Below are 72,089 nucleotides of genomic sequence, written 5' to 3'. Positions count from 1 at the left end.
AATGCTGAGAAAAAGACTGCTATTCTGAAATACTTTAGCAAGAACAGGGCAAGTATTTAACTTCATAAGAAGCTTATTTAATATGCTTAATGAGAAAGATATCTAAAATTACAGTATCTACACAATATCGCCATTGCAAAAGCACTAGTCCAATTCTCATTGTTGTTTAGCCAATAATGTGTGGAGTGCTACACTCTAAAAAGGAGTGCTGCACTTTATGCATGTGTAAATAATGTAATATTAACCCAATGCAGATTTTGACCATTTTCAAAATGTGACATACATATGGGGGGGGGGAATACTGTGTTTGTTCACTGCAGCTCATTTTGGCACATTTGTTAAGTGCAAGAATCTCTCTTGTCAAGCCACCTGAATAACCCAGACCTGTTGTTTTTCATTATTTCATTTCATGCTCAGATCTCAAATGCAGAAATTATGAACTAATAAATTTGAGAAATCCAATTGTGGATTCATACAAGTAGAAAAAGATCTATTATGAGTTTCTCATTGGATAATTAAATGCCATATAAAAGAATGAAATACTCAAAGGGGAAAACTGAATGCCATAAATGATCTAGAGTTAGCGGTGAAAGACGGGAGAAAGCCAAGCCTACCAGCAGAATGCCATCAAGGTGTGTTTGTGAAAGTGGAAACATAAGAAAGAGGGGTGGGTTGTCTTCCACTTTCTGGAATGTTCTCTGAATGGGTTTTGCATTTTCTGCTACCATGGTTCCATTCTTGTCCTTGTAGAGCTAGATGTTTAAGTCTTTGTCCAGTTATTGCTTGCAATTTATCATGGACTGGCTGAACAAAGAGGAATGGTGGGAAGCACCAGTGGGGAAACCCCAAGTGAAGAAGCCTCAGAGTCCAGGGAATGGTGGTGGGATGAAGATGAGTGGTCAGAGGGAGAAGATTAGGAGGAGGAGGTGTCAGAAGCTGAAGAGGTAACAGGGTTTAGTGAGCAGGAAGAGTCTGTGACAGAAGTCTAAAGGCAGAAGTAGGAGAGGAGGGAGGCCAAGAGGCAGAGATGAATCAGGCTGGTGAAGATGCCAGGGTGTCTTCCTCTCCTGCTGTGACAAGCTCTTCTCCAGGACCAGAAGAGGCATGCAGCGGGAGAAGCAAAGGCAGGTGTGACATCATAGTCTCAGATTGCTAGGGACGAACCCAGATGAGGAGGAGACCTAGGCAGCTCTGGGAAGGTGGGGACTTTCAGTCTCCACAACTGCCTCATAGGGGCAAGACCTACTGAGAAGAGTTGCTGTGCTCATCAAGCCTGTCACTCCTGAGCAGACCTTGTTTCTTCTAATAAAGAGTTAATTTCACTTACTCCATGCGATTGATTGCTGGCTTGCTCCTAAAATCATGACTTGATCTTACTGCCACTGGCCAGAATGAGGGAAGCCATCTTTTGTCCTCAAGAAATCTCCTGGGCACCAATAATAACAACAATATGAAGGGCCTGCTGCCTTCTCCGTATTGCATCCTGTTCTCACAGTGGCCAACCATATGCCTGGGAGAAACCAGCAGGCTGGATTTGGGCACAAGAGCATTCTTCCACCTGTGGCTTCCAGCAACTTGTATTCAGAAGCATTAGTACATCCAAGCACAGAGGCCGAGCATAGCCACCACGGCTAGTAGACGACTCCTCCATGAATTTGTCCAATCCTCTTCTAAAGCCACCAACACTGGTGGTCATCCCAGCCTCCCATGGAAGTGAGTCCCATAATTATGTGCTATTGTTCCCACAAAGACACTTTCCTGGGAATGCAGTGAGGCTGAGAGTAGCCATGACATCACTTATATTTGATATTTGAGGCAAAAATAAGAAGAAAATCTGCGGTTCCCTTTTTAAAGGCAAGACCCCACCATGGAAGTAAAAAAAAGATCCACCTGATCTATTCAAAGTTTAATGCAACCATTGGGCAGGTAAGAAATCCCCCCATTCCCAAAACTTACAAAATTCACCTAGACAGAATATTTTGACCCAGCGGTAATTAAAGTTCTATTTGTATAAAATAGTTGTTGAATGGATTTCCTCCCACTCCTTCAAAATAACATCTTCTGAAAGTAGTTCATTTACAATCGGTCATTTAAACCCTCCAGTTATTTTGATCTGCTGGTGCAATTCACTGAACAATGCTTCCAGCCCCAGTGTTATCATTATTGAGACAGGGCTAAATAAATGACCAGCCATCAAAATATTGAATATGTTGATATTGGAATTTTCTTTCATGTGATTACCATGGATCAGAAACTAGTGATTCTTAGATGCAGTTAGTGGAGAGGCAAACAGCACTAGCCATCTCTCTCCCACCCACGTGGCTCTGAAGCTATATGATTTTAATCAGACAGTTAACAGGATAGAAATAGAAGAAAAACGGGGTGAGAAAAGTGAGTTGCTGGACGCCATATTGTGGCAATCTTCCAGACATCCTGAGCCTGAGGGAAAATATAGAAGGAAGAGGAGAAGCGATTCCTCTCACAGAGGAATGAGGGACGTGGGATTGGGTCTCTTGATGTTAGGATCTAAGAGTGTTTATGAAAGGAGTTTCACTATTCATTTTATGGATTTATAGCCCATCCTTCAGTATAAATATTTCCAGGGTAGATTCAAATATGAAAACAAAACAATAAAACGAGAGTAGCGTGAAATAAAATAAACAACAGGAGGTTTAAAAAAAGCACAACAGAAGATTAAAAATAGCATTATTAAAATAAGAATCTCAAGAGTTAAAAGGTATTTGCATGTGGGTTTTTTAGGCATTAAGAGTGGGAGACAGGGAAACCTCCCTGGTCAATGCTTGGCTTTCTGTGATTCTCAGTTAGATGGAGAAAGAGGAGAACTGCTTGTGGAGAAAAATCCATGCATGTTTGTTTATCAGGTTCCTTGCTTGCCCTTTCTCACAAGGCCTCACTAACAGTTGAACATTAACATTAAAAAATTGTTGTATAATTTCCCCCTGATATGTTTGATTTCTACATGCAATGAGGTTTTTTTAAAACACACACACAGCGCAAAACATAACAAAATATTTTTAAAAAGCAAAGCACATCTGCATTCTCTAGTGATACACTCCCTGAGGATTCTGACGTGGACTTTTGCTGAATATGTATCCAGCCTAAAGGTTAGAAGCTTGTAATATAATCTTGCCTAAGTGCTTGCATGCTGTGATATAGTGCTTCAGTATAATCAGTAACAACTCCTTATATAGTACTCCTTGGAGTCAAGTAGTGCCATTATTTTCATCACATTAAAAATCAGCTTCAAATTATAAACAATTTTGAAATACTGGGTAACTTTGATGTTTGTTTCATATCTAAGAGCACTACAGAATATTAAGGGGAAAATATTTGTAGATGAATAATTCAGGCAGTGCTCTACTTACTGATGTTTCTAAACTTTGATCAGGTTATAAAGGTAAAATAAAATTAATTATAAATTTATGCCCTTTAAACAATATAAAATATTGAGTCAAGAAAACTCAGAAGAGAGTTTGAAGTTTGAAAAACTGATTTATTTGGGTTTGGTATTCTGAAATAAGAGGGAATTCAGATCAGTAGGAACCTTTCAGATTCACTGCCAAACTTGACAGGTTCCTATTTGTTTTTTTGTTTTTTTTAAAGTAACCTGAACCACCACCGCAACAACAACAACTATAAACAGATGCCTACCTTCTCTGTGCTCCCCTTCAAGGGAGAGGGGTAGCCCTGTTAGTTTCTTTTAGCAAAACCAACAAATAGTCTTGTTGTGCCTTGAATACAAAGTTAATGAAGTGGCAAAGTTAATGAAGTGTCCATCCTGGAGCCAGCTATGACTGCAACTCTATGTCTTAGTAGAAGTAAGTCATGCTGAATTCAATGTGGTTTACTCCTAAATGGGGTCAGGATCGCAAGCTATCTTGCTCGCTTAATCTTTCTCACTCACATAAATCCTGTGGGAAATGTTCAGAACTTAATTTTCAATCACTGGTTTCCAGCGTCGGCTCCAGGGTTTGGAGCAAGACACATCCATTGGTTTACCTCTCTCAGTTACTCTACATCCTCACTGCAATATATCGCCAACTGCTGCTCCTCGTCCTCATCATTGCTATCACCTCTTTGTTCGTCAGACACAGAGCCCAGGAGCAAACAGCCAATGGCACTAACTTCTTCTCAGTTACTGTTGACTGGGCCAGAGGGAGAGGTGGATAACAAGCAAGTAAAATGCAAAGGTAAGGGACTTTCTTTAGTGGGCCATCAGCAGATGCCCAACTGTGCCAACCGCTGATGCCTATCGTACTGCTTCTGCCCCAAACCTTCTTCTCTGAAATGTTTTGACAATAGCATTTCTATGTAAAGGTAAAGGGACCCCTGACCATTAGGTCCAGTCGTGGCCGACTCTGGGGTTTTGGCGCTCATCTCGCTTTATTGGCCGAGGGAGCTGGCGTACAGCTTCCGGGTCATGTGGCCAGCATGACTAAGCCGCTTCTGGCGAACCAGAGCAGTGCACAGAAACGCCGTTTACCTTCCCGCCAGAGCGGTACCTATTTATCTACTTGCACTTTGACGTGCTTTCGAACTGCTAGGTTGGCAGGAGCTGGGACCGAGCAACGGGAGTTCACCCCATCGCGGGGATTTGAACTGCCAACCTTCTGATAGGCAAGTCCTAGGCTCTGTGGCTCTCACAGCGCCACCCGCGTCCCTAATAGCATTTCTAATTCATATTTAATGCTTGCTATGCTCATTTTTAGCATTTTTTACATTTTTTATTTTTTTTTTATTTTTTTATCATTTTTTACAGGGACGCAGGTGGCGCTGTGGGTTAAAGCCTCAGCACCTAGGACTTGCCGATCGAAAGGTCGGCGGTTCGAATCCCTGCGGCGGGGTGCGCTCCCGCTGCTCGGTCCCAGCGCCTGCCAACCTAGCAGTTCGAAAGCACCTCCAGGTGCAAGTAGATAAATAGGGACCGCTTACCAGCGGGAAGGTAAACGGCGTTTCCGTGTGCGGCTCTGGCTCGCCAGAGCAGCGATGTCACACTGGCCACGTGACCCGGAAGTGTCTCCGGACAGCGCTGGCCCCTGGCCTCTTAAGTGAGATGGGCGCACAACCCCAGAGTCTGGCAAGACTAGCCCGTACGGGCAGGGGTACCTTTACCTTTACCTTTATGCTCATTTTTAGCAGGTTCATCTCTCTTTGGGGAAATCACCTGTTTCAGAAAACATTATTTGAGTTACTGCACAAAACTTTTTAAATATATCATATATTCTGGTTTGAAAACTCATGGAAAGCTGCAGCTTAACAACATATAGCAACCACAGATTCACATGCCATATTGAATGCCATATTCCAGAGCAGCACGTCATTTCAAAATCTACGGTCAACTGCAAAAGAAAGTAGGAAAAAAGTGTTAATTGAAGAACATCCTTGACACTTACTTGATGATATTTTTGTAATGAAATATGGCTTTAAAATGCAAAGGCTGTGATTTAAAGCTGCCGTTCACAGCTGCCATAACTAAGGAGGACATTTTGCTGTTCCAGTAAGAATTAAAGTGTATCGCAGAGTTGGTAATGGAACATATTAAAAAAGATGGAATGCCTATAAAATGGTATCTTTTACTGAATCACCATTCGTTAGGGTAGAAATATGCAAGATGTTGACTTTCACATCAGGTAGACCATAACAATGATGGTAATTATCAGTCTAATGAGGATTTTTGAGAAAACCAAATGGTTGCACATATCTAAACTATCCTTGATAGTGATCACTGAAAACTTCCTTATTTATTTATGCCTCACCAATATGTGGTGTTATGTGATCATAACACAACATTTAATTCACACTTTCAGAAGGGTAGGATTTCTCAAATAGTTAGCAGGAGATTATTTTGAATGTTACAGGAGCTGGCGCACCCTCAAGTCACTGGGACAGGTGTTACATAACCCACATGGCCATATTTTCTGCAATTTCTAATTTCCCCATTACATGACATTATTGCATCTTCAGAATATCTGCTCATTATGTGGCTGACAAAGGATGTCTGCTTATGATGTCATCTTTAGAGGCAAAGCTGCCTTGTCAAATGGCTGCATTGATAACCCTCCTGGTTATAGTCATAGAATCGTAGAGTTGGAAGGGATCCCAAGAGTCATCTAGTCCAATCCCCTGCAATGCAGAAATATCAGGTAAAGCATCCATGACTGATGGCCATCCAACATCTGCTTAAAAAACCCCAAGGAAGGAGAATCCAGAGCCTCCCAAGTGAGTGATGGCCACCTATGCAATAGATTGGCAATCTAAAACTAACAGTGGGGCTTATGTGGATGCACCAAGCAAACAACAGAGAACGCTGGTGAGAACTTGAAGAGGCATCTATCCAAAGATGGATGTGAGATGCTGTAGAAGATGTAAGAAGAAGAAGGATTAGCACTAGTGCAAGGGGATCTCCCCCACCACTCCTCTCCATGTGACCCCACAACATCCCAGACCTATAATGGAGGGTTAGGAGGGGTAGAGGGGGAGAAGAGGAGGAGAGAATTGCAAGGACCCAAGAGTAGTAGAGTACTTCATACTTTAGTCTTAGGGATAGGATTGTTATTCTTTCTTTAATGCTGATACTTAGTTGCCCTTGCACACAAATGAGAACAGCCAATTTCCTTATAGCCAAAATACTTAGCACCCATTTCACTGACATGGAAATGTAGAAACCACATGTGTGTGCTAGGAAAGAAAAGCTTGTGCTTTTGATGGGTAGTCTTGAACTTTAAGCATCTGCATACAGTAGTACCCCAGGTTACATACGCTTCAGGTTACAGACTCCGCTAACCCAGAAATAGTACCTCGGTTTAAGAACTTTGCTTCAGGATGAGAACAGAAATTGTGCTTTGGCGGCACGGCGGCAGCAGGAGGCCCCATTAGCTAAAGTGGTGCTTCAGGTTAAGAACAGTTTCAGGTTAAGAATGGACCTCCGGAACGAATCAAGTACTTAACCCGAGGTACCAGTGTATTTGGAAAAGACCCAGGATCCATCTGTATGTCCCCATGGATCCTTTCATATGGTTTTAATGAGACTGTAAATGAAAGGCAGCATCTTGGGAAAGGAGGCCACACTGGCTTGGCACAGGATATGTCCCTTTTTAGCTACATGCAGTGCAAACTATGCATATTCTTAGGTAATGTAGTAGTCATTTGACAGCAAGGCAGTGTCCGCAACATAAATAAAAGAAGAAGACAGCAATCCCAGGGATTTGTGTGTGTGTCTTATTGACTAATAGGTGACCATGGTAGTTTTTTATAATTATCAAGCATTTCCCAAGGGTAAGCCCTTTATCAGTTTCAATACACCAAGCGCTTAAGTACAAATCATGTAGTGTAATCCTGTGTGCATCAAAACTACTTAGCATCAAAATAATGAAGATGGAAAGAGGAAATGGGATAAAAAATGGCAAAAGTCTAGAGAACGTCTCCTGCAGAATCCTATCCTTCCTGATTAATGATGATAACATACAGATGAACAGCTTAAAATTTGTCCTTGAGCTCAGAAGAAGCAAGGTTGCCGGTGCACAACGGTATTTCTTACTGTCAAACATGCTGCTTCCTATGCTGCTTCTGAGCTTAATTTAAGAACTGATCTTTCACTGTTATTGAAATGGTATTTCTTTGTATTTAATCTGCACTTCACCTTTGATCACAGTAAAATCATGGATGGAGAATACCTGAAATAGCTCTCAAAAATGCTCAAAGACGAATCTCATTGTCAATGAACTTGGTGCCGTGATGAGCTCAGGGATGGAGACAAATAGAGCTGGCTAGCTCAGTGATTCGAACCCAAGATACAATCATTTCACAATTTCAGAATTTATGAGAGAATAGAATGCCCCGGGGCTTGAATAATGTAAAATATATGAGTAGTATCACCAGAAACACAGGAATTAGAAGTTTTCCTGTTGCAGCAGACTACTCAAAAGGGGAAACTTTGCGCTTTAACACACATCAATAGTTTTAATTCATACTCCCATTAGAAGCAAAGAATCAAATCTCCATGTGCGGAGGAAAATCACTGTTTATTTATTTATCAAAAAATACAAACCACTTTTTGTACGAAATGGATTTTGGAGTGGGATACAGAAAAATTAAAATACAACCAGATTAAACACTACAATGCATTTTGCAACCACTATAGAATACAACTTAAAATGGAATAAAACCATTCCACCAGCTAACACTATGAATAAAATGCTTGGGCTCAGTGGCAAACTTTAGGCTTTAATGTTTCATTGGCGCCCCCTGCCTCTCACCTTCCAGTGCTTGTCATTGTTACAATGACCGTGTTGTGCCTTCTGCGCTGCACACCCAGTGTGGGAGAACCGGTCACACTCCCCTTTGCTGGGCTTTATTAAAAACTGTTTAAACCTGGTGCCAAAAAGAATATCGTGTTGGTGCCAAACATATCTCCATTGGGAGGATATTCCATGGGTGAGGGGCCACTACAGTATATCTCTGAACATCAGTTGTTGGCATCCGTCCATCTCAAGAGACAATGCAGTGCGCCTCCAGCAGTGAAGGTAAACCACTGGAGAATCGCAGTGCCTGCTGTGGCTGGAGAGACCCATAACTCGTAGCTGCTGCCTCCTACATTGTCAGGAAGGCACAGTAGGAACAATAAAAAGGCTCTCTCTCTTTTGCTGTGGTTGTGTGGTTCCAGAGGCATCTTGGTGGCCTCCGTTGTAGGAGACAGTTGCCCAGGACAAACATTCAGTATGGTACAACAATTATTCATTTTTCTTTTGCACTTTGGCACCCATTCCTTCACATCTCCTGCAGTTTAATAATGCCTAAAGAAGACTCTTGCTAATGGGCTTGATAAGTTCACGTTCTTGCATTGCAGCTACCTGAGTGGGTCTGTTAAGTGTGGCTGCCTCTCTCCTTTGCTTTTTTATCAGTAGCTGATGGCAATGGTGTAATCCTATACCATTCTATCTTCTGGGAAAGTGAAAATAGGATTGAATACTTTCCAGAAGAAAGCATCCAGGTGAAAGGCATTTTCAATTACCATCATCTTTGGTGAGAGAACTATCTCTGGCCAAAGGTCTAGAATTAGAAACATACATTTAATATCAGTCATCGAAAGACTGTAGTGCAGGTGAAAAAGTAGATAAATTAGAAATCTCCTTGACTGTGGAAAACTGTCTGCATTGCCTGGAAAGAATCCTTATAGCGTGGCTGTGTGATGGAAATATATATGGTCTCTGGAATATAAACTGATGGTGTTGTTACCGTGCAATGCAGAAACATTATTGCCTTTTGGAGCAGGTTAGTTATCACAAGGGACCTAGATTTCTCAGCTAATTTTATTTTTTTATTTAGGGTTTTATTGACTTTTGTACAAAACAAACCCTGCATAAATCAATGCTCACATAATAAAAGCTGGAGCTTGGTTCTTTGTTAATGATAGGATAATAACATGTTCCCTAACAATTTTTTTAAAATGATTCTGAAAACTTTTTGTTGTTTAGTCGTTTAGTTGTGTCCGACTCTTCGTGACCCCATGGACCAGAGCACGCCAGGCACTCCTGTCTTCCACTGCCTCCCGCAGTTTGGTCAGAGTCATGTTTGTAGCTTCGAGAACACTATCCAACCATCTCGTCCTCTGTCGTCCCCTTCTTCTTGCGCCCTCAATCTTTCCCAACATCAGGGTCTTTTCCAGGGAGTCTTCTCTTCTCATGAGGTGGCCAAAGTACTGGAGCCTCAGCTTCACGATCTGTCCTTCCAGTGAGCACTCAGGGCTGATTTCCTTCAGAATGGAGAAGTTTAATCTTCTTGCAGTCCATGGGACTCTCAAGAATCTCCTCCAGCACCATAATTCAAAAGCATCAATTCTTTGGTGATCAGCCTTCTTTATGGTCCAGCTCTCACTTCCATACATCACTACTGGGAAAACCATAGCTTAACTATACGGACCTTTGTTGGCAAGGTGATGTCTCTGCTTTTTAAGATGGTGTCTAGGTTTGTCATTGCTTTTCTCCCAAGGAGCAGGCATCTTTTAATTTTGTGACTGCTGTCACCATCTGCAGTGATCAGGGAGCCCAAGAAAGTAAAATCTCTCACTGCCTCCATTTCTTCCCCTTCTATTTACCAGGAGGTGATGGGACCAGTGGCCATAATCTTCGTTTTTTTGATGTTGAGCTTCAGACCATATTTTGCGCTCTCCTCTTTCACCCTCATTAAAAGGTTCTTTAATTCCTCCTCACTTTCTGCCATCAAGGTTGTATCATCTGCATATCTGAGGTTGTTGATATTTCTGAAAACTTGGGTTCAGTCAACTAAACCAAATGTAGCCTGAGTAACATTTAGGCTACAATCCTGTACACACATTTACCTGGAAGTAAGATCCATTGAACTCCATGGGTCTTTCTTCTGTGTAGATGCACATAAGATCACACACACAATTATTCTAAGGGTTAACAGGGTGAACAAATTCAGAATTTAGATTACCGTATATTAGTGCCATCAGCTCAGAAAGTCAACATACCTTTTTTTCTTTATAAAGGAAAAAAAATATGAAGCTAGTCTCCATAGTTCTCAAAGAAATTGCCTAAATGTACTTTTTCTAATGATTTAGAGAAACAGCCCTACAAAGAAATGAGAAATTAAATCTTCAGTGCTTACAATTGGAGACGTGCGGTGGAATATATTTAAATGTAACATAACACTGTAAGCCTGACATGTGAAATTGCTGTTTTATTCATATAATTTTCTAACATTAATTTTACAAAAGATTTCGATAAAAGAAAGTGAAAGAAGAAATAAAAAGTAATCTTAAGAAGTCATGGAGCCAAAAAAATTATTCCAGGGAATGAACTTAGTTTGCAAGACTTTGAGACGAAACTGAGCCTTGGAGACTGTTTCTAATATCATGGCTAAAATATGTGCAGAGTGCATTTACCTGACCATTGGGTAACAAAGCAAACCTGAATCAGCTGTGACAGGTCAAATGATATGGTTTTCTTGACAGACTGAAGGACTGGTAGATTGAATAAACTGAGGCAGAGCTAAGGTCTTATTCCAAAACCCTCTCCTGTGCTGTGGAGCCCACTTTGCTCAGGGGTATAATAAGGAGCTGTGGTCAATTAAATGCACTGAGTGAAGACTGGACTGAGCATATGTTCAGGTTCACAGTCAAGCCTACCGCATGACTGTGTAGGACTGGGTGAAGGCCAATAAACTGTGCTCAAATCTTGGGAAGACGGAGCCTCTTTGGGTGGATGGTTCCTGTGTCTGGAAGATAGGCAAGTCACTCATTTCTGGATGTAGTCGCACTCCCTCTGAAGGAGGGACTCCTGGATACCATCTTTTTCAATAGAGGCCCAAGTACTTTCTGTGGTTAGGAGTGCCTTTTACCAGTTCTGTCTGCTTTGTCAGCTATGATGCTGCTGGATTACTGCAATGCACTCAACACAATCTTGGGCCTGGTTCTCAAAACCTCCAGCTAGTGCAGAAAATGTCAGCCAGACTGCTGATGGGGGCACAAGGCTGACAACATGGGACACCACTGTTAAAACATCTGCACTTGCTGTGCTTGTATTTAGAAACCACTGGACAACCTTGGTCCAGGGTTCCTTAGCATCTGCCTGAACCCTTATGTCCCAAGCTTGATTACCATGTTTATCTTCCAGGGCATCATTGGTTGTCCCCTGATTTGGCAAGCCTCATTTGTCAGCAACTAGAATTCGAGCCTTTAGTGTGATTGGTGCAGTTCTGTGGAATACTCTGCCAATGTAAACCTCCCTGTGGTCATCAAAAGAAGGCTGGTAAATAAATCTGATACATAATAACAATTCACCAATAACCTTCTGTTTCAACACCTTCGAGTGGCTGCTGAAAACTTTTCTATGTTGCCAGCCTTATGCAGGCAATTAAGGAAACATCTTTCCGTAATGGTTAGCTGATTACCTTTGATTTTAAAATGGTATGTGTTTTGATGATATATAGATATTGTTGCAAACTGTTTTGATACTTTTATGACATAGTGGTGTATAAATATTTTTTTTCTGACTAAAGGCAAGATCATGGAGAGAGGCCCATATATATCTACCATGTAGCAGATGCGTTAAGATGCATGGCATGAAGCTTGCAGAACCTACTCCTCACCCTAATCACATTTTCTGAATTCACAGAGCCTCCTTTGCATTTATTTTTTAAAAATATTTTTTATCATAAATACAAATAAACAATTCCTTTATCTTCATGCAGCTAAATTGAACCAACAGAATATTACATACCGGTATCAGGACAGGGTTGTCCTACATCAGTAGGGCTGGAATAGAATCCATGTCTGGCATCATGAAGAGTGGAGAGTGTCATGGAGAGTGACACTCATGTAGGTGGTACTAAGCTAGAAGGGACAATAGTCTGGCTCTAGATAGGCCATCTACCTGTGTTCCTATGGATTAGAAAAGAATAACTAACCCAAGCTTAAAGAAGCCAATACTTTGTGTCCTAAATGTTTTACCAGCTTTATGTGATTCCAGCAATACTGGCACTGAAGTTCTTTTTTTAAATATATCACTTTAATTAATTCTACCATCCCATAGGATTTTTTAATGTGATCTTACACTTTAATATCTACCTTTTTAAAGCCAAATCTCTGGATGTGTACATATTACCTCCTTAAAACGCAGCAAAGTCATTCTTCTCAATTCTGAACAAAGCCGCTTTGTGAGGAAATGCATCAAAATACAGCGTTTCCTAAGAAACAGCAGGATAGATATAGATTGTGGCTATCATCGTGTGCACACCGCTTCACAAACCAATGGTGGGAACACACCGAACACAGAGCAAATGGTAGTTTGTAAACAGCTTCTGTTGTTGGCAATTGCTTGAGTCCAGTTCTTAGTCTGGAGCAATTGCTTGAGTCCGGTTCTTAGTCTGGAGTAAGGAGAGGAATCTTCTAGCTGGGGCTTGAAGTCAAGATGGTAAGCCCCAGGGATTTCTGCTCTTAAGAGCAGAATTGCGTATTCAAATAACCCAGTTGTATCTGCAGCCCTAAGCAGATTTCCTTGAGCATAAATCCTATTAAAGCTTGTGGAACTTACTTCCAAGTACACATTCTTAAGATTGGGATGCTGACATGGGAACATGTCGACTGCAATGAACAGGAGTTGTTTGAATCAAACTTTTACAGTGGCTGGTCGCAACATTGCATTTAAGGTAGGACTTCCAGGGCTTGGTTTGTATATGGGGAGTGCAAAAGTAATTTGAATAGCAATGCACTGTTTCCCCCGAAATCTGGCTGGGGAAAATCGTAATGTATATTGGACTTGGCTTTGCACTTATGATCTACTACAAGTTAGAGCAATTGCAATGCCATGATTTATAGCTTTGCGATTCGTTTTCATTCTTATTTAGCAAACAGCAATAAAACTCTCAGCTGGGAAGGTTATTGACCATAATTCATGCACTTGTGGACTGGGAATGCAAATTAAGTTGGGCACTTGGGTATAGTAATTATGATTAGGAGAACTTCAAACTGTTTTTAATCTAAATTACTTATAAACTTTTACAAGGACTTGAGGCTGCCCTGGAAAAACAAGCCTAGAAATTGCAGACGCTGTAAATATGTATTGTTCACATACTGACATGCACCAGTTCCCATCACCCTAGCTGGAAAGTAAATGAACATGCTGTGATGGACAGGCCCTGGGTCAGCCTATGTGTGACCCAGTGACCAATCAGTGCTGGTTAGAACATCAGCCAACCAGGAAGGACTGGAAAATCAAGCATACAGAATGGTCAGCCAGTTAGACAGGGATCAGTCAAGGCTTGGAATGGCACCTTGATAGAGATCTAGGAAAAGAGAGGATTTTGCAATGCAGGTCTTGAACCAAATAATGTGTACAAAAATGTATATACACTAAAGTGTGCATAAAATGAATCCATTTGTGAAAATAACATATTCGGGAAATGGCTTTGCAAAGCTGTACATATTAGGCAAAGTTGCATATATAAATGTTTGTGCTAGGAGAAATTAGCACAAAACAATGCTGACAATTTTTTAAAGAACTTTTTTAAAAAAGAATTTTGCAAACTCATGTAAAAATGTGCAGAATCACATTTAAGACTGGATAATTGAGGAGCTGAGAGAAACTGAAAATGACATATCTGCCCATCTTGTTTACATTAATATAAATTCAATTCAAACACAGAAATCAATTGGGGGGATTTTGAGATTTTGAATTTAATATATTTTTCCCTCCCATAAATTTAGTATTCTAGCCAAAAAACATGACAATCTTGTAACAGTAGTCTTAATAAAATAATACCGAACATTCAGCCGTAATATGAGCCACCATGCATGATGTAAGAGAGATTACTGGAGACACCAACAAATTCAAATCCAGTTGAATTTCAGATTAAAACTCCATTTCATCACAAAAACTTTAGTGAGTCTAACTCCCTTTTCCTGATTTCCCCCCCCCCCAGCCAATGCACTCTCTGTGTAATAATTTATGTGTGTGTCCATTTATAAGGTGTTAAATACCATTGATAGAAGGGTTGCTGTTTTTTTTTAAAAAAGTTCTCCTTTAGGTATGCTGAAATTATATTAGAGTAGAAGTAGTCCCAAATCCAGTTCCATTGTTTCCTGGTTATTCTTTGATCCAAATTTTCTCATGTATGTAGCCTGGTTATGACTGAGGCTTAACCAAAGGTCATAGTCCACATGACAGATGAAGAGAATTTCCCTTTTGTTCTTTTTCCTGACCTCCTCATATTTTCATATCAGAGAGGAGGTTGCATCTCTAAGTTAAAAATACCGGAAGAATGAAAGTCTCCTTTCTTCCATGGCACTCACTTTCCATAATAACTTCCTTAATTTCTCTACTCACAGAATTCTTGAAGAATTGTGTCTTCGTGTCAGTGGCTTGTACTTAGATCTAGTACATCAAGGATATGATAACCAGGACCTATGTATTGCAAACAAAACAAAACAAAACATAGAATAACGAATTTCTACCTTATGATCATTTCTAGTACCAGGTACTAAAAATCTTCTCCGGATTGTTATCTCATTTTGTTGATCATTTATGTATGTCAACTTACAAACAAATATTACTGATATCAGAAAGTTTTAATATCAGAGAGAATGTCAGAAAAACACACACATATATTTATTCCCCAAATGTTAGCATATTTCAGTGAATTATTATGACTTCCAGCGGCTTTATTATCAAATAAAAAAGATTTAATTCTTTTCAATAATTTGTTTGTTATCCTTAATCAAAATGATTTGTATCTTGACAGGCTTACCAGCTAATTTATGGCTGAGGGCTAGTTTTCTTCCTTTTTCAGAATTCAAATCTGTTTTAAATAATAATAATTAAACTGTCATTTACCCCTTTCCCCTTGTTTCTATATTTCCTTTCCTTTCACCAGCCTTAAGTAGAATATTAATGTTTTGATACCATTATTAAATATTGCCATTACTTTAGAATTCCATTTGGTGGGCTATGTGGCAGCTTTTCATTTCTATGTCCCCATAAATCTATCCATTCTGCTGCTTTGCTTTATGATATGACAAATCCTCTGCATTCATCGAAATTCAACAGGCGGTATTAGCAGAAAGGAAAGAATCTTGGCTATATTATAAGCAAAGATAATGGGCAAACATGGGAATAAGCACATACTGATTGTTACACTTCACCAGTAATGAGGAAGAAAAGTTAACCGCCATTACTCCAGTTCAGAAGTCTGTGTGTGTTCACATATTTCCAGGAATCTCTGATACATTTTCAGGTCCCCATTCCCCCCCTCACTTGAGCCAATCCAGGCATGTAAATATAGCTGTGCACAGATCAGCTACTCTACTGAGGCAGAGACACATTGCAAATATGAGGGTACACCCAGTGTTATTCCTACTCAGAGTAGACCCATTGAAATTAATGCATACAGCAAATTTAGGCCCATTAATTCCAGTGGGTCTACTTTGAGTAAAACTTAGTTGGATAAAATCTATTGCTTGTATTTGCTTTTACCCTCATAATAGCTCACTTTTCTGTTTACCATAATGCAGTAGAGTCATCATGGTGAGTGGTGATCCCTGTGGCAGAACAGGACCAGGAATAACCAGGTACAAATCTCCACTCAGCCATGTGGCTTACTGTGTGGCTTTGGGCCAATCACTATCTCAGTCACTATCTCCTACCCTGTCCCTCCCCCCCCCGCCCTTAGGATAAAATTGGAATATTTACGGACCTTGATCTCTCTGGAGTGCAACATGAAAAGACATTTCAGGAAGCTGGAACCAGCTGCAGCTCTCTGCAATATATTTCGAGTGTACAACCAAGAAAATGAACACAGGGTTCAGCTCCGAGGGCCTTCTGGTGGTTCCTTCACAGCGAGAATTGAGGTTACAGGGAACCAGGCAGAGGGCCTTCTTGGTAGTGGCGCCTGCCCTGTGGAATGCCCTCCCATCAGATGTCAAGGGAATAAACAACTATCTGACTTTTGGAAAACATCTGAAGGCAACCCTGTTTAGGGAAGTTTTTAATGTTTGAAGTTTTATCGTGCTTTTAATATTCTGTTGGGAGCTGCCCAAGGTGGCTAGGCAAACCCAGCCCAGATGGGCGGGGTATTAATAATGATGATGATAGTATGTTGTTGTTGTTGTTAACATAAAATCTCTTCACATGCTATAGTACAGAAGGAGGTACACAGAGGTGCCTCCTGGGTAAGGTGCATTCTGGGAGCCTGACACCATGCTGATGATTCTCTCCCACTCCTCACATTGCCCGGCTTTTCTGTTTTCTGGCACGCTCACTACACTCTGCTCTCCTCTCAAGGCTCAAACATGGCCGACTCCCCAGGCAATCATCTGTGAATAGTTCTTCCTTTGAATCTTTTTTGGGAGTTCAAATACACTGTGAATCTTGGAATGGATATGTTCGTGTGCATACCCATAGCAAATCACATTTGGTGAGCTGGCAAATATTATGAACTATTTGCAAAGGCATTAAAGGTCTCCTTATCATGGAGGAGATGTAAGTCAGTGTACATGTGTAAACATGTGCTATGTATGCAGTAGGTTCCTGGGTTCAGTCCTCCGCATCTCCAGGTGAAGAGTGCAAAGACTCCTGTCTGAAACTTCGGAATAAATAAAAAAATTGTCTAGTAGCACTTTAGAGACCAGCTAAGTATGTTCTGGGTATATTCCTCTAAGATGCTACTGGACAATTTTTATTTATTTATTTTGACTGTGTCAGACCAACACAGCTATCTACCTGAATCTTGAAACTTTGGATACAGACTGTGAGACACTGTAGACAATAGTGACCTAGGGAGGCCAATGGCTTGACTCACTTCAGCACTCTTGCTTATCTGATTCATCTTTCTGGCTTCTAGTGAAACAGTTTTGGACACCTTGAGCATGTTATTGACATCTGTCTTTCTCAAGAGACAAGAAACAAAGCACCAAAAAATACACAACTAAACAATTTTCACATAAATGACAAGATCTAAAATAAATATACCAAAAAACCCAACAGCAACAAGCCCGCCTCCTACAAAACACCCCAAACAGCCCCCTTGCCCAAGAGTCTGTTAAGCAGCCTCAACTTTTGTAGCTGGAGACAGGCAGGGCTCTGTCCTCTCAGACCAAGTGAAAAAAGCCTGCAAGGCAGGGAGCAGCTCTTCCAGGATTCACAGTCAAGATGGTCTCAGGCCTCTTCAGCATTCTCATATACATATAGTACAGTGGTACCTCGGGTTAAGAACGTAATTTGTTCTGGAGGTCTGTTCTTAACCTGAAACTGTTCTTAACCTGAAGCACCACTTTAGCTAATGGGGCCTCCCGCCGCCGCGGCCGCGCGATTTCTGTTCTCATCCTGAGGCAGAGTTCTTAACCTGAGGTACTATTTCTGGGTTAGAAGAGTCTGTAACCTGAAGCGTCTATAACCCGAGGTACCACTGTATATAAATGATGCAATACAAAATTCATGCCTGTTAAACCTTGATCGAGTAAATGAATTGAACAAACTGAGGACAAAATGGGTTGAACTCCACTGATGGAATCCCCACCCTGTTGATTTTTACCTCCATCTTCCTCCCTTGGAGTCCACTTATGCACCCCAGAAAGTTGAGGGAACTGCCTTGAAACAGAGATAGGAACCCCCCCCCCTCTTATTTCTTCCAGTGGTAGATTCCTTTTGGCTTGTGGAAAGGACACCCTGTATTCATCCCCATATCATATGTGCTTGTTATTCTGGCTAATGTTGTGTACTTTTTCAGTCCATGGCCCACACTGCTCTTTATGAGGCGCTCTGATATTCTCCTAATGGCACTTGGAATGATAGTGTGAAGTGACTCTGGAGACCCCATAAAAATATGCAGAAATGTGTTTGTTTGCTTTAAGGACTACTGCATACTTGAATCATCTCCTGTTGGAAGATAAATGCTTGCTTAAGGCAGAACGGGACTAATGGCTGCCTCCCCTTTCATTGCAGTGCTACGGTTTCATCAAGATTATCTTTGGGATCTTTGCTCCCATCGTGTATCTAATTGTGAAGAAGGTTAATGCATCATAAAGCACTGTGCCCTTTTCATAATCATCTAATTAAAAGTGCACTACAAGAAGTATATAAAACTACAGTGTTTGCAGAATGTACTGATCTTAGTGAATCCCACCGGCCACCTTGTTCCTCATAAAGGCCCATCTATTTTGCATATACCTATAACTCAGCCTCTGAGAGTCCACTGTCTTTTTTAATTGGCAAAAAGTTTAAACTCCCTTTATCTTTTCTAAAATGCCACATTCATTATGAGTGGAAATTAAGTATATGGTTCAGAAGGAAAATAAGAAATGCATTCTACCCATTCTATTAAAATGGAAAGCGTAATGCTGGTGGTCAACAAAAGAGGTTTAAAGACTCTCTCAAGGCAAATCTTAAAAAATGTAGTATAAACACTGACAACTGCGAAACACTGGTCTGCGAGCGCTCCAATTGGAGAACAGCCTTTACCAAAGGTGTAACTGATTTTGAAGACGCTCAATCTCAGGATGAAAGGAGAAACGCTCTAAGAGGAAGGCATGCTTGGTAAACCCTCACCGTGATCAACTCCCACCCAGAAAGCTATGTCCCGACTGTGGAAGGCCGTGTAGATCCAGAATTGACCTCCACAGTCACTTATGGATTCATTGTTAAAACCGTGTTTATAGAACTTACTTGACTACAAGTGATCGCCAAAGAAGAAGAAGATATAGACTCGCAGCAACACAGTTATCATGTAATGAGGGTTACTAAAGTGCATCAGATTCCCCCCCCCCCAACCCCTACCCCCCTTCTGGGGGCATTGACAAAGACTAAGGCATGGCATGGTAACAGGTTCTTATGGGAATAGCAGAAATAAAAGTGGTTGTCCTATTATACTGCAAAAAAACCCACAAAAGGGATCAAGCCCCAAAGTGCAACAGAATAGTGTTTATTATAATACAGTGGTAAAGGTAAAGGTAAAGGTACCCCTGCCCGTACGGGCCAGTCTTGCCAGACTCTGGGGTTGTGCGCCCATCTCACTCAAGAGGCCAGGGGCCAGCGCTGTCCGGAGACACTTCCGGGTCACGTGGCCAGGGTGACATCGCTGCTCTGGCGAGCCAGAGCCGCACACGGAAACGCCGTTTACCTTCCCGCTGGTAAGCGGTCCCTATTTATCTACTTGCACCCGGAGGTGCTTTCGAACTGCTAGGTTGGCAGGCGCTGGGACCGAGCAGCGGGAGCGCACCCCGCCGCAGGGATTCGAACCGCCAACCTTTCGATCGGCAAGTCCTAGGCGCTGAGGCTTTAACCCACAGCGCCACCTGCGTCCCCATAATACAGTGGTACCTCGGTTTAAGTACTTAATTCGTTCTGGAGGTCCGTTCTTAACCTGAAACTGTTCTTAACCTGAAGCACCACTTTAGCTAATGGGGCCTCCTGCTGCCACTGCGCTACCGGAACACAATTTCTGTTCTCATCCTGAAGCAAAGTTCTTAACCCGAGGTACTATTTCTGGGTTAACAGAGTCTGTAACCTGAAGCGTATGTAACCCGAGGTACCACTGTATATCAATTGGTCAAAAATCACTCAAAATAACTATGAGTTGTTAGAGAGCATCCCCTTGTCAAGGATGATCCAAAAGCAGGAGCTGTTCAACAGCGTTGCTGTACACTGCAATGAGCATTGAAAGAAACTATGTGAGTTACGTATTTTTAAATTATACTTTGCCTGCAAGTGGCTCTTGACTTGCCACCACTCTTCCACTCGCTATTCAATTCTCTTCTGGGATACCCTTTCATTAATTCATATTGTGTACCTAATGTGAAATGGTCTTTTCTTGTCTGCTAATAGACCTCCCCCATCCCCGAGTCAATTTCCAGCCTCAGCTCTGTTTCCAGGAACCATAGAGGGATACAGTACAGTGGTACCTCGTGTTACATACCCTTCAAGTTACAGACTCCGCTAACCCAGAAATAGTACCTTGGGTTAAGAACTTTGCTTCAGGATGAGAACAGAAAACGTGCTCTGGCGGCACGGCAGCAGCAGGAGGCCCCATTAGCTAAAGTGGTGCTTCAGGTTAAGAACAGTTTCAGGTTGAGAACGGACCTCCGGAATGAATTAATTACTTAACCTGAGGTACCACTGTACTATCTAGACCACAGAGTTATTCAAGGTGTACTCCTGTTAATTTGACAAATGTGTGCTTGTTTCTGAGACAGGTCGAGCAGATGGACAGCAGGCTGGACAGCAATTTGGCAGAGGAAGCAGTTGCCATGGCGGCAGAGTAATTCCCCAATCATCCATTCCTGAAGGAATTTACTCTCCAAACATGGAAGTAGGTTCAAATGTGTTAGAGACTCAAGTCCCAAGCAAGCGTGGTAACAATGTTCATGCTTCGGAAAACTAAGAAGTTTGAAGAGAAGTTTTATGGAAGATATATATTATTTTTATCCTGGTTAAACTAAAGTGCCACATCTAGAATGTGTGTGTATGATGCATTTATTTAAAATAAGATTTTGTGTTGTATAGATAAAAGATGCATTTTATTTGCTTTACTGGCAAATCGATAGTGTCCTCTGGGGAGGAAACAATTGTCTAAGATTATTTTCACGTGTAAAAGGTCCACCATGAACTTTTATGAAATTTATTGTCACATGATATGGCCAATGCATTTTAGATGCTTTTGTACAGGGAAAGGTTAGGCCATGGGTAGGCAAACTAAGGCCTGGGGGCCGGATCCGGCCCCATCGCCTTCTAAACCTGGCCGGTGGACGGTCTGGGAATCAGCATGTTTTTACCTGAGTAGAATGTGTCCTTTTATTTAAAATGCATCTCTGGGTTATTTCTGGGGCATAGGAATTCGTTCATTTTTTCCTCCCAAATATAGTTCAGCCCCCCCCCCCCCCAAGGTCTGAGTGACAGTGGACTGGCTCCCTGCTGAAAAAGTTTGCTGACCCCTGGGTTAGGCAAATTTTTGGAGGATAGTCTACCTATAGTTATTAGCTATGTTAGTGAACTGGAGTCTCCATGCTCATTTGTAAAATCTCACTGGGTACCAAATGTTGGAGACAAACAATTGGAAAATCACCTGTATTGCATGCTTGTGTGTTTTGTTTCAGAGGCACCTGTCCCTCGTTCTCCACTATTGAAAACTGGATGTTAAACTCGATGGGACTGATCTAGCATGGCAATTCTTATGGGCTGGATCCAGGCAATGTTAGTAGAACTCCAATCTTTTTTCAGTGGAAATCAAGTTCAACTAAGTCTGGATCCAAGCCTTTGTTCTCATGTCTCTATAATCACTATAGCTTTTTTATTTTTTTTAAAAAAGATGCACTTAGTCATTTTGGTTATGACTTTAAGGTGTAATTTATCAAATGTGCAATGAGAGGTTATCAAACTCTTGCCTCAGTAAAAGAAAGAGGAACATTACCCTCTGGAGATAAATCTTTCATTAAACTTTACAAAGACCTTAAGCAGTTTCTACCCCATTTATCATTTCTAATCTTCCCTCCTCCACTTCTGCTGCTGCTGTTACCTGCCTAAGTTTAGGAAGCACCAGGAAGCATCTAACCCAAGAGGAGGTCTGCACTGGAAATCGGATAACAAGAAAACTCCTCCTGTATTAGCTGACATCAGTTTTCACTGGAGGTTACACACACACACACACACACACACACACACACACACACACACCATATTTCACCACAAAATTACATGTCTATAATCAGGCTGACTGAAGATGGGCTTACAGAAAGAGCTGCAATGCAGGTCAGACTGACCCATGTTGTAACCTGACATCAAAGCACTTGAGAGCCATTAACATACAGCGAGTGAAACCATCCATTTTAATGAGGGGCACTGACCTACTTTGGACTCAGGCCAGGCAGACTGTGGGCAATGGAAAGCATAATATGTTTTCTTGTGTAATTGTGCCAGTCAAATCATCTTCTGTATCTGGTATGGGGGAAGCACCATCCTGAACCTTGCCTCAGGCAGCAAATGTTGGGGGCTAGGCTTGGAAGAATTAAATGACTTAGGTCACTGAATAAAAATACTTCAGAATAGTTGGAAACTACAACTAATCCAGAGTGTGGCTGCCAGACTGGTGACTGGGAGTGGCTGCTGGAACCATATAACACCAGTCCCAAAAGACCTACACTAGCTCCCAGTATGTTTCTAGGCTTCAGCCCCCCCAAAAGTGTTGGTGTTGACCTTTGAAGCCCTTAATGGCTTTAGCCTTATGTACCTGAAGGAGTGACTCTGCCCCCATTGTTCAGCTTCCACCTTGAGGTCCAGTGCCAAGGGCCTTCTGGCAGTTCCCTCATTAGTGCAAGAAGTAAAGTTACAGGGAACAAGGCAGAAGGCCTTCTCGATAGTCATGCCCACCCTGTGGAATACCCTCCCATCAGACGTCAGAGATAAATAACTATATGACCTTCCACAGACATTTGAAGGTGGCCCTGTTTCGGGATGCCTTTAATGTGCAATTTTCTGATGCCCAGGGTGGCTGGGGCAACACACTTAGATGAGCGGGTACAATAAATAAATTGTTGTTGTTGTTGACTGACTGTACATACCCTCCTCTGTTGGTGCCTCACTGCCACAGCTTTCTCTCTCAGCCAGAGATCATACACTAGAAAATATGAGGTCACTCTTCTACATATAGGTTTGTGAGATGCTGAAGAGGACGAGGCTCCTATATTTTTCAAGAGTTGCATAGAGGAGGGAATTTTAGTGGGGGTGTATCTTGTGTGGCCAACCACACCAGTTGAAATGCCCTCTTCTGCATAACTATAAAAGATGCAGAAGTTCTGTCCTCTCTTGCAGATATAAATCACACTTAGCCACATTCTGACATCACAAAAGATATTATTTAGAATGAGGGTGGTCCTAATCAGCTAGGAATTTCTCTAGCAATTAGGCTTGCAGCCTCTTTCAGCTCTGACAAAGGTTTACCAGAACTCCACCCCCTTTCAGCTTAGCCCTCCTAGATACCACTCCATCAGCTCCTGGGACCCTTGTTGGTGCTCCAGGAATAGACTGGATGTATGGAAAAGGGTCTGTGGGGAGGAGGAGGAGGAGGAAGATCCTTCCGGAATGCCTGATTTCTAAGGGACACTGTGGAGCCTCCAGAGTAAAGCGGATTATACAATGCCCTCATAAATTTAACACAGCTTTAAAATTAATTACATTCTTAGCTCCCACAGCTGTTCTAGAGAGATGGCTGTGGGTGGTATAAAAAACAAAAACTCATTATGGGAGGCGTTGGTGAGTTTGCTTGCAGCTGTGGAAGTATTCTTGAGTGCAACAATCACAGCCATGGCAGTGCTGTAAGGGCCACTTGACACATCACACAACAGGGAAATCCAGCATCTATTGATCTGTTGTACGTACACACAGCAAGGAACCATAACAGCAAATAATCCAAGCAAATGAACCAAGCCCCACATTTAATTATGACGTTGGAAAGGGCCATAGCTCAGCAGCAGAGCACCTACATGAATGCAAAGAGCCCCAGGTCCATTGTTCAGATAGGGGGTGAGAAGAACTCTGTGTCTGAAACCCCTGAAAGCCACTGCCAATCGGTGCTGACAATACTGAACTAGATGGACCAATGGTCTTTGTATAAGGCAGCTTCCTGTACTTCCTTCTAGCCTGAGTATCTGATGATGCAACTTAGAAACTGCTCTTGGTTGTGTTGCCTCCTCTCGTCTCTTTGTATTCTCTGGTTAAGAAATAACCACATCCTTCATTGCTCTGCCAATGTGTCACCATAATGACAACCTGTAGACCAGGCAAATGCTCAATGTGTCATACCCATGATGCATTTCTCTCATAGTGGTGAGGTGGTAGACCAATGACGGTTGAGAACAAGACAGGGAGCTTCTGTTTTTGGTGGCCGCACCACATTTACTGTGGCGGCCAGCTTGAAGAGAATAACAGAGAAAGTATCATCAGAAAAATGAAATTAGGTCTTGTAGAACTTAACACAGGCTTTGTCATGATGGATTAACCCCTGGGGATAATCTCTCCTCTATAATTAGTTGAAGGTGACAATTGAAATGAAGAGGAATCTAACCTTCCCCCGCCCCAATTTTCTATGTCTAAGTTGATACTTTATGTGGACAATTCTTGAACGAATGATCTTTTGTGCAAAATTTATTTTCCATACTTTGGGTAATGACAAAATATTGCTTGGAACTTTGTCTCCCTTTCTCTTCATGGGCTTTATAGCAAGCGCTTCAAATCATAGTTAGATGATAATTGATTCTGTCATGAAGTTATATGGAATTACATTCCTTTCCAAGCTCAACTTTTTTGCCTCTTCTTGTTTAATAGTGTGATTTATTTTAATGGCCATAATGTATTCTGGCAAAATCCATTTAAATTTGTAATATCTATATTGAATGTCTCTAACTTAGTCATTTTTTTAACTATCTAGAAACACCAGACCGATGACAAATGAGGCTTACAGCTTGTTTCATGAATCAAATCCCTTTCAAAATTTATAATAAATTTTAATATCAGAGGTAAGAAGTGTATAGCTCCTTGAGCCCTCATCCATAGAAATTTTGTGAGCTGATATGGCAGTAGAAGTTGACTCTTTCGGCAAATCCTTGTTAAGGGGTCAGGGATAACCATGTCTATTTTAGGACTGCGTTTCACTCCAAGGGGTTGTGATGATATTAAGAGCTGAATCAGGTGCTATTGGGCTCAATGGTATTGTTACCAGGGACTCGGCTATACAACTGCAATTAAAATGTTTTTAATGTGTTGTAAAGCGCAACATACAAATGTGACACCAGATGGCGATAGTGAGCTATGCCAAAGTCAATGTATTTTTCAAAACGTTTTTTTAAAAAAGCATTTTCACAGTGTTTATTATATGTGTGTAGATTCCACCCAGGAGTGGCCTTTAGGGAAGTGGAATAAATTTAATTCAGTTCACTTTTAAAGGCAAATCTACCTAATTCTCACTTTTCAAAACCAAACTACATCCATCCACCCACACGTCTCCAAATTTTGCAATGCAGTTCTCCAGCCAAGCTATGTGTCCGCAAATATTATGGAAAGATGTGCATATAAATGCATATGTTAGTAAAAACAGTGTACAAAAACCCATTATATTAGGAGGGAATTGCTTTCAAAATCTAAAGAGTACTAAACTGTGGTAAAATACAGATATGATTACCTGTGGTAGTCCTCACAAGCTTTACCACAGGGTGATTTATGGAGGAAGTCACCATGGGGAGACTTTTGTCTGCCAAAAAATTATTGCCACATCCTAAATTTTGATTTCCTGCTGTTAGTGGCCACCAGATGCTTATCAACCCTTGTCATTTACTGCACACAACTATCTTGGAATGCTGCCTTTTCTCTCAGGGATTGGTTTACGTTGCTCCAACCAGATGATCTACACTTAACAATGGACATTGTACTTTGACTATATAGTCTCCCAGCCCAGAAGGACTTAAGCTACAGTGTATTTAACCAGTGTCCATTTTATGCTTGGCTATTCTGTGAGAATCAGGTTACATATCAACGTATTTTCAGGAGGCTGAAAATAGCCCCTAACATCATTCCCAAACAATGTCATTTTTCATGCAGGTTAAGAGAAGCTTACACAGACAAAGCCGAATATATCAGTGTTTTTCTGTATTTCATATGGGTCTTTACTTATTCTTTATTTGTGTCATTATTTATAGGCCACATTCAAGTTTGCTTACCCCTTTTGAATGGAGGTATCTACATATTAAACAACAAAATATTAAAGGCAAGGTTTAAAAAGTGTTAGAAGGTTGTGTGAAATAAGCTTAATAGAGGGGAAGAGTAAAGAAAGCTTTAAAACTAAACATTTTTTGTGGATTTGTAACCTTGTCAATAAATAAGGTGTGCTATAATGTGTTTTTCATCTCAGTCTAGAAGTAAATTGTTTTTGCTGCTTTTTTTGGTTCATGTATATTTTAGTTATGTGTCTACAAATTTGAAGAGTGGGAATGCTTATCTTTGACTTGAGTCACTGTTTGCTTTATTCAAAAGTAAAATCTTTGAAAATCCATCACTGAAGACATCCAAGGGAAAAGACCTTATGACCTCCCTCACTTGTATTTCGCCATATTTCTGCCGTCTCCAAAGACCTTGTAACTTGTACTAAATACCTGAAACCTTGTCCAGTAAAATCAGATTTTTTTCCATTGTGTCTTTCTTTCTTGTTACTTACCGCTTTGTGATTTTTATCTACACAGCGAGCTAAAATAACACCGTGACAGGGGTGTAATATTAAGCCATTAAGAGGAAATGGCTATTGAGAATATATTCAGTGCTGCTGAATAAATAGCACAATTAACTCTGTGAAAGGGAACCATTTCATGGTGCCACCCCATGACATTGGCAGACAATTACTAGGGCACCTGCTGCAGAGTAATGCCTGTGTATTGTTCCGAACTCGCTGTTAATGCCTCCCTTTGTGACTGAAATTTGTTCCAGTGCACACTGTGACTCTTCTCTCAGGATCCAAATACATTTTAGCCCTGTTTACATGTCATCACTGATATGCACAGAAGCAGATGCAAGTCTTGTTATCTGCAAAGTGCAAATATAACAACAGGTCTTTGAGGGCCTTACCATCTGATCTCCCGGGCTCCTGAAAGAAAGAAAAAAGCCAGTTACCACCCAAAATAACTCCACGCTGTACAAATGCAGAAGTGGTGGAGATTTCTTTGCATTTGCAATAAAGAGCAGGTAGTAAACATTTTAAAGAAAGAGATAAATTCAAGCTAAGTCACATAGCAGATCTGAGATTTGAACCTAGGACTTCATAGTTTTTTTTTTTCTGACATCCCTAGGCATTTTGGTTTTGTCCCTGGGTGGATCTTCTTCTATATAATATTTCTATACTGCTTTTCATCCGAAGATGACAGAACGGTTTACAATAGAACAACACAAAAATAAATACCACAATAACAAACAAAATTAATAGCTATACACACAGTTACTATTATTTATTAAATTTCTATTTCAACCCTTCTTACTTGCCTGCCTAGAAAAATAAATATTCAGATGAATTTCCTTTCTCCTTTCTTACAGTTCTTTGCCTGTCACTGACAGCGGCACATGGGGAAAAAATAGAGTTGCTCTCTCCCCTTTCTATGAAATACAGTAGCTGTGTTCTCTGTGTGGCATCTTCTGGTGAATTCTAAGCCCACCCTCTGTGTTCTTTTCTCAATGTGAGCAGATTATTAAGTTCAGTCTAGTTCATCGTTCTGTTCCCATACCCTGACTAAATCGTTCTTGATTCATACGTCCCTTGAGAGTCTCAAAATAAAATGACTTGCTAAGGGATCAAGGGTTTCCTGTTTTAGCCACAGCTGAGGGGATTGCTTCCTGCTTTGTCCCCAAATCATGGAGCACAGCCCTAATAGTTAGCATTACGTTTGAATCAGATCTAGATCACAGGCCTTCTGCACCCCTGTAACCTCATCCTCCTTGGCCCTAGTATTCAGGCTACACTTGTATGTAGTATGGTGTGCAAGGACCTCAAGTCATTGAGCACGATGTCCGGAAGTGTTTCCTTTGAACTGGATGCTTTGTCAAAGATGTAGTGTGTGTGTGGAGAACAGAGGTGTCAAGGTACCAACGTGGCATAGTGGGAGAGGACAATACGGACATTCGGCGAAGCAAGGAGGATTAGACACTGCAGCAATGTACACAATAAAACAGGGATGAACAACTAGAACTCCCATCATGCCTGGCTATAGACCATTCTCACTGGGGCTGATGTGGGTTGTTGTCCACCCACATCTGGAGGACCACAGGTTCTCCATCCCTACAATAAAGGCTAGTGGTTTCCTTCCAAGTGATACAGGACACCCCACGTCTAATCTTTGGTAGGACTAGGAGAAATCCTTCCTTGAGACCCTAGAGAGCCACTGCCTGCTGGTGTTGACAGTGTTGAGAAGACAGGCCAATGGTCTGACTCCGTATAAGGCAATTTCCTGTATTCCTATGAACTGGTCTAAGAAACACACTGTCCTTCTCTATGTTCCGCTGGAAAACAAGCAAACAGCACCATCCCATCAGGGTGGAGATAGGCCTTAAAGAATAAATAAATCAGCACTTGTGGAAAAGCAAATCCTCTTGTTGCTTGAAAAAGAAACAAGCGTTGAATAAAGGCTCTTTTGATTAACCCTTTAAAAGATTGCTCACGGGGAAATAAAGGATTAAAGATAGACAGCAGTCACTTAGCATTCCTTATTCTGGTATCATTACCTTCCATTTCCCAGTATTTACATGTCTCTTGTGATTCTATAGAAGAACAGTAAATACGGCCCTTATCAGTACCTTCCACCCTTTCCTTATTTACATACCCATTGAAGTACTGTATTGAAGCTATACTTGGAGATGTTCTTTTATGTAAAAACTTCCCTTTCTTGCGTGTTCAGCTAGCAAACAGCACCATATTCTCTCGTGACCTTGTAATACTATTCTTTGATTTGCTTTCACATATTGTTCTGACATAGTTTGGGAAGGAAGCTTTGAAAGTGTTTTCCATAACTAAACACACGCATTTCCTGCACCAATGCAGCTTTGTTTCTGGCTATGTCCAAAAAGAATGAATGACAGATGTAAGGCATCATCACCAGGATCAAGATGACAAATGTCAGTTTTTACAGATCGACGGTGAATTCTTTCCTCCAAATCCAGCAAAAATTTCAAGCTCTTAAATCTTGCTTTACCATCCAATATTGAGCACTGGGGTTTTAGGTTTAATGCTTCGGAGAATGCTGTGCTGAACTGAAAAGAAAAGAAAAAGAAAATATTAACAACATTGTTGTTAATATTAAAATGCAAAAGGCTTACCTCTAATTATTTTTTCAGTGCCCTATTCTGCAAAAATAATAATAATAATAAATTTTTAAAAAACCTGAGAACCAGTGCCCCATACAATTATGACAATCACATTTCATGGTAGGAGAATACATTGAGCCTTTGGAGTATGCACAACTGCTTAAGCATAATCACTGTGATTTCTCATTAGGGTTTGTATGTTGCACCAGAAATTTTCTAAGAGTGGATCTGCAAGCAAAAATTGGATTACTTTTTGAACAGGGAGTTCCCTTAGAAGCCCTACAGCATGTACAAAATGCATCATGCAACAAACACAGCCCTTTTATCTGGGCGGCGGCGAGGGGCAGGAGAGACACCACATTCAGGACCATTTCGCACATTACATAGCAACAAATGCAGATTTGACTTTCAGTACTTGTTACAATATATATATGTTTTAGAGCATCTACTTTTTTTTGAGACCCAGCATCGTCTACCTTCACCTAGTTTAGCCAGCCAGTCAAAGCCGTTCCTGGATGTGGCCATCGTCACACACTGACAGCTTCTAGGAATCACAGATGAGAGCAGAGTGCAGGGTGGGAGCCAAAGGTGGACAAACAATCCCAGAAGCAACAAAATGTGTCCCCCACCAGAGGCTACTACCCCTCCCCTAAAACCCTATGCACTCATCTAAGTTGGTGACTATGGGAGCAAAACTAAAATGAGTTGGTTAACACCTTTCATTGGCTTTGGCTTTACCTACTACCTGCAGTTGGCCACTCTGCTTTCCATCCTACCAGTTCCAATGGGCACCTTCCACCACTGCCATTCCCCATAGTATTGCTACAAGTCATGTGTGTGGCTCCTAGAAGCTGCCACTTCCTGGGAAATGTCTTTGACTGGCTAAACCAGGTAAAGGCAGTTGATGGGTCTCAAACCCTTGGTAAATTAGCATGTGAAGACGGGCTCTGGCAGATTTATCGGATGAGATCTAATGGCCAAGAAGGCATTTTCTGCATATGTTATATAGTGGTACCTCGGGTTAAGAACGTAATTTGTTCTGGAGGTCCGTTCTTAACCTGAAACCATTCTTAACCTAAGGTACCACTTTAGCTAATGGGGCCTCCCACTGCCGCCGTGCGATTTCTGTTCTCATCCTGAAGCAAAGTTCTTAACCTGAGGTACTATTTCTGGGTTAGCGGAGACTGTAACCTGAAGCGTCTGTAACCTGAAGCATCTGTAACCCAAGGTACCACTGTATAGTGAAGTGAGGGGCAGATGGGGCTCATCAACCTGGGAAGGTAGCTCATCTTGGAGAAGGAACACTCTGATCCTAAACTTTGGCTTCCTTGTGTGATATTTTCGGGAGAAGAAATGGCTAAGGAGGAAACGCTACACAAATCTGGAGTGGATTCCCTAAGATGGTTGGATGGTGTCTTGTATGCCTCCTCCTGGCTACTCCTGAAGCCAAGCTGGTGCCAAACATATTGCTCTACTTTCCTTTGGAAAGTCAAAAGGGGGGGGGTCTTACCTTTTGGTCAGCTCATGACTTCTATACACACTGCCCAGCCTTGTGCTCCGGATAGGTCACTTTGTTGCTGCGAATGCAATGGTTTTACTTCACCCCCAGAGGTGCATTTCATTGCCTCAAGAGCCAGACAGGTACGAACAACAAATTTACTCCAATACATTTTTCTTGCAATTTTTTTTTTTACATTGTTTTGTTACACAAGCTGTATATACACCAGGGTATTAATGTGCACATGGGTCACACACACCCCTGTTTTCTATGCGTGGTTTTGTGTCCCTCTGTCCATACATGAGAGCTTTCAGTTTCAATCTATCTGTGTTTTCCATCCACACTAGTGGGCAGTGCTCGGTGGGATGTATTTGCACTGTGTATGTGGTTGTCTTTGAAAATTTGCACAGAAAATTGTAGCAACGCTATATTTTATTTTCATTGGAGCTTTTTGCCAAATATACACCTTTGCATGCTTGTGTCCTGTGGTTTATGCACCTCATCGAAACAGATGCTTTCCACACCGTAAATTAAACCCTGACTTTATTGCCACTCATCTTTTTTTTGACATTATTGGCCTTGTCATGGACCTGGAATATTGCTTTTTATGATGCCCACTAAATCCCTCTCAGTTGTTTGCTACACACAACTTCAACTTAATAGCTTGGTCATCAATAACTGCCTGTTTTAATAGAACAAGAATTCTCATAATCTGTATCTGGAAAGCTAATTTCCAAAGCTGTTAAGGGCAGTGGTAAAAAAATAAAACAAAGCAACTCTCTTTTAAGTACATCCACTTCTTTGAAAAATCTCAGCCTAAAGGTCCATAAATTTTGAAGATGGTTTCAAGAAAAATGTTGTTTTGTGTTGTTTTGTGTTGTTTTTGTGTTGTTCCCCCCCTTAACAAATGTATGCTTAATAATATACCAAGGACACAAAGCAGAAAATGTTCCAGTTCAATTTCATTCTTCAAGTATATTTGCACAAGACTTAGCAAACCACAGCCATCCTTTGATAAGAGTGGCTCTGATGCAGCAATCTCCATTTTGAAGAATGCTTTTGTAATGAAACAGAGATTTTCCATCCTGAAAGATTTGCACTTTAGACAAGGTCGGATTTGTGACCTATCAAGTTGAACACAGCATACCAACTATGTACTGTGATCTAGCAGGTGTTTCGCTAGGATAAAGAAGGGATAGAAACATAGGCCACAACTACATTGTAAAACAACAATTAAAATTCCACAAAACATTACAAGTAAAGAGATGCAAAATTAAAGGCTGGTGAAGGAGGATAGCACCTTAATATTCCTAATTCCCTAGGCTCTCACAAAATGGTAAGCAGATGCCATCCTAAAATGGGGCTGCCAGTGGTCATTATGGCAATCTGCCATCCAAATCAGGCCACATGGCCTTCTGCTCATGTTTACTCACAGCTCCTCAGGCAGCCATCTTAACTCCCCTACCAGAGGCCAGATGGTATCAGCCATCCTATTTGAGCTTTAACGGTTACCATACCAAAAGTAAAGGAAGACCCCAAAATTGTTGAGCTTTTTTTTTGGGGGGGGGACAAACCCTAATTATTAATTGTTGAGCCTTTTTGGAGAAGCCTCCCCCACAAATTGTGATTTTACGCTTTTGGAGCAGTTTTGAGCCATACATCCGGGGGTTTTCTCTGACATGCAACAAAAATCCCCCAGTGCCCTTCCAAGGGAAGGTGATAAAGGTTTATCCTGTCAGCCAATCTGAGGGTGTGCCCAAAAATATATTTCTGGGTCCACACAGCATTACTGAGTCAGGGCTGAAGATTCACACAACACAGGAGTGGTGGGCAGGTGCATGAATTGCCTATGCCAAGTGCTAAACTATAAACACCAGGAAGGATGTTATACGTAAGCCTCCAGCTTTTAGAATCCTCCAATCCCAGAGTTAACCCTTTTCTGCAAACACATGTGGGCCTCCACATGCTTGTGTTCACTCTCTTTCAGTATTGCAAATTGTTGCCTACCTGGCAACAAGTACTCGGGTAAATCTCCCTCCCTTTTTCAGCAAGCAAACAAAGGAATAAGTTTACCAAGTTCCCAGTGAAGCTCCGTACAAAGTTGATGCATTTAGTTTTATGCGTAACGAACTGCAGACTTAATTAAGGTGGTATTCAACTAAATTTTTACTCATAATGGCCCTGTTTAAACTGATAATCTTTAGTCCTAGGCGTTAATTTTAGTGGGTCTACTCTGAGGAACACCACTCTTAACTTACAAGACCCATCTCTTTATAAAAGCTGTACAGTATCTCCTAGTTTGTAATGCTGGCATCAAACCTTTATTACAGTTCCATAATTCTTCTTGGGCACAAATTATTGTAAACCTGAGAAGAATTTTTCACCCACCCATGTTCCTCTAAGCCTCATTCCACCAACCTACTTTCCTCTGGAGAGCTTCTGTCAGTCAGTGTAGATAATACTGAGTTAGATGGACCACTGGTCTGTTTCAGTATAAGGCAGCTTGCTATGTAACTTTCTGAGGCTGCTCATGGTTGTGTCCCATTCAGTGCACAAATCAGCTATACTGCCCACGTCACCCATTTCCAGGTTACAGCAGGCATGGTTTGGTGTGTTCCTCAGGGGGTTCCCAAGGAATGCAAATCGGCCACCCCTTGTGCTGCTCTGCAAAATATGCTACAAAATTGAAACACAAAACAGAACAGCTCAATGCATTGCTATCAGATGAAGTCAAATAACTAATATATATAGACACTGTATTTTTGAAGTGCCCTGAAATCTAAACTTTTTTTGAAGACATTTGGAGAAGTTTTGTTTAACAGTGCTGCAAACTTCAATTGCTTCTATTATGATTTGAACAATGACTGTGGAAGCTGAACATCACAGATGCTTGATCCTATTAGCTGTAATCACTCTGGTGTTTCAGCTGGCATGTGGTCCAATTCTGGGCAGTAATAAAATGATAGCACAATTCATTTAACTTATCATTTTCCAAGGCAGCTTGAGCTTTAACTGAGAACTGTAGCTTAGACTAGCTTGGGAATGAACAGTGAATCATGCAAAGTAATGACCATATCCACATTATAAGTTGTGCAATGCCAGACAGTATAACTTGACTTAATCAATTGTATTCTGATTTATGGTGGATACCTTACATTGTGGGCACTGAGTTCATAGAATCATAGAATTGTAGAGATGGAAATGACCACAAGAGTCATAAAGTCCAACCCCATGCAATGTAGGAATATTTTGCCCAATGTGGAGCTTGAACCATTGACCCTGAGAGTCTTCAAAATGGAGATTTTGCAACCCAGTACCTTTCACATGATCTTGGGTTACAACACTCACATGTTAGCTACCAGAGAAACCACAATCAGAGCTCAAAGTGTTGTCCTTGGCTTAAATATAGCCCCATGAAAATCCCATGTTAAACCTCCTGCAATATACCTTTAGCCATTTTTCATTTCTGTGTCAATTAAACCATTATATTTAACATCTGGTTGGCCATTGTGAGTACAGGATGCAGAACTATATGGGACTTTAGCCTAATCTTATGTTCTTTTGGTATAGCTCCAGTTGCGCATAGTTTTCTTGTTAATATTCCTCTTTGCAGTTGCTGTTATGTGTGTAGCTGAGGAGAGACCACAGCTGCCTGTCTAAACTATCCTTGAGCCAATTTGCTACAGCTCTATAAGAGAAAGCAATAAAGGACACTTTCTACGACATACCTGAAAATGTCCCCAACGCTAAGATTATTGTACTATAAAAAATGAAGATCTAAAAGAAACAGCAAATACTGAGAGACTTTCTTATAAAGTCAGATTGAGATATGAGGCAAACATTATAAACTCAATCTTCAATGAACACCTTGTAGACTTGTTTAACTTCCATTGTTTCATAATTTATTGTGTTTGGGTCATTGCTGTTATTGCAATTTCTTATTTTTTCTCTGGGATTTGCTTTTATTCTGTTCATAAAAATATTCTAGAATGAGGGACATCTTCACTAGAAATTGCCTATCCCTGGCGATTCTCTGTCAGCCATGTTTTCATTGTTTAAACTGACGACTGAAGGCTCCTTTCGTTGACCTATCTTCTTCCTATTTACTCAGCTGCTAATTTTATTATTCCCTTTAGTGCCTTGGGATACACTGCGTGAAGGACATGACAAAAGTATGATTTTGATTGATTATTTACAAATTTGCATAATCTCCCATAATGCAAATGAGTAACATTTTGATTGGGGATAATAGATGTTAAGCACATTATGCAAGGCTGATTTTGTTGTTGAAGAAAAATTGAGTGTAAAAGTAATTTACAGTCTGCTAAAATAAAAAGTGGAATTGTTGTCCCTTTCCCAATTAAATGGAATGCTTAGCTTACCATGTTGCAAGAAGCTGGAATGAGGCATGAAAATGAAGTGTAACCCAGTGCTCTGTCTTAAAACCCTTTAGAGACTAGTCTGAAGGAGCAGAATGCTTTTTAAAAAACACCATGATGTGCAGTTGGCACAATTCATTTTAACTAACACTGAACCTAATTTCACTCCGCCACTTTGGCAGGGGTGATATATGTCTGGAATTTCCTGGACATGCTCGGGATCCAGCTGTTGGGAACTGTGTCTGGGTGGGAACCCCTTTAATGTCTGGGAAAATCCAGATGTATGGCAATCCATATCGGGGTGGGGAAAATGGCTTACTTTGCCTAAACAAGATGGCAAGATTCCCCCAACCACAATTCCAACCTTTTCAGTGAATGCCTGCTACTAAAACTACTGCAGTGTGTTGTCCAAGGAACTTTGTGGAATTCAGGGTCCATAAAAATGGCAATACAGTGGTACCTCAGGTTACATACGCTTCAGGTTACAGACTCCGCTAACCCAGAAATAGTGCTTCAGGTTAAGAACTTTGCTTCAGGATGAGAACAGAAATTGTGCTCCGGCAGCATGGCAGCAGCAGGAGGCCCCATTAGCTAAAGTGGTGCTTCAGGTTAAGAACAGTTTCAGGTTAAGAACGGACCTCCAGAACGAATTAAGTACTTAACCGGAAGCACCACTGTACAATCCAGGCTCCATACAAATGTCTGTACCTCCATTATTTGCTTTTATACAGATCTTCAGTGTGGGTCTTAGTGAAGGCCTGCAGCAGGGCTTCTGTTGGAAACAGGAGGAAGAAAGGAGATAGGGAGCCTCGAGCTGGGAGTGGTTGTAAAAGGGGGAAGAGCTAATTGTGCCTGAATTGAACACCAGCATCTCACATCTTTGTAATGTTTTATTACAGTGCCATTCAGTTCACAGGACTCGGATGTGGGCATCTCGAAATAATGCCTCCGGTATTTACCACAGTTATTTTGTTCATTGCAAAAGTGTTCTATTGATGGGGGCATATTAATTCGACAGTGGGAGATAATATTGGGTTTTATGTAAGCATTATTGAATTCAGCTCTCTTTTTAGCCTGGCTATATCTTCATTTGCATTTCCTTTAATTTGAATCTCATTGAGCCTAATTCCAAAAAAAAACCCCAACAACCCCAAACCAGCCTTCTGTAAAAACCTTAATATGTTGATTATCTTCTCGCTAAGAAAACAGAGACTGAAATATTTGTTTGCTAAATCACAATGTAATCACTAGATACAAGGCTATATTTTGACTGGAGCAGTGGAACGATTTTCTGTTTAGTGGCGCTCATATACAATCCATTTCCCTCGGTTTTGATGAACTCAAACAAACTGGATCAAATTAGTACCATCATTTTGTGTTGGCATTTCTCTCTTTGCATTCCTCTTATTTGCTATTAGTCAGTGGCAATACTTTTGGAACTCTGGATTTTCTTATCAGAAGCTTTGTGTTGTGAAGCTCAAGAATGGCAGCCTTCAAGATAAGCTTGAACAAAACTTCCCCTTCAACACACAGCTGTAGGAGAGTTTTGGATGTGTTCTCAATCAGACCCTCTGTTCACATGAGCCAACAGCAAGGCCCAGCATGCCTTGCCAGTAAACACCATGAAAGGAAAGTGCCCTAAAATATTGTTATAGGTTTGAGGGGTTTGGTCTGGATGATACTCTGGGTATCTTCCAATCCTGGTTAGAAGCTAATAGAAGAGACTGCTGAATCAGCTAGAGCAGTTCCTTTATTAAGGTTGGCCAGTTAAGTACCACTATTCACCATATCCAAAGAGGTTACTCTGATGCCAAAAAGATGAATGGATGGGCCTTTTCCCACCGTACCTGGCTAGATGCCGCATCATCCTATGATGGAGAATAATAGGCCAAGGAGGGATACGTATGTGAGAGATGAATGCTTAAGTTTGGCTGATGCTGGAAGCTGGAGAGACAGAGGCATGTTAGTGCCAGACCCAAAGCTATGAACAGGGGTTTCTCTGGAGGCCTTATAAGGCGCAAGATCTGTTGGTGCGTTAATGCTGTGAGTCATTGAAGCTGCATAGCACATTGAAGCTGCATAGCACTGGGCAAGGCCCCCTCCCAACAACACACCTCCTCCCGACAATGCTCACGTGACGTCACAGATATGTGCCACACCACTGCTTCCCCTAATCTTCAGCCCAAGGTGGCACTTCTGTACCTCCACTAACTCAGGTTTGGTTCAAAAATGCACTTCCAGCACTTGAAGACAGCTGCCTAATGTGATGATTTCTGTGTGTACATGGGTTGCCATAGATCATAGAGAGAGCTGTCGTATATCCTCACATCATATCCATTGCTGTTCAATGTCGTCAGTTCACACAGATGTATTAACCAATTTTAACCATCCTTTAAGGATTCACAACCAGGACAGATAAAGCAACAGTCTAATTCATCTTGGTGATTGTAGCTATTGTGGAATTATTCATACAGATAATTTGCAAGTGTGACTTGGAGCATGCAACCTACAACAGCAAAACAAAAGGGGCCAAGAACACTTATTATGAAAGTCAGATATTTTTGCAAACTCCCACTTTGTTTTTGAGGCGATAGTTTCATGTCTCGCTGTCATCGTAGCATTCCAATAAATCATCCCAAAGCTTTGAGTTTACATTTTGACATTGTCAAATATCTTATTATTAATCATGAAATATCACCTTTTGAAACAATGTAGCATGAAATAAGCAATTGCTTACTGCAGCACGAAAATAAAACCCAGAGCTGTGCATTGTGAATTGCCAGCCTGTCAGTTTGGTGTTATTTAATATTTAATGTTGAGCACTGTCCAATGTCAGCTGGAATTCCTGAGTGCAGAACAGCGATGCATCAAGTTGAAAACTTTATTCCAGGTTTTGTACTGCATCTTGACTTTCCAGGGAAAAGTAAAAAACACACACAAAAAACACAAAAACCTCACTCAAAAACAAGAATATATACATATATAGAACTATAGATGCACCTACATCTCTCCTTCTAATCCCCAAATACATTATCTCTAATTGACATGGGGCAATATTAGATTATATGAAAACACAACTTTTACCCTTCGAATTTCCATGGTGATGAGGTCAGAGCTCCTTTTATTTCCCCGTCAGAACTGGCTCAGTGAGATTTAAACTTTCAAAAATATAACTTCCTTAATATTGATTTTGTAGTACAATAAATGCAACGGTCTGTCAAATCTGATGTGTGGCCACTAAATATTGACTATATGTGTCACTTCAATTTCTTGTAAACTGCTTTTGACAATAAAGGCAGTGGCCCTATAATGCGTAAGACTAGCATCCGACATACTTCCCCAGTGCAATTTAGAATAGGCTAATCAAGGTGTTTAAATTTCAAAATAAGTCCCCACTCCTGCCTATTCTTAAATTCAGACTCATCGTGCTCAGCATGTTGTCAGCCTCTTCCTGTGACCCCTCAACCCCACAGAAGGGTCACATCTCAGTGGTGGAGCACATGTTCCCAAATTCTCTGTGAGACCCTAGAGAACTGCTAACAGTTAGTGTAGACAATATGGAGCCTAATGGACTAATGGTCTGGCTCAGCATAAGGCAGCTATGTTTCTCTGCAAGAACCCAAGCTGTGCCTACCATCCCTCCCCTTCCTCCAAGATGTACCTGGCTGCAATGGCGATTTCAGGAAGGCTGCACAGGTGACCTCACTGCAAGGCCTCCATTTTAAATGCTAAAGCATTTAAATGCTCCAGGTGCCTGAATACAGACACCAGACAGCTTGGAAGCTACATTCCTCTAGTGTATACCAAATACAGGGTTAGATGTAAACCATCTAGAGATAATGTATATCTAGCCATATTTCAGACTATAACTCAATCTTTTTTTTATTTTAAGGAGAGTTCTAGTTATGTTCAGCTGGTGACTAGTTAGGCATGCTTCAGCATACAAAGAAAAAGGTGTTAATCACACCCAGGGAAAATGGGATGGTCTGGTGGTGTGGACAACAGTGGGACAGCTACACCAAGTTTCCATTTTCTTGTGTGTGAACCATGGGTAGGCAAACTAAGGCCGGGGGGCTGGATCCGGCCCAATCGCGTTCTCAATCCAGCCCGCGGATGGTCCGGGAATCAGCGTGTTTTTACATGAGTAAAATTTGCCCTTTTATTTAAAATGCATCTCTGGGTTATTTGTGGGGCATAGGAAATCGTTCATTTTTTTCTTCTTCAAAATATAGTCCAGCCCCCCCCCCAAGGTCTGAGGGACAGTGGACCGGCCCCCTGCTGAAAAGGTTTGCTGACCCCTGGTGGACTGTAGCGACTGTATGGATTGGCAGGTGATGTGAAGAACCTGTACATGGAATGACCTAGACTTGTGCTGAATGAACACATCAGAGCCCGGGAGAAATAAACTCTGTGTCATAATATCCTTGGAAGCCATGAAGCAGTAAAAAGGCCTCTTTTAAAATTCAGCCTCAAGCACCTGACATTCACTAAGGACCCAAAGTGTATTGCCTTAAACAGGTTACAAAGTGATTTTTGTGTTATTGATTTTCCACATGAATGGCCATTGTGCCGTGTTCCATAGAAGCTGGAGAAAAAAACGAGCTTGCATTATCAGGATGAGCAGGTGTACTAGTATAAAATTAGCTATTTACACGAAGTCCATTGAAACTGATAAAACATCTTTTCACGGGCTCTCATCGGCTTTCAAATAGCTGCACCAGAGGCACGATACTCAATCAGAACATGGCCCATTCAGTCCATCACTCTGCATCCAGCAGTTGCCCAACACAGATAAATCTTCATTTGAGAGTCCTCTGCTCCTTGTCATTTTATTTCAGGGTATGATCTAGGGACACCTTAGAAATTGTAATAACTGCAAATGGGATTTTGTAAACATGGGTCACTGTAGATGTGCAGGACTGGGGTTTCAGTTCACAATCATGGATTCAGTGAATCACCATCATTTAACCTTAGCTCACCCTTCATGGATCACTGCCTTGCCGTGGCGAAGGGGCTTTAATAAGTCAGAGAAGCTATGAACTATGCCGAGCAGGGCACCCAAGATGGACAGTTCATAGTGGAGAGTTTTGACCAAATGTGATCCACCTGGAGGAGGAACCAGCAAGCCACTCCAGTATCCCTGCCAAGAAAACTCCATGGACAAAGACAACAGGCATATAAAAGTTATGACGCTAGAAGATGAGCCCCTCAGGTCGGAAGGCATCCAACATGCTACTGGGGAAGAGCAGAGGACAAGGACAAGTAGATTCAGAGCTGATGAAGCGGCTGGGCTAAAGCCGAAAGGACGCTCAGTTGCGGATATGCCTGGAAGCGAAAGGAAAGTCCAATGCTGTAAAGAAAAATATTGCATAGGAACCATGAACCTTGGTAAATTGGATGTGGTCAAAAATGAGATGGCAAGAGGGAGCAAGATGGTTGGACAGTGTTCTCGAAGCTACCAGCATGAGTTTGACTAAACTGTGGGAGGCAGTGGAAGACAGAAGTGCCTGGCATGCTCTGGTCCATGGGGTCATGAAGAGTTGGACACGACTAAACCACTAAACAACAACAACCTTAGCTCATGGTGGAAGAGCAGCAACAGTTCAGTCCAGAGTGCAGGGCAAGAAGAAGAGGGCATGAGCTCTGGAAAAGGCTCAGTAGCTACTACTGCTGATTACTGGTTGGTGGAAGAAGGAAGCCAGTTTCCAGAGGCTAATGCAGATGGCAAGAGGCATATTATATGTGACAGAGGGACATGTGGTCCTCCAGGTGTCTCTTAACTACAATTCCCATCATTTCTGACCATTGTTCCATAAGCAAAAAGGCACTTTTTATCCAATCAGCTAAAACAATGCTTGTTTGGTCAAGCACCACCTTTGACAAAGTGGATCTAAACTTGCTTTGGCCACCTAGGGATTTTGAGGTTCAGCAAGTTTAGGAAAGGCTTCCTACTGCATCCTGCCATCCTGGTCTTCATTCTAGGGTTTGTGCATCGCCTGGCACTCTTCAGCATCTTCACACTTTCCTACGTTCCCACTGCTATACTGCTAAACTCTACTGTGAAGTATAGTTTAAATGAGGAAAATATGAGACCCACAAGGCCTGGCATGGTGACATGGGCTCAGAATATCCTTTCCATCTATGTTTTGTGTGTGGCAGGCTTGGTTGGGCTCTAAGACCCGTTGTCCAAGGAGCCTGACTTGTGGGGAGAAGGTTTAGCAATCAGCACCCATTCAACAATTTGCCTGTGTGAGTGGGTTATGATTTTGTAAGATTGTTGATAAGGCCCTGTGAGGCTACTGGCTAAAATGGCTATATTTACCTCCAGTGTCAGAGGTGGTCTGCCTCTGAAAGTCAATTGCTGAAAATAAAAAAAATGAGGAGAGTCCTATTGCAGTCAGGTCCTGTTTGCAGGCTTTCCATAGGCATCTGCTTGGCCATTGTGAGAACAAGATACAGTGCTACCTCGGGTTAAGTACTTAAATCATTCCGGAGGTCTGTTCTTAACCTGAAACTGTTCTTAACCTGAAGCACCACTTTAGCTAATGGGGCCTCCTGTTGCTGCCGTGCCACCGGAGCCCGATTTCTGTTCTTAACCTGAAGCATTATTCTGGGTTAGTGGAGTCTGTAACCTGAAGCGTATGTAACCCGAGGTACCACTGTACAGAACTACAGGGCTGATCTTAGACTGATGCATGCAAATTCATTGTCACATGGCAGGGGCAAAGTATACATCCAAACCATACATCAATGTTGTAGATACAAATGCATACATCTTTTTTATAATAAGATATTGAAAAGTTGAATAAAAGGATGGACATGTAGCTGGTCCTTCGCTGGTGCTCCATTTGCCCAAGCCTACTCCCCATCCTTCATAATTCAATAAGATAACAAGTTTGAAGAGTCTTATAAGATCTCTGAGCTCACAAATTTGATTCAGCTAGTTAGGTTTGAGCATTATTAAATTGAAGCCTAATTACAGTCTGTTCCTTTTATGGTGTGGAAGATCGTAGCTCCCAAACAAATGGTTCCTTATTGCTTATCAAGATGGAATAGCGGCAAAGAAAAAAGAATTTAAAAAGAGGTGTTTTCCATTTGGAAATTGTTATTCTGCTAGCTGGTGTCATTTGTAAAGAGTCTCCATTATAGGACTACACACAGGTCTCTCCAAACACAATGTGTACTGGGGGAATTGTTTGTTAGGTGAGCATTCCCATAATGAGTTGAGGATTTCCATGGATTCCTATGGGGAAGTTTCTATTGTGTTCCCAACCACAGAATTTTGACCCCAAAGTGATGAAAAAACCCAGGAAAACCTTCTGAAACCTTTCAAAAGGCAAACAAGGAAGGAAAAAAAATGCTCTTTCTCCCTACCACCATGACGAAATGAACCAGCAAAACACAAAAAGTAAGGCTTGTTTAAAGCTGCTTATTTGTTAACAGTAATGCACACAGATTCAGGTGTTTGGATATTTGACTCTGCGTTGTGCATAGCAAACTTTGGGTATTAATTCCTTGTGTTTCGATAAGCGAATTTTCATATAAAGAGTGTATGGACAGCAGAACCTGCGTGAAGTTAATATATCCTTGGACTTTTAATCAAACAACAGTCGCAACCAGTGTTCCTTTAAATTTGGGTTTTAAAACATTTTAAAATGGCTCAGATAACTGAAAACCTGCCTTTTAGAGTGCCTCGTTTAAAGTAGAAGCAGAGTGAGAAAAAGTAATTTGGCACTAGCTTTGGTAAAGTTTGTGATATTACTTTCGAAGCTCATTACATGAAGGGCTTAATTTGTTCTGTCTAGGAAGTTGATGGTTTGTTTTGTTGTTATTGTTTCCATTTGATGACTCCTTCCTACTTTTAAATCCCGTAAGTGGAAACTAAGAGCTATCATGAATAAATACATGTATAATCTGTCTAACCAGTTATTAGCGAGACCCATCTCTATTCTATGCACAAAAAGAAGACAAAAAAACACATGGTAGGCTTGGTCAAAATGAATTTTCATACTTTGAGTCTCCAGCCAGTGGTAGGAAGTAGGAAGCACCATTATGGGATATTGTAAGGTACAGTGCTTTTGAATTTGTTGATTCTTCCAAGGGGCCCAATTCTAAAGCCCATCAGCTATGCCAGCCTGGATCTGGTGTAGTGAAAATAAATAAATAAATAAATAAATAAATAAATAAATAAATAAGTCCTCTGGCTGGAACAAATGGACAGGTTTCTGGACAAAGCAGATGTTTCATTCTAGGCTTCTGTCTTCCAGAAATGTAAGATTGTTCTTAAGCTTTTCATTTATGGTTATTCAAAGCCATTATCCAATGCTTGGTGCTTTTTTAAAAATTAAAAAGACTAACTTTCAAAAATTGACAAAATTTGATTTTAATTGATATATGAAAAGAAAACTAACCCAAGCTTCATCTGAAGGCAGCCCTGTATAGGGAAATTTTAAAAGATTGGTGTTTTTATTATGCTTTCAGATATGCTGTAAGATGGGCAGGATATAAATAATAAAATGATGATGATGATGATGATGATCATCATCATCATTGATTCTGAAAAGTACCAATGGGACCGAAGGACACCTAGCCTCTCTTTAAAAACCTCCACCACCTTCCAAGGTAGTCCATTCCATTGTTGAACAGCTCTTACTGTCAGAAAGTTCAACCTAATGTTTAGGCAGAATCTATTTTCTTGTATAGTGGTACCTCTAGATATGCACACATCTGATTGCCTATCTTTCTGCATGCGAACACGGCAAACCCAGAAGTATTTTTCTGGGTTTCGCCACCCGTGCATGCGCGGAAGTGCTCTAAACGCCACACGCATGTGCAGAAGCAGCACCTCCGGTTGTGAATTCCTTGGGATGCGGCCAGACCTCTGGAACGGATCCCGTTTGCAACCAGAGGTACCACTGTAATTGGAACCCATAGAAAGGATTGTGTGTTTGCAGGACCATTTCAAATTAGATAAAATCCTGATGATTTTGCTGTTTATCAGGGAAAGAGAGGGACTGCAGGATGTCCCCAACAGCTGATTGATGGGATTTTAGTCTCCCCTCTCCGTATGTACAGGTCTAGTAGTCATAGCTGCACTGGTGTTCCTCATCTGGCTTGGGGTACATGTGCAGAAGCCTATTGCATATAGACATGCTACTTATAACTTGACCGTGGCATTAATTTACTTAACTGGCACTCCAGAATCTAGACATACGCTCAAATGTACACATTATATGAAACTTTGGGCAGCAGTCCTGTACCCTACTTGGCTGCAAACCCTGTGGAACGCAGTGACACTTTCTTCTGAACAGATATGCTTATGTTTGCAAAAGAGGAGGTGCAACAACATGGCAGATTTATTTGAAAAAGTGGTTGTGTTTGCCTTCTCAAATGAATATAATGATAATGTCAATCCACATTTGATGCTGTCATTTTTATAGCAGCAGCAGTTGACATTTGATTATTTTTCTTCTGCCGTGATGCAAGGATTGTATTATTAATTTACACTGCTTTAAGAAAAAGAAAAGAAAAGGGATTGTTAAATGAAGAGAAGACATACTTTGATTTGAAACCATTATTTCATAACATATGTTGTCAACTATATATAATAGGCAAAAAAAGAGATTCAGGCGGAGTTGGCTGATATGCCTCAATGTTGACATTCAGAAATATCAGTTTCCCCTGAAGCTGTTTTTTACCTTCATGTATAGAAATTCCAGGCTTTGTGGGTAGAGGAGTGTTGCTTATGTAACTAAAATGGCACCACCCACTCATTACAGGGAAGTATCAGAAGTCCTAGAAAACTTTGAAGTTTGCAGAAGCAGAACAGCTATTCAGAAAATACCTGCAAGGGGAGAAACATAAATTCCTCAATAGCTCAATGAGAAGTGAGCATAGTTATTAGCAGCAAGGAATGGAAACTGGGTTGGGGGTGGGGGTGTGAAATGGAGCAGTGTGAATCTCAGCATCATCATTCTGTACTGAAACATTTTGTTCTGGTACCTCCTTGGCCACACAATTCATTTAAAGCACTATAATACCACAGTCACAGCTTCCCCCGAAGAATTCTGGGAGTTATTAAGGGCGCTGAGCATTCTTTGGAGACTCCTATCCGCCCCCCAGGGCTACAGTTTCCAGAGTGGTTTGACAATCAATCCCTCTTCCCAGGAAACTCTGAGAGTTGTTAGCAGACCTCCATTCCCCTCTCAGAGGTACAATTCCCAGAATTCCCATGAAGAGGAACAGAATGTAGGCTCCATTGTTCTTTCACATTCCCTAGGAGTATATCTCCTACAACTCCCATCATCCCTGACCACTGTTTATGAAGCCTTCTGTAAGAAACTGCCCATGGGGTACCTCTCTGATATTTCAACTACGAAGAAAGGTGATAAGCAAAAGAACGTCACAATTCACTATGCAGTTATATGTTCCAAAACTATGGGCACATAATTGACAATAAGATTTCTGAGTTTTCATTGAACTGGGTCTGAAGTTGGTTTGGTAATTTTCCTATCTTGGTACCAAACTGCATAGTTATTGAAGAGATTTTAAAAAATTAAAAGCTGTGGGAAGCTGCATAGTCATCAAAAGGAAGAGACTAGACAGTAAATGTAGAACTGGAAACTTTTGTACTTTTCTAGGGAGATTTCACCTACGGTAACTTGCTAACCAAACTGATATAAATGGAACTGTATTAGATGGTGCTGATGGGAAAAGGAATTATGCTGCATTTCAAATATTCTTGGCTCAAGAGATGGGGAGAATTATACAGGATCAAGCATCCACTGATGAAAACCAGAAGTGTGCAAATCTTCCAGAACCAAGATTAGACCTAAAATGCCAATGCATTCTCCTTAAAGAGAGAGAGAGAGAGAGAGAGATGTATTTATATACAGTCATACCTCGGTTAACGGACACTTCAGGTTGTGTTTTTTCGGGTTACAGACCACCGAAACCCGGAAGTACCGGAACAGGTTACTTCTGGGTTTTGGCAGTTGCGCATGCACAGAAGCACCAAATTGCAAGCCGCGTGTGCGCAGACGTGCCCCTGAGGGTTGTGAACGCTGTGGGTTGCGAAGGTGCATCCTGCACAGATCACGTTCGCAACCCGAGCGTCCACTGAACTCCCTTGCTTCTGTCATGGAACCCAAGGAAGTCTTGATACAAATTATGAAACAAGAGTTATGTCAAAAACAAACCTTTGACTTTCTCATGGATGCTTGTGGAGTAGGAAAAATAGGATTGTACTATCTGATATGAAATGAAATTGCATGACTTTTTTAAAAAAAAATAATAGTTACTTCTTGGGTCTTATTTGCTTTAATCTAAATCAAAATTCAAGGTGAGCAAAGCTGTACGTTCAAAAGGTACTTTGTGAACAGAACCTGTCAGCTGAAATAGGGAAGCCAGAAGTGCTCTAGGGAGCTCTTCATAGAAAAGTTCCCACAAAAGAAAATTCACTCAGCAGGAGAGCATTCTGTGCAAAGTCAGCAAATTTCACTTACTTGTATGATAAGAATATAGTACTTTATTCTTACTTAAAGGCACTTAGATTTTGACAATGAAAAGGATTCCATGACCAGACAGGTTGCCAAAGATGCAAACTAAACTGTAGCATGAGTATTGGGTTATTATTATTTAATGTATGAAGTAGTTCTTAAAAAAATAATAATCTTATTTTATCCTGGGCTGCTTCACACAGATACTGTGCCAGTGTGAGGAAGCTGAGCACACCATCATGTTTATAAGCACTGTGACAAATGCATACTTGTCAATTTTTGCTGTACACATCATATAACAGGAAATCTACAGGTGAAACCTTTCCTGGAACACAAATACAATGACAGAACAAGTTTTGCCTGCTGAAATGTCTGCCTGCTATGCTGCTGTTACAGGCCCAAAACATCTGTCTGTGGCACTCTCACCTTGAAAAGTAGCATGCCGATCAGAAGGTCGGCGGTTCAAATCCCTGCGATGGGGTGAGCTCCCGTTGCTCGGTCCCTGCTCCTGCCAACCTAGCAGTTCGAAAGCATGTCAAAGTGCAAGTAGATAAATAGGGACCGTAAACGGATAAATAGGAAGGTAAATGGTGTTTCCGTGTGCTGCTCTGGTTTGCCAGAAGCGGCTTAGTCATGCTGGCCACATGAACCAGAAGCTGTACGCCGGCTCCCTCGGCCAATAAAGTGAGATGAGCGCTGCAACCCCAGAGTCGGTCACGACTGGACCTAATGGTCAGGGGTCCCTTTACCTTTACTACCACTTGCACATCATATGAAGCTGCCTCAAGCACGCCAGCGCCACGTGACTTCTTGTCCCATGGCCCATCAACTTACATTGGGATACAAGAAAAAGATAAAGGCACCAGGTTTGGCTGTGGCCCCTCCTAGAACCCAGGGGAGACATCTTTCTTTTAAAGCGATGGGTCCAGGACTACCAGAATTCCTAGTGGGAAACTGAGGTTATCCATATCATTTATACAGGAGGGAAGGCAAAGATTCATGTTGTTGTTTTTCTGCTGAAGATGATGGGACTAGTCATCCTGGACTGTCACAAGAGAGGAAGATGCTCTGTTGTGGTCCTGGAAGTGCCTACCACAACCTCCCCATTCCCTGGTTCCAAAGGGAAGCTCTTGGAGCTGGGAAGGGGAGGCAGCAGCAAAGAAGGTGATGAGTAGTTTGTGACTGCCTTGGAGCTTTGTGAGCACACCTTTGGGATCAAAGAATGGGATGCTTGTGCATCCCGAAGGACCACAGCATGGACAGGTTCCTAGGGATGGTCCTTGTATATTTGGACTTATGCATACTGTAGCTGTGTACTTCTCACCAGTCTAACTCTAGTTTAAATATCATGGCTATAAAATGCAAAAGAAAGGGAAAAGGACAGATGCATCCCATCAGCAGAATAAAAGCTTTATCCGAGTTTGGTGGCTGCGTAATCTCGTTTTTTGGGTTTAAACAGGAACATTTGTTCAACATTACCTTTTGGCTGCAGTTTTCAGTACACAGAAATGAATTCTGTAAGAAATAAAGCTGAACTGAGAGTATTACATTAAAGCATTTGATTATTCCACTTTAAATTTGTCCCCCCCCCCCACCTCCAACAAATAATGCACCGGAAAGCCCAGCTGTTTACAGCCATTAAACTTCTTTAATAAACAAACAACACCTGAGCAAACAGATGGACCAATAATATCATTTAAATCAAGTATTTCACTCAAAACAGCATTGGTAAAAGAAAGAGGGCTCTGCAGTGGATAATAAAACCCCGTTTCTGGCGGAACTGATTCACAATATTTTAACTAAAGTGTGTCATTCCTAATGATTGCCTTCAATTGCAAGAGAATAACAGCAATTTAGCTATGCTTATAAACTGTCATCAGACACCTGAAATCCTGAGATTCAAAACACGTGCATTATATGTCTCCTAGATGATATCCCTCAGAACATTTCTGTACCAAAAGACACTTTCATTTATTTGCATGAAATGTTAGCAACACCCAGCAGAGGGCAATAGTGGTGTACGATAAACTAAATGGATACCTAAAATTTGAGAATAGGCAGGATGTGAGAGTGGCAGAGATAAGAAAAAGAAAAATGTAGACATCTGAATTAACTATTGTGGATTCCTCCACCTCAGTTGCTTTTTCCTCTGAATTTTTGTTTATAAAGTAATTTAACATTTATATATTATATATTGGGCATACAGCCCAATTGTTTCAGCGATAGTGAGGGCAATGTGAAGTATAACTTTCACTTCAATAAATTTCACCATCACTGATTAATCAACTAAAGCTTTGGGTTATAAATTGCAACCTTACTGATTAATCAACTAAAGCTTTGGGTGATTAATTTACTAGTTAAACTAATTAAAGCTCGCAATTCTATTAGCCACTAAATCTTGGTTGTGTAATTTTTTAGCTCAGCATTGTTACTCTGAGAACAGAACAACAACAATCTGACAGTCCTTCAGGCATACTGCCTTGTCCTTTTATCCTGCGTAATTTGCATCTCACATAATTGTGTGTATAGGACTGTCAGCCTGAATAAGAAGAAGAGGAGGAGGAGGAGTTTGGATTTGATATCCCGCTTTATCACTACCCGAAGGAGTCTCAAAGCGGCTAACAATCTCCTTACCCTTCCTGACCCACAACAAACACTCTGTGAGGTGAGTGGGGCTGAGAGACTTCAGAGAAGTGTGACTGGCCCAAGGTCACCCAGCAGCTGCATGTGGAGGAGCGGAGAAGCGAACCCGGTTCACCAGATTACGAGTCTACCGCTCTTAACCACTACACCACGCTGGCTCTCAAGCCAGCTCATCATTTTGCTGTTACTCACATGATTACTTATCCTGTGATAAATGAGGATCAAGCACTCTGCATCTTTCAAGGGGTTCATGACTATTATTATTATTATTAGCTTGTTAACAGATTTCAATACCACTGTTCACCAAATAGTGACGATCACAGTTTTACAAAGTTAACGTGATATGACTTAACCCATCAACCTAAGAAAGTCGGAGTGAGTTGTATATCATTGATACGGTTACAGGCCCTGATCCCAGCCTCTCCTTGCATGTTTGATGAATATGTAGAAAGGTCATTTGAATGCTCTTACGTCCCCCATCTAAGTAAGAGATGAACTATTGATTGTCTTCCTAACCATTCTCTCCCCAGGAATGTGATCTTCCTGGCACCTTCATCAGTTGTTTTTGACTCCTGATAGCCACAACAAGTTAGGGTGTTAGATAGATTAAAATGCCAGGGACAGAATGGGTGGGAAAAAACCACCACTGGGACCACCGTAATGGGGGAATTTAAAAATCTGAATTTAGGTTTTGAGTTGCCGGTCCTACCTCGGGTGCCCCAATTAGCTAGAACAAATTTAGTTCTAATCCAGTCCTACTAAAGTGATGTGTTGTAAGGATTCTTAAAGCTGAGCCATCAGCATTGGTGGTCCAGAACCTGTGATGCAGGAGTTTGTGTTTTTGAGCTTCATAAAGCAGCTTCTTGCTAAGCAGTTTATTAGAATGGTGTAAACAAGACATCAAATAATTGGATTGGATATTTTTTTAAAAATAATAATGGAAAGAGTTTGCTTGTTAAAAAATATTGCAAAGCTTGTTCAGACTCTTTCATATTTTGAAAGGCAAAAACTATGTCAAATATGCAATCTGTCTAGCAAATGAAGCTGTTAAAAACGTAATCTTGGACAGATTACTTTCCTCTATTGAGCCTGGGAAGGAAGCCTTTTCCCAATTTGTTGCAACCATGAAAATATTATAGTTGACTAGCAGTGCTCATCATCTCTAAGATGTTAGGTGTTCTTTGGAAAAGAAAAGAAAGTGAGCTGAAGTTTGCGAAATGTTCCAGTTCAGACAGATCTGCCTGTTAATGCTTTTCAGTCCAAATCTAACTCAGTTCTACTTTGGTAACTCGAAAGCCTCAAAAAAACATGTCAAGGTAATGGAATAGCAATGAACTATGGCAGGTATCATCAGTGGGACGTAATGGAATAATGAAATGCAATTTAATAGGAGTGCATGCACCATTGTTCCCATGCAAATAGTTCATGATGTGAAGTGTAGTTTCGGGACATGGCATTTGCTATACCAAAAGCAACCTGACTGGCAAATGTTCCACGTGGTTTCTTATTGCCCTGGAACACTTGCAGCTACATGCAAGCCTGCCAATTAGCTACAGAGCTAAGTTCAGGGTCCTGGTAAGGGTGTAGAATGCCGTCTGCATCTTGGGACCAGGATACCTAAAAGATAACCTCACTCTCTGGTATGCCAAACTGGCTGCTGTGCTGTCTGGGAGACGGAATGCTGGAGACACCATCTGATCGAGAGGTTTCTTCCATACAAAATAGGAATTGGGCCTTTAGTATGATGGCACCGACCCTTTGGAATTCCACAACACACACACACACCCTTTGAATATTAGACAGGCACTGTCTTTTCAGGGCCTACTAAAGCCCTTCCTCTTTCAACGAGCCTTCCCAGTTTCCATCTGTTCTGAAACTATTTCCTCCCAATAATTTTTTATTGTTTTTCCCGTCAATACAAAAAACAACATATAGCTACAGTAACTTGTTCAGTGGTACATTCTTAATTCAGTTTTTGAACTGTATATATATATATATATATATATATATATATATATATATATATGCAGGTTTTGGTGTCCTCGGGTGTCTTCCCGTGTAAAAGTTGGGGTGTCTAGGCGACGTTTCGACGAGGTCTCACTCGTCATCTTCAGGCTGGTGCTTTCGGCTTCTTGTTACTGGAACAGAGCGGGATCTCAATGTTTGAGTTCCTATAAATACTGTAGAGGGGGTGTGGTGTCTAGCCTCCAATGTTCTGGGCAGAGAGGAAGTTCCCAGGCTAGTGTGCCTTTTCTTCTTTTGTTCCTTAATTACTTGAGAGATACCTTGAGTGATTTCTTGAGTGATATCCTGAGTACCACTTAGGTGGGTCATTAGGTGTGGATTAGTTGCTAAAGTCTTTGTGTCTTGACCTCTTGAACTTTGTGAAGAGTTTTCCTGAGAAGATGGCTGTATTGCACTTAGTTGTGCTTTGGCTTGGCTTCGTGTATAGGGGCGAGCTGTGGTTTTGTGGCTTGTGTCAGCCAGATCTGTGTAGGGATTGCAGGGGGGTGCAGCATCCGGAGGTGCCACCATGGATTGGCTACTGGATGGTGTCAGTAATTCATCTGTGGAGAGGGTCTGGGTTTGGGTCTGGTGTGGTTGATTGGTGTTGGCGTTCTGTGTGCCTCTGGATCTGGTGTCAGTTTTTGTGGGGAGGGCTAATTTCCAGATGTCTGGCAAGCGGGATGTGTCGTCACGCTTGTTCATGTTGTGAGGGTGTTTCTCTATCTCGATGGCTTCCATGATTATTCTCTTGTGGTGATGTTCCGTGTTAAAGAGCAATTTGGAATCTGCAAAATTAATTTCGTGTCCTGTTTCTTTCATGTGTTGGAAAAGAGAGGAAGTTTTTTCTTCTTTTTTGACGGCATTCTTGTGTTCTGCGATACGTGCATTTATTCGTCTGTTTGTTTGTCCAATGTACGTGGCTGGGCAGACTTTGCAGGGTATTTCATAGATCCCTTGGTTTTCCAACTGGATTTTATCCTTGGGGTTTCTGAGGATATTGGCTATTTTTTGGTTGGTGCAAAAGGCTGTTTTGATATTGTGTTTATGGAGGATTTTGCTAATTTTATCTGTAGTGCCCTTGATATAAGGAAGGAGGGCCATGCCATTGTTTTCTTCTGTGTCTTGGTTTTTGGGGGGTGTTTCCTTTTGGATTAGCTTCGTAATCCTGTTTTGCTGGTATCCATTGGCAATTAACACATTTGAGAGATTCTGTAACTCAGTTGTCAAGTGGTCTTTGTCAGCCAGGCGTTTGGTTCTGGAGATGAGAGTCTTGGCTACGGAGTTTATTTGTGCAGGGTGGTGGTGTGATTGTGCATGTAAGTAGTGGTTGGTGTGTGTTTTTTTCCGGTAGATAGTGTGTCCTAGGGAGCCATCAGGTTTTTTGTAGATTAGGACGTCAAGGAAGGGAAGTTGGTTGTTGGCTTCTATTTCCATAGTGAATTGTATTTTGGGGTGTAAGTTGTTGAGATGTGTGAGGAAGCTATCCAGGATTACTAAACAGGATTACGAAGCTAATCCAAAAGGAAACACCCCCCAAAAACCAAGACACAGAAGAAAACAATGGCATGGCCCTCCTTCCTTATATCAAGGGCACTACAGATAAAATTAGCAAAATCCTCCATAAACACAATATCAAAACAGCCTTTTGCACCAACCAAAAAATAGCCAATATCCTCAGAAACCCCAAGGATAAAATCCAGTTGGAAAACCAAGGGATCTATGAAATACCCTGCAAAGTCTGCCCAGCCACGTACATTGGACAAACAAACAGACGAATAAATGCACGTATCGCAGAACACAAGAATGCCGTCAAAAAAGAAGAAAAAACTTCCTCTCTTTTCCAACACATGAAAGAAACAGGACACGAAATTAATTTTGCAGATTCCAAATTGCTCTTTAACACGGAACATCACCACAAGAGAATAATCATGGAAGCCATCGAGATAGAGAAACACCCTCACAACATGAACAAGCGTGACGACACATCCCGCTTGCCAGACATCTGGAAATTAGCCCTCCCCACAAAAACTGACACCAGATCCAGAGGCACACAGAACGCCAACACCAATCAACCACACCAGACCCAAACCCAGACCCTCTCCACAGATGAATTACTGACACCATCCAGTAGCCAATCCATGGTGGCACCTCCGGATGCTGCACCCCCCTGCAATCCCTACACAGATCTGGCTGACACAAGCCACAAAACCACAGCTCGCCCCTATACACGAAGCCAAGCCAAAGCACAACTAAGTGCAATACAGCCATCTTCTCAGGAAAACTCTTCACAAAGTTCAAGAGGTCAAGACACAAAGACTTTAGCAACTAATCCACACCTAATGACCCACCTAAGTGGTACTCAGGATATCACTCAAGAAATCACTCAAGGTATCTCTCAAGTAATTAAGGAACAAAAGAAGAAAAGGCACACTAGCCTGGGAACTTCCTCTCTGCCCAGAACATTGGAGGCTAGACACCACACCCCCTCTACAGTATTTATAGGAACTCAAACATTGAGATCCCGCTCTGTTCCAGTAACAAGAAGCCGAAAGCACCAGCCTGAAGATGACGAGTGAGACCTCGTCGAAACGTCGCCTAGACACCCCAACTTTTACACGGGAAGACACCCGAGGACACCAAAACCTGCATTCCTGTACCCGTGAAAATCTACGAAAGCATATATATATATATATATATATATGGGGCTGTTTTTTAAATAAGAATAATAATAGTATAAAAATGTTTCTTTTTTTCTATGGAACTGTTTTTAATTGTTTCTTTACACTTCTCTTGTTTTATGGCTGTTAACTGTTTTATCCTTGTATTTGATTGTAACCCGCCCTAGGATCTTATGGCAAAAGGCAAGTAAGGAACTCAAATAAATAAATAAATAAATAAATAAATGATAGATAGATAGATGATAGATAGATAGATAGATAGATAGATAGATAGATAGATAGATAGGTTTGTGGGTTTGAGTCTGGTAGTCTTAGCTTCCAAGTCTCAATTCCCTTCATCAATAGACTTAGAGTTGCTGATTTTCAATGGGCCTATCCAAATTTCTGAATCATAGAATCATAGAGTTGGAAGAGACCACAAGGGCCATCGAGTCCAACCCCCTGCCAAGCAGGAAACACCATCAGAGCACTCCTGACATATGGTTGTCAAGCCTCTGCTTAAAGACCTCCAAAGAAGGAGACTCCACCACACTCCTTGGCAGCAAATTCCACTGTCGAACAGCTCTTACTGTCAGGAAGTTCTTCCTAATGTTTAGGTGGAATCTTCTTTCTTGTAGTTTGGAACCATTGCTCCGTGTCCGCTTCTCTGGAGCAGCAGAAAACAACCTTTCTCCCTCCTCTATGTGACATCCTTTTATATATTTGAACATGGCCATCATATCACCACTTAACCTCCTCTTCTCCAGGCTAAACATGCCCAGCTCCCTTAGCCGTTCCTCATAGGGCATCGTTTCCAGGCCTTTGACCATTTTGGTTGCCCTCCTCTGGACACGTTCCAGTTTGTCAGTGTCCTTCTTGAACTGTGGTGCCCAGAACTGGACACAGTACTCCAGGTGAGGTCTGACCAGAGCAGAATACAGTGGCACTATTACTTCCCTTGATCTAGATGTTATACTCCTATTGATGCAGTCCAGAATTGCATTGGCTTTTTTAGCTGCTGCGTCACACTGTTGGCTCATGTCAAGTTTGTGGTCAACCAAGACTCCTAGATCCTTTTCACATGTACTGCTCTCAAGCCAGGTGTCACCCATCTTGTATTTGTGCCTCTCATTTTTTTTGCCCAAGTGCAATACTTTACATTTCTCCCTGTTAAAATTCATCTTGTTTGTTTTGGACCAGTTCTCTAATCTGTCAAGGTCGTTTGGAAGTGTGATCCTGTCCTCTGGGGTGTTAGCCACCCCTCCCAGTTTGGTGTCATCTGCAAATTTGATCAGGATGCCCTTGAGTCCATCATCCAAGTCGTTGATAAAGATGTTGAATAAGACCGGCCCAAGACAGAACCCTGTGGCACCCCACTAGTCACTCTTCTCCAGGATGAAGAAGAACCATTGATGAGCACCCTTTGGGTTCGGTCAGTCAGCCAGTTACAAATCCACTGAGTGGTAGCATAGTCAAGACCACATTTTACCAGCTTCTTTACAAGAATATCATGGGGCACCTTGTCAAATGCCTTGCTGAAATCAAGGTAGGCTACATCCACTGCGTTCCCTTCATCTACCAGGCTTGTAATTTTGTCAAAAAACGAGATCAGGTTAGTCTGACATGACTTATTTTTCAGAAATCCATGCTGACTATTGTGATCACAGCATTCCTTTCTAGGTGCTCACAGACTGTTTGCTTAATGATCTGCTCCAGAATCTTCCCTGGTATTGATGTCAGACTGACTGGGCGGTAATTATTTGGGTCCTCTCTTTTCTCCTTTTTGAAAATAGGGACAACATTTGCCCTCCTCCAGTCTGCCGGGACTTCGCCTGTTCTCCAGGAATTCTCAAAGATGACTGCCAGTGGTTCTGAGATCACATCTGCCAGTTCTTTTAATACTCTTGGATGCAGTTCATCTGGCCCTGGAGACTTGAATACATCTAAACCAGCCAAGTATTCTTGTACTATCTCCTTAGTTATTCTGGGCTGTGTTTCCTCTGCTGAATCATTTGCTCCAAATTCTTCAGGTCGGGCATTGTTTTCTTTATCGGAGAAGACTGAGGCAAAGAAGGCATTGAGGAGTTCAGCTCTTTCTGTGTCCCCTGTTTGCATTTCACCATCTTCTCCTCTGAGTGACCCCACTGTTTCTTTGTTCTTCCTTTTGCTACGAACATACCCATAAAAGCCTTTTTTGTTGCTTTTAACCTCTCTAGCAAGCCTGAGTTCATTCTGTGCTTTAGCTTTTCTGACTTTGTGTCTACACGTGCTGGCTATTTGTTTGAATTCCTCTTTGGTGGTTTCCCCCCTTTTCCATTTTTTGTACACATCCTTTTTTAATCTTAACTCAGTTAAAAGTTCTTTAGATAGCCACCCTGGCTTCTTTAGGCACCTTCCATGTTTCCATCTCATTGGTATTGCCTGAAGTTGTGCTTTTACTATCTCCCTCTTAACAAACTCCCAGCCATCATGAACTCCCTTTCCCTTTAGTATTACTGTCCATGGGATCTCACCCAGCACTTCCCTAAGTTTTATGAAGTCGGCTTTCTTAAAGTCAAGAAATTGAGTCCTAGTATGCTTGGCTGCTCCTTTCCGCTGTATAGTAACCTTCAGAAGAGCATGATCACTCGCGCCTAATGATCCTTCCACTTCTACCCCACTAACCAGGTCATCAACATTGGTTAGGACCGGATCTAAAATGGCTGTTCCTCTTGTTGCTTCTCCCACTTTCTGGACAACGAAGTTGTGTGCAAGGCCAGTGAGGAATCTGTTTGACCTTATGCTCTTGGCTGAGTTTGACATCCAGCAAATATCCGGGTAATTGAAGTCCCCCATTACTACTATCTCCCTTCCTTTTGCATGCTTGGCCATCTGTTCCAGGAAGGCATCATCTATGTCCTCCGTTTGGCTTGGGGATCTATAGTAAACTCCCACAATGAGGTCCCTGTTATTCTTCTATCCCTTAATTTTGACCCAAATGCTCTCACTTTGGCTTTGAGGTTCTAAATCTTGGATCTCTTCACAGGTATACTCATCCCTGACATATAACGCCACTCCTCCTCCTTTCTTGTCTGGTCTGTTTCTCTGAAATAGATTGTATCCCTCCATTATTACATTCCAGTCATGGGACTTATCCCACCAGGTTTCAGTGATGCCTATTATGTCATATTTAGTTTGCTGTACCAAGAGCTCAAGCTCATCTTGTTTATTTCCCATGCTTTGCGCATTAGTGTACAGACATTGAAGTCCATTAATCATTCCCCCGTGTCTCTTATTTAAGGATTTTTTCCTCCCACCACTAGGTCTGCGTGCTGTTTGCTCCATTTGGTCTATGAAATTTGGATGATCATCTTCATCAATTGATAGACTCCTACCTTCAGGAGCACTGTCTCCCTCCCCCACATTAGTCAGTTTAAAGCCCTCCTGATGAGGTTTCTGAGATTTTTGGCAAAAACATTCCTCCCAACCGTTGTGAGGTGCAGCCCATCGCTTGCCAGAAGTCCATCTTCAAGAAACTGCAGTCCGTGATCTAAGAATCCAAACCGTTCCTGTTTACACCATTTGCGAAGCCAGCTGTTCACTTCCACTATTTTTCCCTCTCTCCCTGGGCCACGTCGTTCAACTGGGAGGACAGATGAGATGACAATTTGTGCATTTAATTGCTTCAATTTCCTGCCCAGAGCCTCATAGTCTCTTTTGATCTTCTGGAGGCTATTGCTTGCAGTGTCATTGGTTCCCACATGAACCAAGAGGAAGGGGTATTTGTCAGTGGGTTTTATGATTCCTTGCAGTCGTTCAGTTACATCTTGGATCTTAGCCCCCGGGAGAATATTTTTTTCCCTGAACACCAGAAGTGGTTTCCGTTAGCATCTGCTTGTCCAATAGGACTTCAAACATTTATGATAAGTTCCACCCAACATTACAAACCCAAAAAAGATTAAAGAAAAGAGGAACCCTCCCAGCTATTTTGTTGTCTTTTAAACATTCCATTAAACTCAAGATCAAAGTGGGACCAGTGTTTTGGGTCATTTAATAAATTTATTTCTCGTGGCATACAGGAGATTTTCACGTGGACAAGTTGTGGCCCCCCTCTTTCACCAAGTTTTGGGATTACAGTTCTCATTGTTCTGCTTCAGATATCATATATAAAACAGAAATAGCTTAATTGTTTACTCATGCTCCCAGAACACTTTCACAGAGCTGTGCAATTTGTCACCTTTCCATAATAACACGAACATTCTTGCTAAATTACATCTCCATGCCTGCCTGCAGAGGCTTGCTGTTCAGAACAGAACAAGAGGCATTTGGGCAAAGTGCTTATTTAAAATCCTTGCATGAGATGGAACAAAATCTAAAGGAAGCTCATTGGACTGATTAAACAAAAGACATAACTATATTTTAATGTAGCTCTTTAAAAGCTCACACAGTTTCCCCCCTCTTCTTTTTTAAAAAAGTTTTATTATTCTGCGAGGGCAAAGGAATTAACTCATATGTTATTGTATAATCATTCAGTGAACATTTAATGAAAACAGCTTTATGCATGCATTAAAATGCAAGTTATTTAAGCAGGAAACCAATGTCTACTGAAGAAAACACTCTGTTTAGGAGGCTTCTGTAAATAGATATTTGCCTGCTGCTATTGTCATGTATCCTTGTCAGCTAGTGTGTGTATAAAGGGGAGGGGGGGGTGCTGCATCCCAATGAAATCCTAATTGTCCATCTATTCCTGCGGTTTATCACCTACATGAAACTATAATTTAATCTCTTCATTTCAGCAATGTTCCAAGCAGAGGAACAAATCAGTGGAGATAAACTCCTAAAGACCAAATCCTGAACAAAGCTAATATCAATCTAGGCAGAGAGTGTGTGTGTGTGTGTGTGTGTGTGTGTGTGTAACTCAAAAGCTTTTGCTTCTGAAATTGTACCCACACCTGGTAAAAAGAGGCAAGACACAGGTAAGTGGGTAATTGGGGTCCTGACATTATCAAACCACTTTGAAGTTATTTTTACTATCAAGTAGTGTATAAGCAAACATTTAACAGGGGAGTTCTTTTGTTTTCCAACTGAGGCAAGAGTGGCCAGGTAACTCTCAATCCCTCCCAATGTTAATCCAAATCAGAGGGCCAGGGATTCAATTTTGAGTAATGCTTCGTCCCATACTTTTGCTTGCCACAGGTCCGGTACATCGGGTCCTGAAATATTGAGTTACTTCCATTTATCAAGCCAAATAAGTTCAACAAACTGATACTGTGTGTGTGTGTTTAAAATAATTTCACATACAAAAACAATTTCAAACCCTATATAGAAATCTTGCCACCCTTCCTATGCTGCTTTGTTTGCAAAGCTCTGTACCTGACTGCAGCCTTAAAGGCTATCCTATTTTACCAACAAAGAATTAGTTCTTCCTTTTAGCCACCAGATGGCAGTCAGCACCAAAGATATACGCAGCCTTCCTGTACCAAAATTCATTTTGTCATCCCCTTCTTTCCACTCCTACTCCAGAGTCAAATACTGCTATTAATAATTATTTTATTAGCCTATGTTATGATAATCTCCCACAGCCCTTGTGAGAAGAAGTTCATAACTGGTACAGGATACTTGAATAAGGATTCAAATATACCTCTAATACCATGCTACCATGTGCTGAGTTCATGACAATAAATAGTAATAATAATAATGATAATTTTCTATACTACCCTTCATCTGAGACTCACAGGGAAGTTTACAGTATAAAAATACAAAAATACGTAACACAGAAACAAACAAAAACAACAGCCCCTGCCTTCAGTATAAAAAGCAATAGACTGTTTAATTAGCCAGAGGCCTAGAGAAGATGAATCTCTTTGCCTGACATGTGAAAACAGGCTCCAGTAAAATGAGAGGACAAAACCAATAATAGTGGGTCCAACGGTCCTGTAGAGGGAAATGAGGGGCAGATAGGGCTCATCAACTTGGGAAGGTAGCTTGTCTAGGAGAAGGAAAATTCATCCTAAACCTTCTCTACCTTGCGGTTATACTCAATCATGGGAAAGGCTTTAGGAGTAAACCCACTGCCTTGTGGGATATCTTCAGAAAAAGCAAAGGCTAAGGAGTAAACTCTACACAAATCTAGATTGCAGTCCCTAAAACAGTGGGATGGTGCTGTTATGTACCAAGTTGAATAAAACAATAGGATCCAAAATGCAGGAGTGATTGGTCCTAGAACAATGCAGCAGTATGATTGGTCCGCAGGAGCCACCCAATCCAGCTCCAGATGGAAGTGAATCCACAACCTGATTGGCCTACAGGAGAATCCCAGAATTAACCAATCACGTGCAGCCCATTGTGTAAATAATGTATATAAAAGCAGATATTTTGGGGAAACTTCCATTCCTCCTCACCACTATGAGCTGAATAAAGAGCATGAAATCCACTCTCTGAGTATATTTCAGGTGCCTTCTATGCCTCTTTTCGGTAACTCCTGCAGCCCAGCTGGTGCCAAGCATATTTTTTCTGCTTTCCTCAGGGAGGTTGAGAGGGAGGTCTTGTTGTATGGGCAGCCCAGGGCCTCCATACGCACTGCCCAGGCTTGCACCCCAGGGAGGTCACTTCAGTGCTGCAGTGTGACTTCACCTCCAGAGGCGCACTCCATTGGCACTCAAGGCAGGAAAATGCCAACAACAGTAGGATAGTTTCTTCACACCTACATATACTTCCCTATTCATCTGGGCAAGCAGTTATTAGAGTTCAAGGATACATTCCAGCCAGGCATGAAACACTGAAGAAGGCCTGGTGAGGGCATAGGGCTCATGAGGGCATGTGGCCTGGGGAAATCCCAAGGGCCTGGAGGGGCTCCTGATCTTTGCTTTTGTTATGTACTAAGCATGGATCCTAGAACAATAGGTAAGTAGGATCCTAGAATGCAACAACTGATTGGCTTGCAGGAAAAGATCAATCAGACTCCAGGAGGAAGTTAATCAGCCTATTAGGCTGGTAGGATCATAGAATGCAACAACGGATTGGCCTGCAGGAAAAGACCAATCAGGCTCCAGGAATGAAGCAGAATCAGCCAATCAGATGGGACTCATTTTGTAAATAATGTATATAAAAGCCTGAGGCTTGGGGGACAATTCAATCACTGTTATACAATAAAGAGCTGTTTCTGCAATAAAGAGCATGAAATCACTACAGGACTCTGAGTATATTTCAGCTTTAAACCGTGGTCTTTCCAGAGTACGCAGAGTTGGCACTGGCCTATGGACCCCACACCTTTTAGGGGGTCGCACGACGATACTTTAAAAATAATACTGATTTGATCTTGAAAGAAAATTATGATCAAGCTTTCTGAGTTCTATGTTATCCCACTAGAGCATGAGCCCCCCTCCCAATTTTTTTGCTGCCTAAGGGCCTCCACAGGGTTGAATCCGGCACTGCTCTCAGTCACGGCTGCACATCAGCACAAAGAGTGTGTTCTCGTTTTCCTCTCCTTTTTTGTGTGTATGCATTTATATACGAGGTCAGTAACAAGCTTCAGTGTGTTTACAATTACCAAGAGGATGATATTTGTTATTGTGAACAGATAAATGTGCTGATGCATCCATTATTTATGGACAGCAGATAAAAAAAAACCCCTGCAATGCACTGAGACCAGTGCTGGCTGTATGTTTTCTACCTACAGTTTTGATGAGTTCTGTTTCACAAGTTGAGCCACACGTGGGCTCATGACTACTTAATATAGGTATTCCTTGTCGTAAAGCTGTTGGTACTGAGCTTCTTTATGACTCGCACCTGGGCTACCTGGAAGACAATGTCTAGCTTCCTATATCATTTAGAATTCAAGACTTATTTTAAGGTTCCTGCAGGCTGGGGACCAATAAAGAAGAGGCTACAAGACCCTACACTTAATTATAGGGTCACTGGGAGGAATGTTTTCCAGATAATAATACCATGTTTATTATCTGAACAATTGTACATGACAAATGTGTCTTGGAAATGCTTGAGCTTCCTCTGACTATCAGTTCCGGCCATTTCTGATGAAAAGCTCACCAAAGGCCCATAAAGGAGAATCTGTGTCCTTAGGCCAGCTTTCCTTGTGGAGGGAGGGTCAACAGCAGAGCAGAATTATGAATCAGTATGTTTGCAGTACTCCCCACCAGTTTACAAGCTTCAGCCAGGAGCCACACACAACATAACTTTTGAATCTACCTTCTCGCTAAGGCAGCAAAATATCCATGCCATCACGCAAACTGCTGTAAAGACCCCTGCCCTGTTTATAAAGCAGTTTGCTCTGTTGTGGAAAGAGGTTCCTCTTTAACTACAGAACACCAGCGGCATCGTGTGGGTGCTGCCATAGGGGCCATAGCCCTGGGTGCAGTTGGGGGGGTGCTGGGCTGTGGAGCTCCACATTGTTCCATTAATTGTATCAAGTTAAGTTTTTAAAGAACCTTTTAATGAGGGTGAAGGAGGAGAGCACAAAATATGGTCTGAAGCTCAACATCAAAAAAACGAAGATCATGGCCACTGGTCCCATCACCTCCTGGCAAATAGAAGGGGAAGAAATGGAGGCAGTGAGAGATTTTACTTTCTTGGGCTCCATGATCACTGCAGATGGTGACAGCAGTCACGAAATTAAAAGACACCTGCTTCTTGGGAGAAAAGCAATGACTAACCTAGACAGCATCTTAAAAAGCAGAGACATCACCTTGCCAACAAAGGTCCATATAGTTAAAGCTATGGTTTTCCCAGTAGTGATGTATGGAAGTGAGAGCTGGACCGTAAAGAAGGCTAATCGCCAAATAATTGATGCTTTTGAATTATGGTGCTGGAGGAGACTCTTGAGAGTCCCATGGACTGCAAGAAGATCAAACCGATCCATTCTTAAGGAAATCAGCCCTGAGTGCTCACTAGAAGGACAGATCGTGAAGCTGAGGCTCCAATACTTTGGCCACCTCATGAGAAGAGAAGACTCCCTGGAAAAGACCCTGATGTTGGGAAAGATAGAGGGCACAAGGAGAAGGGGACGACAGAGGACGAAATGGTTGGACAGTGTTCTCGAAGCTACCAGCATGAGTTTGACCAAACAGTCGGAGGCATTGGAAGACAGGAGTGCTTGGCGTGCTCTGGTCCATGGGGTCACGAAGAGTCGGACACGACTAAACGACTAAACAACAACAAGTTTTTAAATGAACCCAAGTTTCCCTCAGTATCCATTGTTCAGAACTGGGATTTTGGGGGTGTTATAATAACGAAAACAAATGCATGTACTGTATTTTTATCACCAATCCATCCCTTTTGAAGAATTACAGTAGATGATGAAAGGGAAGTTAAGTTTGAAGGCTCCTCCAGGCAACCTATTTATTAAGCATTCGTCCTCACCTGCTTGTACAAAGCTTCCATGGAGGTTAGATTATATCTGGTCTTTATTTGTTCTGATTTGTTTGTGGGGAGGTTGTAGGACAATGAGCATTCATCCTGACTTCCTTCATGATGTTTATATGTCTTTCACTTAATCATTCATCCATACTTTTCGATACAGTTCCCTGTCACTTTCCTAAAATAATCCATTTTTAATGTGTTTTTTTAATATATAAAAAAGCAGATTTGTTGTGCTGGGCAGCTAGGGAAGTAGAGTGCTTTAATCCATTTTAACTCTTCAAACCATGCTTGCTTGCGCTGATAGAAAATCCAACCAGAGGTTCCTTGCCTCTCTAATATGCTAATATGATTTATTACAACATGGTCCATCACGTGGCCTGTGAGGCCTTTTTTGGTGGCCACAGGGAGGGCAGGAAACAGGAAGCAGTTCCTGGGGCAGGAAGGAAGTGTGAGGGATCCCATCTCCTTCCCAAAGCCTAGATTACACTTTCCCAGGTTTGGAAAGGAAGTGGGTGAACTCTAAGACCCTGTCAGAGCCCCCTCCTTCCTGCAGTTGGGCAAGTGCTTACCAGGCTTTGAGAAGGTGCCCACTCAGTGCTCAGTGTGGAGAAACAGGTCACACTTCCCTACATCTAGTGCTGCCCTCTGCCCACCAGAGCCAGGAAGGAGGGAAAGGAGGGTTAGGCGAGAGCCAGCCCTAAATCCTCAGAGCAGCAGAAACCTGGCAATGTGGCTGCTAGTGAGTTGGGGGACAACTCCTCATTATCTCCGGTGCACAAGAGTCAAGGGCCTGGCTGGGCGCTAGAGAAGGGCTAGAGAACTTGGTTATGTGGAAAAACCTGCCTGGTTGGGAAGAGCAAATTTTTGTGTTTAGATTGGCGAGGGGGATTTTAAAGATTCCCACCTCCAATGTCTCTCACATCCAAAACACACAAACAGAGAGACCAACAAGGAAAAGGGACCTAGGATCTGTGACCTTCTGTCTCTTTCCTCCACCCCCTCCAGGATGGACAAAATGGGCTACAATGCTAAGCATACTCACAATATTCAATGTATTGCCTATAGGCAGGGCTTTTCTTTTCCGGCTGGAACTCACCAGAACTCAGTTCTGCCCCTCTCAGGTGGGAAGTGTTCATGGTGAGTTCTGGCACCTCTTTTTCTAGAAAAATAGCACTGCGACTATAGGATTTCCCCCCTGAATTATAAGGCATAGGATTGGGGTGGAGGCAATCAAAGCATTACTTTTATAGCATAGTTGTGTTAAGAACCTGTTTATTGGTTCTTAACACAACCATGCTATAAAAAAAAAGTTGAAAGAATGCACTTCGCAGACAAATAATGTAATGAAAGTAAATACTTACAATAATGAAAATCACACCTTGAGGAGCTGTTAAAGCCTTGATAGATATAGATAGAATGATAAATGCAGTTCTACTGCTCAAAGAAAGTGAAGCCAGACACATTTCCTTGATTTATAATAAGTGAAGAAATTGCTGTGCAAACCGCTGCTCTCATAAGGTGGGGGGGAGGGGGAGGAAGTGGGTGTTGCTTGCTGTTCAAAAGCTGAAAACATTTGTATGTATGTCGTGGTAAGAAATATGGATCCTGTGAAGCATTTTTTTCTCCTGTGCCACAGCAAATAGTGAAGGTTATTACAATCATCTCCAAAACAGAAACTATATCACATCACATAATAGACTGAATGTTTCATAGATGTACACAGTCAGAATTCTGTCACTCTTATTAATTTTTTCCTGTTTTTCCAATAGAAAGAGACCTCTGAAGGGGCCTACAACAATTAAAAAATCAAAACACGTAGCAGTTAAAATACAATACAGCAGCCTTCCTCAAGTTGGTGTCTTCCAGATGTTTTGGATGACAATTCCCATCATCCCTGATCATTGGGCATGCTGTCTGCAGTTGTTAGGTGTTAGAGTTCAAGAAGGAGGGTGTCAGACTGAGTAAGACTGATATACAGAATGAGAGGGGATTCCCTTGGCTTCAAGCTTTCGCACTAAAATATGGCAAGTGAAGAAGGGAAGATGGGAATCAGTTTGGTGCTGGGTGCTGCAACAAAGAGGTGACTGGGTTAAGGCACTGACTTCCATCTGGGGCCAGGCTAAGCTCCCTTGCGGGTTTCCTTTCTGGGAAGAAGATTGCATTGCCCAATGGACTTGATTTTCTAGTCTGTGAAGAAAGCTCAGACTTCTATTCCTTTGTCTCTGTAGTCAAAGGTTAGTTGATAGCTAGATGTGGTGTGTGAAGCAGAAAAAGCTGACTCATTTGAACAGCTTGTTCTATGATTAGTAGCTTTTCTAGTGTGTTTTTTTTTAGCCTATCAGCCTTCCTCTTGCTGTTGTGCTATGTTTACCCTGGCTCCCTTGTGAGGGATGAGATTAAGACCTTCCTATACCCACTACTGACTGGGAAGCAGGTAGCGCTGTGGGTTAAACCACAGAGCCTAGGGCTTGCCGATCAGAAGGTCTTGGTCGCGCTGGTTGATGATCTCCGGCGGGCTAGGGACAAAGGTGAGAGCTGTTTCCTAGTTCTGCTGGATCTCTCAGCGGCGTTTGACACCATCGACCATAACATCCTTCTGGACCATCTAGAGGGGCTGGGAGCTGGGGGCACTGTCATACAGTGGTTCCGCTCCTTCCTCCTGGGCCGTGTCCAGAAAGTGGTAGTGGGGGGTGAGTGTTCAGACCCCTGGGCTCTCACTTGTGGGGTGCCTCAGGGTTCCGTCCTCTCCCCCATGCTTTTTAATATCTATATGAAGCCGCTGGGAGAGATCATCAGGGGGTTTGGACTGGGTGTTCATCAGTATGCAGATGACACCCAGCTCTACCTCTCCTTTAAATCAGAACCAGTGAAGGCGGTGAAGGTCCTGTGTGAGTGCCTGGAGGCGGTTGGAGGTTGGATGGCGGCTAACAGATTGAGGTTGAATCCTGACAAGACAGAAGTACTGTTTTTGGGGGACAGGAGGCGGGCAGGTGTGGAGGATTCCCTGGTCCTGAATGGGGTAACTGTGCCCCTGAAGGACCAGGTGCGCAGCCTGGGAGTCATGGAGGCGCAGGTTAACTCTGTGTCCAGGGCAGCTGTCTACCAGCTCCACCTGGTACGCAGGCTAAGACCCTACCTCCCCGCGGACTGTCTCGCCAGAGTGGTGCATGCTCTGGTTATCTCACGCTTGGACTATTGCAACGCGCTCTACGTGGGGCTACCTTTGAAGGTGACCCGGAAACTGCAATTAATCCAGAATGCGGCAGCTAGACTGGTGACTGGGAGTGGCCGCCGGGACCACATAACACCGGTTCTGAGAGATCTGCACTGGCTCCCAGTACGTCACGATTCAAAGTGTTGGTGCTGACCTTTAAAGCCCTAAACGGCTTTGGTCCTGTATACCTGAAGGAGCGTCTCCACCCCCATCGTTCAGTCCGGACACTGAGATCCAGCGGCGAGGGCCTTCTGGCGGTTCCCTCATTGCGAGAAGTGAGGCTACAGGGAACCAGACAGAGGGCCTTCTCGGTAGTGGCGCCCGCCCTGTGGAACGCCCTCCCATCAGATGTCAAAGAGATAAAGAATTACCTGACATTCAGAAGACATCTTAAGGCAGCCCTGTTCAGGGAAGTTTTTAATATGTAATGCTGTACTGTTTTTAACACTGATTGGGAGCCGCCCAGAGTGGCTGGGGAAACTCAGCCAGATGGGCGGGGTATAAATAATAAATTATTATTATTATTATTATTATAAGGTCGGCAGTTTGAATCCCCATGACGGGGTGAGGTCCCGTTGTTCGGTGCGTGCTCCTGCCAACCTAGCAGTTCTAAAGCATGAAGTGCAAGTAGATAAATAGTTACTGCTCCAGCGGGAAGGTAAACGGCATTTCTGTGCGCTGCTCTGGTTCGCCAGAAGTGGCTTAGTCATGCTGGCCACATGACCCGGAAGCTGTACACCGGCTCCCTCAGCCAGTAAAGTGAGATGAGCATCGCAACCCCAGAGTCGTCCACGACTGGACCTAACGGTCAGCGGTCCCTTTACCTTTGTTCCCACTACTGAATGGGCATCCCATTGGGAATATCATCTCCATAGATTAATACTCTCAGAATAAAATGGAGCCCTTTCCCTCAATTCTCCAACAAAACTAAGGGACATGGGGGTTAACATAAGACACCGGGACAATGTTTGGTGCCATTGTTTCCTTGAGAATTTCTCTCAGAAAGAAGAACTTCTCACAGCTCAGAGTTAACACATGGAACTGGCTACTACAAGGTGTCATGATGGCTGACAACCTGGGTGTCTTGGAAGAGGGATTAATTGATGTAGAGATAAGGCTACCCCATCAGATGTCAAGCAAATAAACAACTATCTGACTTTTAGAAGACATCTGAAAGCAGCCCTGTTTAGGGAAGTTTTTAATGTTTGATTTTTTATTGTGTTTGTAATATTCTGTTGGGAGCCACAGAATATGGGGTTGGGTATAAATAATAAATTATTATTATTATTACCATATTTTTCTGTGTATAAGACAAGGTTTTTTATATTAAAAAAATGGGGGTCATCTTATACACGGATAGTTCAGAGGGGGGATGGGCAGCAGTGAGCTGGAGTTTGTTAGTGGTGATTGGGCAGGTGATTGGTGGCTGTGGCAAGGCCTGCTGTTGATTGGCTGCCACTGCGGCAATTGTGTGGGTGACTGGCGGCTGCTGGTGGTGAGCAGGCAGACGATTTGTGACTGTCACTGCGTGTGATTGGCAGTGTTGGTCTGGCGGGTGAACAATTTTTAGCAATCCTCCCCCCAAAAAGCTCTGGGCAATCGGCCCCCAAGAAGGCTCAAAAAGCTCAGCAACTCTGGGCAATCTCCCCCCATTTTCTTAATTTGGAGTCCCCCAAAATGGGGGTCGTCTTATACACAGGGGCATGTTATAGACAAAAAAATGTGGTAATTATTATTATTATTATCAATGACGAGTAGTCATGAGGGCTATATTAGTTCCAGTCTCAGAGGCAGTGTGTCTCTGAATTCCAGTTCCTGGATCATACAAATGGAGAGGCTGCAGTTGTACTCCTGGCCTGCTTTGGGGCTTCCCATAGGCATCTGTCTGGACACTATAGGAACAGAATGCTGAAGTAGGTGTGCTTTCATCCTGATCCAAAAGCTCTCATCTTTGAAGGAATAGTACAGACAGTGTTTGGGGTTCTTCTGATACTGAGTTAGATTGCCCTGCTTGAGCAGACAGGGTGTTAAGTTACAGCTCAGGCCTTTCTGTCGAATGTTTGCAATGCCTGAAGGCATGTGCAGTATTTCAACCAAAACTGGGCTTGACCTGTCACCCATTAAGCCAGCCAGCCAGCCAGCCAGCAAACTTGAATTATCAGGGACCGAGAAGCTGCTTATATGAAGGAGCTGCTATGTGAGCTAGGCCTTCACCCATGCGATAACCCCTTTGCAAAAATGCCTTCCATCCTGATTTGAGATCAAGGGTTGGTACGTATTGCAATCTGATTAGACAGTGCAGCAGAGTGACTTAGAGGGGTCAGCAGCTTCTCAGCTTTTAAAAACTCAACATTCTGTAGGAAACAAAGAAAGAAACAATACAGGGAGGGGAACGTGAAACACTTACTGAGATAGATCAAGTGGAGACATGGAATTGGGTCATGACTATGATGCAGGTTGGCTTGACACCTTGATGCCCTTAAGGAAAACGGTTACATTGTAGAAAAGAACATTTAGCTCAGTCAACATTTATTTAACAAAGTCCTTTTTGGAACGGTGAAGATGACAAGGGTGTAACAGTGTGACCTGGGCCACCCCAGAAGAAAAAGGTGGGAGGCGCCTCTACTAAGCATGAGCAATGAGAATAATATTGCATCAAGGAAGGGTATCTAACCAGCTTCACAAGGTTCTTGCTGTGGACAAAAACTATGGAAATGTTATGTGACCAATGCTCCACTAGAGGGCACTCAGCATTTATGCAATGCTTTTGTGCTTTCCCTCCTTATAAACAATGCAGGCAGTTCCTAATTCTGATTTTTTTTCTTATCACAAAATACAGTGGTACTTCGGGTTACATACGCTTCAGGTTACAGACTCCGCTAACCCAGAAATAGTACCTCAAGTTAAGAACTTTGCTTCAGGGTGAGAACAGAAATTGTGGCGTGGTGGCAGTGGGAGGCCCCATTAGCTAAAGTGGTGCTTCAGGTTAAGAACAGTTTCAGGTTAAGAACGGACCTCCGGAACGAATTAAGTACTTAACCTGAGGTACCACTGTAGTATTGTTATATTTACGATTAAAAGGAATCCAAATAACAGCAATTTTTCTTGGTGTGAGAAAAAATCTCTGATGTCTGGTGGTTTGTTAAACAGCTTGGATAGGATAAAGATGCCATCTAAACCAGGGATGGGGGAACCTTTTTCACCCCAAGGTCCACTTTTCCCAATGGGCAACCTTTCAGGAGCTGCAGCCATCCAGGGTGGGCATAGCCAGAGACAAAAAGTGGGAAGAGCAAAGGGTGTGATTCTTGCCTTTGTGGAGTAGGCTACATTCAAGGGGCAGTGAGGGGTGTGGTGTGGGAAGGGGTGCAGCGCAGAAAAAGTCCCAAGGACCAGTGAGAGAGGTCTGGCAAGCTGCATTTGGCCTCCAGGCTTGAGGTTCCTCACCCCTACATTGTCCTAAAAGCTCGGAAATGCCTATTTGCTTGTCACCAGTTTTAACCTGTATTGTATTTAGTTTCTTGTCTCTGCTTAAAGGTAAAGGGACCCCTGTCCATTAGGTCCATTAGTTGTGACCGACTCTGGGGTTGCGGCGCTCATCTCGCTTTACTGGCCGAGGGAGCCGGCGTATAGCTTCCGGGTCATGTGGCCAGCATGACTAAGCCACTTTTGGCGAACCAGAGCAGCACCAGGAAATGCCGTTTACCTTCCCGCCGGAGCGGTACCTATTTATCTACTTGCACTTTAACCCACAGCGCCACCCGTGTCCCTGTACTACTTAGTTTAGCTTAATTGTAATTGTTGGCATCCATCTGTCTTGGGAGACAATGGAGAATCTGCCTTTTGAAGCAAAGCCAAGCTATTTGAGAGTTACAGCTATGGCTGTAGAGACTGATACAGGAGAGACATGTTTTGTTGCAGCTGGGGCAGATGAAAGCTGGTTGTGCTGCTGCAGATGCACCATGGCTTTTCTTCTTTCTGTGCTCCTCCCAGTGGTCATTTCTCCTCTGGTCACTGTTGTGGATACTGGCACTGCAGTTATACGCAAGAGATTCCCACATGGTGGTGTTAATGTTGCCAGATTTCACGTAATGTTTGCAGATCTCTTTGTAATTCAGAGTTGGTCTGCTAACAGGCCTGGTGCCTGAAGCCAGCTCCTTGTAATTACACACTAAATAAAGCAAGCAAGCAGGGATGATGAGAGGCAGAGCTGGATCTACTGGTAGATCTCTGGGAGATTTGCAGTAGATCACCAAGGATTTCTGACTCAAGGGGATCAAGGTACTAGTGAATGTAGTTCTGCCCTTCCCCATTTAATCCCCACAACAACCTTGTGAGGTAAGTTAGACTGAGGTGGTGACTGGCCCAAGGCCACCCAATGGAGATTTATGTCCAAGTGGGGATTTGAACTCTGGTCTCCCAGGTCCTAGTCTGACACTCTAACTCAGGCTTCCTCAAACTCGGCCCTCCAGATGTTTTTGAGACTACAATTCCCATCATCCCTGACCACTGGTCCTGCTAGCTAGGGATCATGGGAGTTGTAGGCCAAGCACATTTAGAGGGCTGAGGGCTGTAACTGTTATGTCACACTGGGTCTTAATTATTCATGATGATGTTTTACCGCATCTTTTTGTGCTGACCCATATTCCTTTTAAAAGTTGAGGTCAGAGGTTCCCCAACCCGCAGTGGTCCACAAGCTTCCTTCAGGTGGTCCACAAGCTTCCTTCAGGTGGTCCACAGTAGTCTGTGGATTTGAGATTGAAGATGGGCGATGACACATCCATCACATTGAATATTCATATTGATTTTTAATTGTATTTTACTGCTTCTTTTATTTCTCATATATTGCATTACAATCTGAATTGAATGGAATTTAAATTGTAATGCAATAAAATACATTATATAAGAAATGAAAGAAGCACTAAAAACACAATTAAACATCATGCGGCATTTAGCACGGCACATTACAATTGCTACGGCAGGCAGAAAAATCATTAAGTTGCTTGCCAAGACCCTCAGCCATTTTCAAGTGGTCTGCTGGGCAAGAGAGTTTGGGAACCATTGGTCTATGTTGCAGTATTTAACATAGATACTACAAAGTAAGTACTGTAGAAATCAGTCAGATTTAAACGTGGTTATGATCAGGCTGTGGATGCAGTCAATCTCTCCAACAAAAGATAAAGATGAAAGTGAACCAAACAATGGCATATTAAGAGCGGGCCTCTTAATAGTAAAACTTTGAAATGATCAGAATGTTTCTCCTCTTTGTATTAAATATCAAAGGAAACTAGTGTGTGTGTGTAAAATAAGCAATTGCAGATAACAAAAACCTGGGCAGATCAAAATAATGAAGATAAAGGAAACACCTGTTTAGGAAGTACCTGTCTTTTTTTAAGAACTCTGCAGATGTGAAAGGATTTCCCACATGAAAGATGTGCCCTCCGCCAGAGAAATCAAAAGCATGTGTGTCCAATGGAACAAGGCCACA

The sequence above is a fragment of the Podarcis gaigeae genome (assembly GCF_964106915.1).
Source record: "Podarcis gaigeae genome assembly, chromosome: 2".
NCBI lineage: Eukaryota > Metazoa > Chordata > Lepidosauria > Squamata > Lacertidae > Podarcis > Podarcis gaigeae.
This window is presented reverse-complemented; position numbering follows the sequence as displayed.